At 36.0% G+C, this 72,089-nt stretch overlaps 1 protein-coding gene across 1 annotated transcript; it reads right to left on the bottom strand.

Annotated features, from left to right (window-relative positions):
• Positions 1-44,875: 44,875 nt before the first annotated feature.
• LOC126825429 (lipopolysaccharide-induced tumor necrosis factor-alpha factor homolog) lies at positions 44,876-71,010 on the bottom strand. Its single transcript, XM_050555121.2, has 4 exons — positions 70,855-71,010; positions 52,394-52,517; positions 49,802-49,982; positions 44,876-47,784 (listed from the first exon to the last, which is right to left on the bottom strand). Exons 2-4 carry the CDS (start codon positions 52,506-52,508, stop codon positions 47,673-47,675), a joined length of 408 nt encoding a protein of 135 aa, XP_050411078.1. The 5' UTR covers positions 52,509-52,517; positions 70,855-71,010; the 3' UTR covers positions 44,876-47,672.
• Positions 71,011-72,089: the final 1,079 nt, after the last annotated feature.

The raw sequence follows: 72,089 nt of genomic DNA, 5'->3' as shown, positions 1-72,089 counted from the left end.
CTAATTGTTGTTTCAGGCAATTTTATGCATGATGCTAGCAAAAATTTAAAATAGTCGAACAAATTGATTTATGTCCTAAGTAATTATTTTACTGGTCTATTTCATGTCCGTAGCTGCGAAAAACGTCATAGCTTCAGGATATTGTTTCTAAAGTAAAGAAATAATTAAGATACTTGATGGGTATTCTAGATTTATATAATCGTAAACACATTTATAGTTTCATAATTAACTAATTGCAAATCAGTCATTGGAATAAACGGTGGAGAAAAAATCGTGTAATCATAATTGTAAATTTCATAAAAGCAGGTCAATTTTGCGTAAAGTGTGATATAAGGTTAATTTTACGGTGAAACTTCAAAATTATGTAAATGATATACTAGACTATCTCTTCTTTATATTCACACCACGACCACCACCCTAGAGTCATTTTATTTTATTTTAAAAGTAAGTGCAGGAGGACCGCACTTCACGCGAAACAAAACCGACAAAACAAACCTGCCGGCACTACAAATTACATAGACATTGTTAGAAATAATCCACAAATATCAAATCAAGTGAATGGATTCGTGGTCAGTCGTAAGCGTCCACTGTGCTGTACAGTTCCGGGCCTGTAATGATACAGGCTGCACTCAAAATGAAAACAAATATGAACGTCATTATTACGTCAAACAATTTTAACAATAAGGGCGGTGATCCTGATATAATCACTCTAATAGTAATGGAAGACAACTTTCCATATCGCAAAGGTGAAAATTAAAAAAAAAGGGCACTTGGTTCTTAACTAGAACGTCCCGGGTTCCAATCGGGTCGTGGAATCAGTAGAACCATTTATCAAATGTATCACCTGTATCACCTGTAGGTGTCGTCTAATCATTTGGATGTTACCAAAAATTCGAAGACCGGGCGCGTTTAAATTGACGTGCGCGTAAAATAACTCTTGGCAGTTAGAATTCGATGAAGTGTAGATGGAAACGCCACTGCCCGGGCAATATATTTCGCCCTACCATTGTACACAGTAGAATAAATCGTATGCAAGTATGACCGAAGTATTGCGTTGACGAGACGTTAAACTCCCTTTATTTACCTTTCTTTCTAATGTCGACCATATTAATGTAATTTATAGAAAACATGGGGACGGAAATATATTTGGTTAAAATACAGATGCATTTTGTTTCGTTATGTTACGCTATAGATTAACTATAGGAAAGAGTCTAACCTATTAAATTATGAAACGAAATATAATCGAATTTATTTTCAGGAACAAGAAAAGAGTAGATTATTGGAGCAAAGCATGCAGAAGTTGGATGTAGAAATGAAGAGAACAGACGCTCTGTTATATCAGATGATACCCAAACCAGTTGCTGATAGACTGCGCAAGGGAGAGCCATCAGTTAATACTTGTGAGGTAAGGATTACTAGAATAATTTGAATGCCAGTCAATGCCATAACCTATTACTGTCTGCTTTTCAAAATCATTATTGTCGTCATCATGATGGGAAGAATATATTTGTAGTTGCTATCATCACATGTCTGTTTAATTAACCATAATGCATCCTGTTTTGAATTGGAATCTTAATTGTAACGACAGGTATCTTTCACAAGGAAACGTGTGCTTAAAATTTCGAAACGTCATGTACCATTTTCCTTTGATAGGTCCTTCTATTATAACTTAATTCGTATACACCATAGCGTCTTCTTACTTGACTGTAGTGATTTATAAATGATAAAATTAAAATCAAGCAAAAGACAAGTTTATTAATTGCCAGAAAATGGTACATTCAAATATCGAGGTAAATCAAGAACGTTTAACAGCGCCATTGTATTGGCAAACAGCAGATAGCATTTAACTATTTTGATTTAGCACTGATAGTGAATGGACAGCCGTTCTTGTATCATGAAAACATGCTGAAAATGATCTAAAGTAATCACTCTTTCAATAAAAATGTAAACGTGTTAATTTCAACTTTGTTCTTTGTGACCCTGGAAGGCAAAAGGTCAAATTTTCAGTTTTTGCACTAGGAAGATTTAAAGCAATAAAATGTCAGCGTAAAATATAAAAACTAAAGCGAAACCTGTTCTAATTAATAATGGGAACATTTAAAATTTATCTTTAGATGGTCTTAGCACCGTACGTTTACTTTGGAACGCCAAAAAAGATCTTGCATAACAGAACCAACACACTTCGAAACCTGTTTTAAAAATATGTAAAAACTGTCAAATCGAAATCTCCCCGATTTAGTTTAGCAACGATTGTTATACATAATGAAACTAGTTGTCTGAAAAACAATTGACTAGTTTCATGGTTGGACTTTAGTATGCAGTCCGCTCGGATTTCTGGGAATCCCAATCTGGGAAAACCGACGTTAATCTGTGACCGGAAAATCGCGTATCTGACGACGTGATTAAAAGTCTTCAAATTTTTTATGAGTTTTCATGAATTTCATTGGAACATGGACATAGATAAAACCGACGGATGCACTGTACTTAATAACTCAAGGGATATAAATGCTGTATTCGTAAATGTTACCGGGGAAATGTTCGGCAGGCTTTTACTATACAAAAATTGGGTCTGGTTTTGTGCACATTTGATGGACATCCCCGCGCATTGAGCCCCCAGACGATATTGTTTAATCCGTTATGTCTTGTCAGTTTTAATTTACTTTCATTCTATTATCTGATTTTCCTTAAATATAACGAATTTGTACACCGAGGGAGTCACTAGTTGGGATCCCTTACTTTGTGCAGTAACTGGCTTGTCAGCACTGTGTGACAATATATGTATATTTATATTTCGGTATATTAAAGAACTGAAGAATCATTCGAAGTCTATTACATCCGAAGAGAGAATTTACACCCCTAAACCATTAAACTATCTCGGCTTGCCGAAAAGGAGCACCCGATAGAGCATGCCCTTAATTACACCTTAAATACCAGAATATTTCATTTTCAGTGAATGCATATTTTCTTTTGCTTTCCAAGTGAAATGTTCAACTAGGAGTTTAGTTAATTGCAGTTGAATATAAGATACAAATCTTTTATTGTCAGATGTCTAAACAGAAGTGTTAAAGGATTTGTCTCTTTAGAGCACTATTTACACGGTTTTAGTCGTTAATTAGAACGCAGTTTTCTGCGCTGGAGGAGTAATAAAATAGATGTTTTCTTCCCGAAGAAGATAGATGGCTATAGATTCTAGGTTAAAGTAGACGGGCAACATATTTACTACGGTTAATGTCTCATGTCTTTCCTGGTTAACGATCCGATTTAAAAGGATACAATTACCGGAGGTCAGTTCTATTTAAATGCTGTACTGTGAAAATCAGATATAGTAAGTGACCGAGACATCACTGTTTGAATAATAAGTGACTCGCTTTTAATTCATAAGACGAATCAATGTTGCCGTAAATATGCAGCTGTCTTTTCTCGGAATATCTGCTATTCTTCCTTCAGATTTTCTTTAAGCTACAAATTTTAAGATCTACCATTAACCTTTTTTTATTCCCAAATGTATTTTAACATCCTGCCATAAATGGATTGACATATTTATACGCTATGATATTTAATTCATATATATATTGTAAACTTCAGGTCGAAAAGTTTGAACATGTGCCATCACGCCAGTCAATTCTTTGTCGAATATTCATAAACTAAAAATTATTGGTTGTTTAAAGTAAAACACTCTGTTACCTTGGGCAACTGGTTTTGACTTACGTTGTTAAGAATTGGGGTTTTTCTATCTTAGGAACTCCATGGGCCCAAAACTAAATAATTATGACACGCTACTAGGCCGTTGGGTTTGATAAAATTAAAGAAATGATAAAAAAAAAGGTTTTAACCCATGGGTTTTGACTGACTTACAAACGTTGTTAACTCATAGAGTTTGACTAAATTTAAAAACTTGTAGCTCTCTATACCTTTAAGTACTTATGGATGTTCGGAATGAATTAGTTTATGCATAGTCTGTATAAAATATGTTGTGTAACTTCTTATTCACCTGGAAAGTTTGCGATGCGAATACCCACCCTTCTATTCTCGAATTGAACTTATGTTCAGTTTAATGTCATGGCAGAAAAAATATTACAACTGAACAAGATTCTTTGCTTTAAATTTTGCTTGTATTTTAGCTGATTTAAGAATCAATAGGTAGATTATTATATGGATTTTGATATCGACACGCGCATTCATCTAACTATTTTCTCTCCTGTCTGGCAATTCATTCAATGAAAATTGAATTCAATACCAAACACCGAATATAGAACAAAACACACAATTGCTTTCAGCGAGAGACAGTGATTTTGGAAATGGCGACGAATAGTGAAACGGATATTAAATTATGATCTTTTCGAATTTTTCACAGAAAATAAGTTGAGAAATTATTTTGGAAACATAACTTGAACATGTAGGTATAAATAATGAGCATTATACCCTGTGTGGCAACCTGTATAAAAGTTACAATGAATAGTATTTATTTCACGTGTATCAACGTCATCTGATTCGTTCACAAAACCCATCACTTTAATATGGAGCAACTTCGAAGAAGGTCACCTGTAGAGTATTTTTCAAACATACAACATTTTCCGGGATAAAATAAACACTACTCCTTTACTTAAAATCTGCACATCGCGCACAGAATATTTATACATTAAAATGATAAGACATGATTGGAAAGACCCGTTATACACATGTCTGGCTAGTCCATCGGGTCAACAGGCCTACGAGCCTATGAAATAACCCCTTTCCATCTTTCTATCCGTCAACTTTCTGGATTTTCTTCTTCGTCTTCAGAACCGCTTGGCAGAATATTGCGTGCTTACTTATATTTGTTTAAGTGCAGTTGACCAGACCCGTGTAATGGCAATTAAAGAGAAAAGACACTTTCACACATGTTCGATTTCTTCTCCCAAACCAGTCTACGAATTGTATGGGGTTTGTTCAGATTTGATAAATAAAGTTGCTGGATTCTATAATTCTTCCATAACCGCCCCACTATAAGGGATGGTATTACCTTATATTTTGGAAATTAAAATGGATTTTTAAACTCCTTCTTATAGGCATGTTTCTTGTGCAATATATATTTAAATTTATTCCCAATATAATCAATCGGCCCCGTAAGAGAGATGACGGGGGGGGGGGGGTATTCGCAAATTTAGAGGTTTTCATCTTCTTTCCCTGAACACTCAATGGATTCAAAGAAACTGTACATATGTTTCTTTCATGGTTATTATTAATATATGTCCAAAAGCTGTTGACCAGCAAGGGCGCCTGAAAAAGGCAACTTTATAGCTTTTTGTAGACTAATTCATCAAAACTGCTTCATGGATTTGAGTCCATGTGATTATAGTTGCTCATCCAATGGAATTGTTGTACGGACAGATTTAAACGTTTTCCACTTCTTCTTAATTATTCAATGAATTCCGACTAAGTGGTTTGAGATTATTCAGATTGGTTCATATAAATTCGTCTGGGTCATAACTTTCAGGGTATAAGATCAGATCATGTAAATGCAAACATACTTTGACAGGAATTTTAAAAATATATTTATAGCCTAACCCCAACCCTCTGATGGGAGATTACGCCCACTTGAGTTCTTGTATAATTTATTGTAATATACGTTAAAGTCTATTATACACTTTAATCTTCCCAACAATGAAGTAGACATGTCTTTATGTCCTACAGATGTTCGCATGTATGTGTCAAATCTAAACTCAATGTTCCTTTTTTTTCTCTACAAAATTAAATAAATAAACAATTGTATCGCGCATTGTTATGGTATCGCACAACTGCATTATTGTTATGACGTAGGTTATGGAAAATATATTGACGACCGTAAAGACTTATATTGAAATATCTATATTGTGTCACGTAACGATATCGATAACTGGTATTTCTGATCAGTATCGTTAGTATCTTTACAAAATCACCGTGGTCTCGACGGGATGTAGTTATATCCATTAACGATGATATTGATAATTTTTATCAATTTTATTGACTTTAGACACATTCCGTAATGAGAAATATATATTTTAGTTACTTTTAATAACAACTTATAAATAAATCGAAAAAGACAGGAAGCGTCGTTGTCATCTTCGCAATGCCAAAATATCAGGACATACTTCTGTATGAGATACCTTGTCAGCGGTATAGTGAGACGTTGGTTTTGTTGTATTATGGCGTTTTGTGAATGCAGACTGTGTAATATAGAAGACGGGTAAAATAACAAACTGTAATGTAGATCATGACGTGCCGCATCTGGCTGGGTGGCTGCCAACCATACATTTTTAAAAAGACGGATCCAATATTAACCCTTTCCTGAAAATGTCACAATTTCAAAACAAAATATTGATCACTTTGTAACAGATATAACATGATTTTTTAGCTTAACAATTCTATGGGTAATGGAAGGTAAAGTCACGTGGCTGTTTGGGGACCATAAAACCCGGCTAAAATAGCTTGCATGAAATGGAACAGTGTTTCTGATTCTGAAAGAGGACATGCCTGGGCTTTTCTGAAACAAAACATGCCCTTAATTCAAAGTTGGAGTTTTGTCATTAATATAGACTTGTTCAGTATATTATTATATTATAAATGCTTGCTTCACATTATATTAAAACATAATAACTGCGTGGTTATTAAACCTGTGAGGTGGGGGCTGCAAAGAGGGATCGGGTAAAAAATGGTCTGGTGTTGAAACGCTTGTGTCAGCACCATACTTTCGTCTTTGAGCCATTGAAAAAACATTTAATAAAGCCTAGGTAATATTTACTCCCTAATACAAATGATGTTGATATAGATGACACATTAGTGAAACCAAAAATTTCTGCCGAGTCTAAGTCGAAGAATTTTTGATAAGATTCGAAATTAATATTTTTTAAAATAGCCCAGCGACTGTCGAGCGACTTCAGTCCCTCCAGGAAAGTGTAGGCTAGTACGTACTTACGGTGATCTTGGTAGATATCTGCCATCATGCTGTAATACATGTAGAACTAAGCTCAATTCAGCGACGCATACGTACGCTACGGGAAAATCTGCCAAAACTCTAAAGTTACATTGACTCAACGTATCACGTATATGATATGGATGCGTGATGCGGATGGGAAAAATTTCGCTTTCCAAAAGTCTCTATTGTCAGGGTTGTAAGGGTTAGTTCATTACATTGCATTGTCGGGGTTGGTGTATTACATTTCATTGTCGGTCGGGGTTGGTGCTTTACATTTCATTGCCAGTGTGGGTGCGTTACATTTTATTGTCAGGGTGGGTGCGTTAGTAGACTTTTATTGTCAGAGTTCGTTACGGGTGTGCATTTACATGAGATCACCAATCGTAACAATGGCAAAAATAGATATCGGCGGACTAGTGCACCCGCGGTTTAGTGAGCATTCCCCAGCATTTCGCCGTAAGAGCATTTAAATAACAGGTTTTTAACATCATTATCGACTTGATGCGTTGGGTTTAACAATACCAATTATAGCTGAATTTTATTTGCATTTTCAAGTTAATCATAGACAGCTCTTCCATCATATCGGTTAATATGGCCGTTCATTAAATGCATGTCGTTATTCTACAGCAATATCCGGAAATTATGACGTCTATGTGTTTATATATATGTAATAGGTGTTTTAAGGTCGCGACTAGTCTCTTCCGAAAATTTACTAAAATATATGGCAATGTATAAAATTCCTAGATATTTGTAATGGAGGAAGAGTAGGTAGAAGCTCAGTAAAAAAACAACCACCCCACGAACCACACCATATTACCAGTTACCATGAATTCCAAAAGGATGGAAGTATCATCTTGTTTCTACGTTAAACTGCATTTCATTCTTTTGTATTTCTCACAACAAATTACTATCCCATGACAAAAGTACGTGTGGTGCAAAATGCTATCCCTTACCTTTAATGGATTGTTCGACCAGACAGTGCAAACTATTAAATAAACCCTAATGTTTTCAATTCTTGGAATCGTCCGCATCGTAGAATATAATAAACTTCGGGAAATGACAATTTTGTGTTAAAATAATCGGTTGAGAACTTTACAGAGCGTGTTCTGGTTATATTTAGATGATCTCGTCACATATCGAGGAATAATCTATAATCTTGATTGCTGTGATTAACCGTCTGTAACGTAACATTATAGAAATCGACCTATCTGAGAAAAGGTCACCGCCTACTGCGTAGTTCCTGGATCATGCAACAGTTATAACTTAAATGAGACGACTCCTTAATCTCATCATCAACATTATCCGTGCAGTTCTGATATCAGGCTTTCTGTAGTTCATTATTTTTATGATAAAATCGAAGTGAAACAGCAACACTTGATGAAACAGCGACCTCACAATGATATTTAAAGGAGCTACATCGCTAATATTTGGGACCTAGAAATGGGTCGCAATGCATATAATAATGTAATCTGATTGTATATAAACTGATTTACATTCAATTGTTTCCGTTTTGACTCTAATTTCAAATCTGTTATGTCCACCGAAATACGGCATGAGTCTCAACCGAATAGGAATTCCTAGCGTCAGGTTATTCCAGTCTATTACGCATGCTCTCCAGATAAGATATGGCGTCACCGTTTGACATGAGTTGTGGAATATGTCTAGCCTGACTGGTTACAATTGACGCTGAAACGCACTGTGGTAGACGATTCGTGTACCAATGGTAAAATGTTTATTTTGTCTTAAATATTGGATATCAGAAGCCTACCTTTTCCTGGTAAGATCACAACATCAATGTTGATTTGAATTGACAAATAATTCGTATTTTCAACGTGTAAGACATTGGATGATGTTGAAATCACACAACTACCATGGACCAAGGATTATTAACTATCGGAATCTGGCAAAACATATTGTGCAATAGACCATCAAAAAGTAAACAGTAGTCAAATATGCATGACCATGACTGGTACTACTGACTTGGTAGGTACAGGTCTGGCTGTGAAAGACCTGCACAAAGTCGACGGTTTTCATTAATTTTCCTACATAGTCCCCTTCGAGGTGTACGCAGTTTTGCCAAAATTGTTGCAAGGCCTGGATGCCGGTCAGGAAGAAATGTTCTTAAACCACTCTAAAAATGTCGTTCACAGCCGACATGACGTCATTATTACTAGAGAAATTCTGGTTGAAAGTGATGAATCCATGTCTCGTCCATGATGACAAATCTGGTAAAAAAAAATATCAGAACCTGCTTCAAAGCGGCGCAGATTGTCACGGGACGTTAGGAATCTAACTCGTTGGCGATAATGTGCTCAACAATCTCACGAGAGATGCCCACATCACTGACAATATGTCGAGTATTCAAATAGAACTTTTCAGTCAGCCCTCGTATATGTTTTTCATGAAAACATAGCATTTATTCAAAAGTTTCAGAGTAGTCCGCCGCGACTCCGTTGCGCCATTTCTGGAGATTTCATTCGGTAGGTTCACAAGATGACCTGGTACGAAGACAATGATAACACTACAGTTGCCGTTCTTATGTCTATGATTCATTCGATGATTGTACTTGTTGGTGGCAAAGTTTGTTTCAACCCACTTAATATATCCTTTTCAAACTTAGAAGTTTTTGGCCAGCTCTCGTAACTATTATTTACGATCGAATTATTGATGAGCAAACTAACCAACTTACATTAACCGATATATAGTGCATTTGTTTTTCATGTGTGTATCCAGAGACGCATGTCATGGCAACAGACATCCATGCAAAAATCAACTTTATTTGTTGATCTGCTAGCTGTCATTATCAACATGACTGATAAAAATGACGTTGAATAAAGGGATTTTTATCGTATAAAAACTTCGCTTTCAAAATCACGTTCTTTGAGAATTAAGAACGCAACAGATGGTTTTGTGATGTACAGCACTGATAAAAATCATAGCCAATTCATTTCCTTTATTGTAACAGTTGATGATGTCATGTTGCGTTTTGTGCATTCTACAATTACTAACAACAATATTGATGTACATGAAAATGGAGAAACATTAAATACTGTGAATTATTACTTGATTTCAGATGACAAGTCTCTCAATAAATGTATTTACATCAATGCAACCTCACCAACAGGCGAACATTTTGTACTTCGCAAATTAATGTATTTCTATATCAAATGTCAGAGGAGGAAGCAAAATTAGACCTTCCAAGTTCCATTATAAGAGGTATTAGTGTTTTGGGGGTCCTGATAGAGAGAGAGAGAGAGAGAGAGAGAGAGAGAAATGGGGTTAACGTCCACTCGTCACAAACTAGGTCATTTCGGGACTAACATATGGTTTAATTTTATTTGAATAATTCGCTTGTGCGTAGGGGCCTTTAGCAATCGGAGAAAACCGGAGGACCCGGAGAAAACCCACGAGGTTGGACAGGCGACCCCACTCCTTGTCACGTACAACCGGGGATTAGAAACCACGCCAGCTGACTCAATGACAGGCTTTATGATACAGCGCGTACGTGCTAACCATTCGCCCCCCCCCCGGGTCCTGATAGATTTTGGTGGGATTTGACCTGTACATTTATGTCTTGACTGTTAATGGTTCATTATATAAGAGCTAAATCTGCCTGTTGCGGGTCTTTTTTCTGACATCAAATGTTATATAAACTTAGTACTTATTCATTTATTCACATGGCACGCCGATAATCAACGCTAGTGACTAGTGGATGGCTGAGATATTGAATGGATCAGAATTTCGCTCATAACGACCAACTCTTTATTTAGGTCTTACATAACGGATCTTTAAAAATAAGATTGTGTGCAAAATCTGAGAAAATTTGCCAAGCTATCTCTGATAATATGCAAACGTTTTACGTGTGGAACAAACTTATATACTTAACTTTAAATAGATTTTCGATAATTTAGAGACTGTATAGTTATTATTTTGTTGTGTGCGTGATAATGAATCTTTAACGAAACTAGGATTATAGGTAATTATATTTGACCAACCTTGGCCACAGATGTAAGATTTAATGTTTGAGTTGAAGTTTCCTAAAAAAATGTATCAACATTTATAGAATATATCAACCATATTCAAATGTTTATGGATGACGAGGAACAAAATGCGAACAAAATCAAGGGAAAATCAAATCAGGGAATTAAAACTTCTTTTTTTACTTTGAATGTAAGATAATATTTTCTTGCTTTTAGGTTTTTGATAATGTTACCATCTTATTTAGTGATGTGGTGGGCTTTACTACGATATGCAGCAAAATAACACCGATGGAAGTCGTCTCAATGCTCAATGCCATGTACACCAACTTCGATAAACTCAGTGAAAAACATAAAGTTTATAAGGTAAAGAAATGCTTTCAAATGTTGCAACCTGAATAGTGTATGGTTTGGTTGATGATTGAAATAAACAATCATAACATTGCTAATAAGCATGCGCATACATTTTATTTTATACCAACCTACATGTACGTGCGGCACTGTTATAATACTCTTAAAAAAAGTAGGGGATATTCAGAAACAATACAACACTGCGGAAATGCACTGCTGTTTTATTAAAGGTAACCAGTGTATGTTAATAACAGGCAAATTGCCTACACATAACCATAAACAGTTCATATGGGCGGCTTATTTGACGGCCCCATTTCACTCGCAAAGCGATACACTGTCAAGAGTGAAAATGGACGTTTTTAATTTTTGTCTTAATTATGAGAAATTGCTCCACCAATCTTCAGATATTCAGCAATTCGTCGTGACATGCTCCAATCACGATTTGGGGCAATCTGACCCACACCTTTTGCAGTGCCACGGCCAATTCTTGCAGTGTTGTCGGTTGACGTAACACACTAAAGCAAAGATACGCTAAACAGTAAATCTTATGCAAGAAAAGATAGGAAAGCAAACATGGATAGGATAAACCAGCATGCGGCAGTTTTCATCAACCCTACCTTGAAGTGTCAAATTTGACAATGAACCCCTCTCACGTGTATGGCGCTATTGCGTGTCGCATGTGCAGCTCAGTGGTTCTGTTGGGGCGATAAGTTCTTCATCTTAGAGCGGGAGCCCAGGGGGTTAACCTAGCTGAAAAGTGTACCAATTTTCTCCTATATGTATATCTGGTATCATCAGAATGTAAGTCTGCCGGGTTTCTGGTGGTGGGTGTGGTATTCCACGCCCAAAATGCCATGCCCCCAAGAGGCTAGATTAGCTCAAAAGTGCACAAATTGTCTGACAGTGGCCATTCATGATTCCTGTGGTGGTACTGAACAACTCCAAAGCTGTTTTAGGTGGTACAGATTTCAGCTAATCTAGCCTAGCTGTGGACTGGAAATTAGATAACTCTTGTCAGGGATACTCTACCACTACAAATGTCTGACAATTACATAGCTCTGTCAGGTTTTAACCCACCACTAGAAATGTCTGTTAGAGTGTTTTTGTAACACCTGAAGATGTACGGTACATTGCTGTACGATTTTCGTGTGGTACAGTTTTGAGCTAATCTAGCCTAGTTGGGGTGCATGACATTTTGGGCGTGGAATACCACACCCACCACCGGAAACCCGGCAGACTTACATTCTGATGATACCAGATATACATGCATTGATAACATATAGGAAAAAATTGGTACACTTTTCAGCTAGGTTGGCCCCCTGGGCTCCCGGTCTATCTGTGAACATACTCTCAAAGCATGTCAAGTGTCTATGACTATTTATCATATCACAACCTGCAGTGCATAGGTATTTGCAATTCAATATCCCCAACTTTTTTTGAAGAGTATATTTACATTTAAAGGGCAAGTTTGAATTTTAATGCTATGAAAAATGGCTACACTTTCTGTAATTCAAGTAGCATTTAGAAACCCATCGATATTCTATTTCAGAAACTTGTTACCAATGCAATGTTTGAATCGAAGCTAACATGACTTACGATCAATTTAATAACATATTATCGGCTGCATCTTTCCGGAATTTCCGACGCACAGCACCAGGGCCATTTGTGTCCAATTATTGGATTATGGCTACCTCATAATGACCGTTTCACTGGATTACGTCACCAATTAGCCCGAAATGAGTAGACACACGCTCATATTGAATCACTATTCATATCCCCCGAATCATATAACTATAACATAATCTCAAGTTTGATCACGTTTTATCGCAGTCGGCCGTCTTTTCTTCAGCCACGTTCCATCACGTCAAAGGTGATAAAGCAGACGACCAGAGCAGACGACCAAGAAAAGTTAACATGCGTTCATTATCAAAGTTCAGACCCATTCATCTATCTTGATTATAGTAATATTATAAATGCATTACCCACAAATAACTCGTGACATACCAGGATTTGTGATGCAATCAACAGACAGACCGCGTGAGATGCATGCCCAGTACCGCACTAGAAAATATACTTTTAATTTGATTTAACTATACTTTCACATCGACGAGTTTAAATTAGACTGGGTGCAAAATTTGAGATAATTTGCCGAATCATATCTGCGATACAGCCGTTGTTAGTTCAATTTTCAATTTACGAGTCGTACAAATTTGTAAGTGGTTTTCAAGGATTTAAACATACGCTCGTGGAACATCACCTTCTCTGAGCGGATCCACGCTTAGATTGAGATAGTGGTGTAAACTACTCGAAAAAACAATATTACCAGCTATTCCAATAGGACACCCACGGACTAATAAATATCTAGGCTTTTCGCAAATCGGAAAACGGTGCTTTATTTTGTGCGTAGAGATTAACGTCAGTCGTGTTTCTATCTATTTCAGTCCATCATCAACGTAGCCAATAATTTGGTTTCTTTTAAACGCTGATCTAGCAGCTGTCGTCGCTATCGTTTAGAATATCGGTGAAACATTGCCTTTAAGATGGCTATGATTTTAGAAGCAATTAATAATAATAACCTGCTTTCATTAATTGCAAAGTTTTGAATTTTGTTTTGAAATGAAATCATAAATAACTCTAATTTTCAATAGGTTGAAACTATAGGTGATGCATATATGGGCGTATCGGGTGCACCAATCAAGACAAAATTCCATGCTCTATATGTCTGTGATATGGCATTAGATATGGTCGAGTCCATGAAAGATTTGACAGATCCGTCAACAGGACAAAATATGAAGATTCGTGTTGGTATGACTCTTCTTTATGGAAGACCAAACAACTCTTTATTCAGCGATCCTAATTCTTAGTTCTTAATTCATAGTCCTTAGTTCTTATTTCTTCATTTGTTGTCGTATTTCGACATTTGTACACTAAAATTAACATTTGTGTCTTGTTTTACAAATCAGACATCTGTGTTGTAAAATGTTTTTTTGTTTAATTTAATTGTATTTTAATATAAAGATAAAATTTATTTTAGTAAATCAAAAAAAAAAAAATAATCTACTATTACATTTCATCATAGACATACAACGAAAAACAAATCTCGAACAACAAATTTCCAAATACAAATTTATGTTGGCGAAATGAAATTACATAATTTGTGCTAACGTTTTCACAACCGAAGTTTCTCTTCAGGCATTTACTATAAAATTAATAATAAACAATATATATTAAAGTAAATAAAGTATATATATTTGTTAATCTAGCATTAAATAAAATAAATTGAAAGTAGTCTATTTTTAGTAATTAGGTTATTTATTGATAGCGACATATTTCTTTGGACAAACGAAAAAGGACTTTATCTCTTCTAAGATAATAGCTCTAAATGCTCATATATTCAAAGAGCGCTAGACTAATACTTTCCGGTGATGCATTACACAATAACTGGAATTTCGTATTAAGACGTGTATTTCGTCTTTTAATTACCCCCCCCCCCCCCAACACACTCTCAGACGATCCAAATTATATCAGATTTAACAAGGTATGTAAATATGAATATGTCAGAAAATAGTTCACAACTTTGAAATGTATTTGGACCTTTTTAATGGTGGGCATCCCGATATCTTGTATTTTGTGTTATTGCCCGTATTTTGACGTTAAGTACCGCCCCACCACCCTCATTTAGTACGTACAGGTTAGTGCCATTCAAATTTGTCCTTTTTTCAAGGTATATAAATATAAATGTGCCAGAAAATAATTTACATCTTGTAGCAAGCAATACACATACTTTCCAGCAGTATATAAAGAGATATCGAGAATTTCTTATTAAGATCGTTTTTTTAACTTTAAATACCAATCCAGCTCCCCTCACTTAATGAAGTTTAGTACCGTGAATTTCAAGATATGTAAATAGAAATGTGCCAGAAAATAACTTGTACGTTGTACGGTATTAAACTCTATTAGGTGATGAGGAGGGGGTGGGTGGGGCCTGAAATGTCAAAATACGGGCCATGCTACGACATTCCAGATATGACACAGAATACCATTTACCTTTTCAAAAATGTAATTTCTGAATATAGACTACTTTCAATTTATTTTCTTTATCGAAGGAACGGCCCGATTAGCCATACTACGCTCGTGGTTTCACTAGAGTCGCGGTCATCGAGCAATTTTTCTTATTGTATATGGGGGGGGGGGGCGAATGGTTAGCACGTGCGCGCTGTGTCATACGGTCTGTCATTGAGTCAACTGGCGGGGTTTCGATTTCCCGGTTGTACGTGACAAGGAGTAGGGTCGCCGGTCCAACTTCGTGTGTTTTCTCCGGGTCTTCCGGTTACCTCCCACTGCTAAAGACCCCTACACGCAAACGAATTATTGAAATAAAATTGAACAATGTGTTAGTCCCGAAATGACCTAGTTTGTGTTGAGTGGATGTTATACTCACTCACCCCCTCTCTCTCTCTCTCTCTCTCTCTCTCTCTCTCTTATTGTATATATGTGTGCTCGATTCCACATTATTGTATGGTGACTTATTGTATGCCAGGTTGATTTCCGCTTATGTCGTCGTAATGTTCCGGTTTGATTGATTTCGAGAAATGTTTTTGGAAAAATGTTTTTAAAGAAATGTTTTGCAAGATTTGTATTTGGAAATTTGTTGTTCGAGATTTTATTTCTCTAATGAAATGTAAATGTAGGCTATTTTTTTTTTGATTTTCTAAAATGAATTTTATCTTTATATTTAAATATAATTAAGTTAAACAAAAATACATTTTACAAATTTGATATGACAAATGTCTGATTTGTAAAAGAACTATTGATTTTAAAATATAAATGTTAATTTTAGTGTACAAATGTCGAAATACGACAACAAATGAAGAAATAAGAATTAAGGACTATGAATAAAGAACTAAGAACACTGATTAAAGATCTGTTTGGTCTTCCATACTTCTTTACTTCAGTAGTAACTAAGATGTAATGGCATTGCTTTAATCTTTGAATTCCTATCGACTTCCAAATCATCATTGGTGTAATTCGGATTATTTCTGACTCTTTCTGATATTGTATTTGAATTATTCCTTAGTCAACAAAAATATTTTTTGAAATTTTAGAAAATCAAACTTCCAGATTCTATATAATTAATTTTCCTTCCAAATCCAACCATATAATATATATATTTTTTATTTCAATGACCATTATCATAGATTTTCTGAACATGGGTATAATGTACACTTTTAGGAATACACAGTGGAACAGCAGTAGCGGGAGTTGTGGGTATAAAGATGCCAAGATATTGTTTATTTGGTGATACTGTGAATACAGCTTCAAGAATGGAAACCAACGGAGAGGTAACATTGGCATTATATAAATAGAAACCAACTTTACATTTTCTTAATGATAACATTGCAAATAAATAAGAACAGTCACGGCTTTCGGAGTAGGCGTGCCTTCATAATTTGTTTGGTATATTATGTTTAAAGGACCTCAAGAATTTAGAATTAAAAACTGATATTCCAGAGATGTAATTGTTTTACTCGCTATAATAGTTTGTTAAGTTTTGGCATCGGTACCACTTTCCATTCCGGAAAAATTCTAAAATGGCATGTTCCGTTACTGTTGTTCATTTTATCAAACTCTCCCGTTTAACAAATATTTATGGTCGGTAGGCATCATCGGTATGCCCAGTGGTCTCATTCCGTTCCACTCCACTAACCCCTTGGTTAATCCATGAGGGAGACACATATTCAAATTGTCTGCCCTTGATGTTTGTGCTATTTTTATCGAAGAATCAAATAAATCGTTAATACATAAAAACTGACATAACAATAACATCTTTTCCATCAAAAGATGCTTAGGGCATTTTTTTGTGTGCAAGTCACGTCTTTTATATTAAATTTCTTGCCAACTTTCTCATAATCGAGCGAACAAGGCGCCATATTGTTGACCGAGATCAACCTGGCACACTATAAGCCAACACACTATAAACCACACGAAAAGCAGAAATCAAGCAGGCACGCTATAAGAAATTCGTTGGACGACCGTGACGCATAAAATAAATTGAAAGTATAGTCAACTTTTAGTAATTATTTGTTGGGCACAATGCGTACATACTTTTTGTTTTTAAATGGATCAAATATAAATAGCCTGTAGGCCTACTAAATTCTATTTAGAGAGAAGATGGGGGAGGGGGCGGTGGCGAGTGTATAAAATGTCAAAATACGGGTCTTAATACATAATTCCAGTTGGGCAGTTATCGTGTCATACATCACTGGAAAGTATGTGTCTATGGCTCTTTCAATCTATCAGTTAATTCCTGGCACATTCATGATTACGTACTTTAGAAGAGAAAAATCCTCGTTGTTTTGTCGAACGAAATGGGTGGCTGTCCACGGTAACCTATTACTAAAAATAGACCATACTTTCAATTTATGTTATTTGTCGACGGCTCGGATTAGCTATATGCAGTCACGGTCGTCCATCGAATTTCTTAAGCATAACAGCTCGATTTCTGTTTATCGTGTGGTGAATACCCTTATAGTGTGCTGGCCTATAGTGTGCCAGATTGATCTCGGCATATTGTTGTGAACGTAAACAATGCGGCTAAGACCGGTTTGTAAACTGTTTTTGATTGCTTCGCAGACTCAAGCTACGATCAAGGGTAGATAATTTCAATATGTGAATACCCCATAGATTAAACCAGGGTATAGTGGAGTAGCACGGAATGAGACCACTGGGGATACAGAGGATTGATCGACAGGGTGCATTTTCATTTTTGTTGTTTTATTGTAAATTTGTTGTAAAAAAAACATCTTTACATTATTTCAGGCCATGAAAATACACATCAGTGAAATTACTAAAAATAATTTAGAAAATTATCCTTACAATTATACAGAAAGGGGTTCTATAGAATTAAAGGTGAGTTATTCATTTTGTATTAAATGTTATACAGTAATAAATTTCACAGAATTAAATTTACATGATCCGTGTCGTATGATTTATTATTATACAGAGAAGATTTCTACACAATTAAAGGTGAGTTATTGTATAAGTATAAAGGTTCTTTGATGTGTTTTCGAAGAAGTTTCAATATCTTTGTACCCGGTTTTAATCCGCGTTTTAGTTCAGAAATTCTACCGGAATTACTTTGTTTGAAACAGTTTGATTGAATCGGAAATGTAACTGGCACCAATTGGTCATATTTTGGTCAATTTCTTGGTCATTTCATTCCAATGTATAGACACGGAAATTATTTGAGATTTATCAATTCTGCTATATTAAGTGTCACGCGATGCAAAACCATTGTTTGTTGTATTCGAGACTTGCCGGAAATGAGCGGAAACGATCGAGAAGGAAATGCCACAGTTATTTTACAGTTGTGTTGCCCAGGATAGTTTCGTATTCCATGTTTTATCTATGTAAACGAATCAGAGATATCATCTATATCTCGATGTTTATAATTCTCGAAGCCTTGGACGATGGATTACGCCATGCTCTTATTTTAAATATCCGGTTGGTGGACTGGTCATGACATTGAATTCCGACTTGGTCCAAGAAGAACTGTCAGGGTTGCTCTTTCTGGGCGTGTTGCCTAATCGTGCGTTTGGGACAAAAAAAAACATTGTCCAAGCATTTATTAAATGGCGTACGCGTAAAAGATCCATTAACAGTTGGAAACCGCAGAAGAGGGGTCGGATATGCCGCTGTTTAGTCAAAAAAAACCTCCATAGCACTGGACACTTAACCGTTAATAATACTGTATTTTAGTATCCATTCAATGTCTTTAATGGTTTCGGTCAGATAATCTCTTTTTTCAATTTAATGCTTCGGATATGCAAATATTAAACTATTTTTTATATGAATTGCGACAGTTTATACAGTCTGTTTAAGGACGTAAGATAATCAGACCCATTTTTTACAACTCTATTAAGGGAATGAAAGACACTATCTGTAGTTTTCTTTTTTAGATTAATATATCTTAAACATCTTGGGTTTTAAAAACGAAAAAAAAAAAAAAAATTCGCTGGGAAATGTGAATTGTCCAATGACTTACACCGTGACTAAATAAATACTAAACTTTCCAATTAAAGAGCAGAATAGGGAATTGTGATTCCTTCGTAAGGCGCAATTTTTAATGTAGTCTTATTAAAAGCGTATAGGTTAAAAAGGATAAATATATATATGACATACGTTCTATTGCTGTCATGGCGTCATCGTTTCTATCCATAAACATCGAAGTCAAGGTGACATTCAACCTAGATTTTTTTTATTTACTGAAAAGTCGGAATTTGTTCGGTACTGTGCGTAAGCGAATAAGTGAACTTTGGAGAACTAATCATTGAGTTCTTAAGGGACTCGGTGCTAGATCTTCGATTTTTTAATGCAAAATAAATCTACATCCACAAATATGTTCAATTTGAAACGCACGACTTGTGGCTTTTATAAGAAACAAATAGTTATGTATCTGTTAAAACGTCTCCTTTATTCAACTTGACACGCATGGATGATAACTTTTCCCCGTTAATATAAAGCTTTTATCACAAAGACAAAAAATATGTCAGGTTTAATGATAACTCTAGCTTACTTCCTAATTAATGGAGCGTTTAATTTTTAACTGGATATTATTGCATAAGGATTGAAATAATGAAATAAAATGATTAAATTGTGATTTCAAATTATTTTAGGCTGTCGTTACACAGAGTAACAAAAACATAGTACAATACATACCGTTCAAAATATCAGCGTTAGTGTCAACGCCTTTTTACACGGACATAAAATCCATAATGCAGCAAGTGCCCAAATGTACCCGAATATCAAGGTGAATATCACACGGGTTTAGTTGCTTTATTTCTCAACCGGATAAGCAATGTCTATCAAACCTCGATTGATAAGTAACTGATGCGCGAATGAAACTATGGGTCTTTATTGAAGAGATTAAACGTGATCAATGGTGATTGGAGATTAATAAAAATATTACTAAAAGTATACCGAATAGACCAATAATCTAAAACTACTACAAATATTATGCAAAATAAGTAGTTGGGGTTAAAAGAATGGGTACATCAAGTACAACAGACTATATGATAAAGCATAGCTCAAGTCAGTTATATAGACGAAAAATCCGTGTTTTCCTTTTGTTTGCGTAACTTCCATTTTTTTTAAAAATCTTCTTTGAGCATCTACCGTAGCAAAGATCTCTGTTAGAATTATATTTGGAATGTATTCAACCAGTTCTATCGCGTTAACAAGTTTTCCGGAACGGAAAGTTGCGCAACGCTGAATATCAATAGGGTCCATCTTCTCATTATGTCAACACTTCACCCCAGTTAGAAAGAGCAAGCGATAAAAAATATGGACTCTATTCCGTTCAAACTGTTTTCGAAAAAGGGGATGTAAAACTTGAATAAAAGTTGTCTCTCTCATGGCTCCACTGCTTTGTCCTTTAAAAATACCAATTCTCCACAACACATCTGAAAATAATCGATTAAAAAACTACAGCCCGTATTGTGTTCCCAATATTTAGGGCAAAGGGTGGTGATATCTCCGAAACTAAATATCGATACGGTTTGTCCTCTATGACCCAAATGGTTCACACGAATTTGAGAAAAAAATCAATTAAGACTGTGACAAAGGGGAGTAACTCAGGAACGGAAGTGCGCAGGACGCTGAATATCGTTAGAGTTCGTCTTCTTGTGATAGAGACGTTAGTGTTTAATGGATTATATTCTAAAAACGACTGCTTCTAACGCGTACTCGAGGTTTTATGTCAGCACCGGTGGTGGGACCGATGTATATCGATATAAATTGTCCAGTCATGCACCTAACGCTTCACACTGAAAATAGAACTATCAACAACTAAACATGTATCACGTAAATGGGGTTTTCGGAAAAGGGGACATAACTCTGAAATAGAATGTGGGTAGTTGAAACTATATAGTCTTTATCGTACTCACAAGCCAATTGTTGATGGACGGAGGGACAGGGTGACAACATAATGCGCTCAGGCTGAAATGTTGGCGTAAATCTACACCTACAATATAATGTTTCTCTCTAAATAAGACGTTACTACGAGGCTTTACTGTCGTTTGAACAGTTGCGAAAAGAATTGTTGCCAAATGTTTTACCCGAATATAGCATTATCTCATTCATCACAAAATCATCATATTTGTCATAATCTTAAATCCACACATTTACCATAATCATAGGTTCGTCATATCCCAGAGACGTATCAATAGTTGTAAATTAACGGTGTTTCGAATGTCTCTCATTAATACGCCCCTGTCTAACCATGCTGTTACTTTAAAAGGGAATCTTGACTATGTTTTGACATGTTATGATTACATTGCCCCCCCCCCCCCCCGACTACATTAGATCGCATGCATTCTCCTTCAAGTTATTGGGGGGGGGGGGGGGGTCTGCGTGCACGCAAAAGATCCCTTGACAGTTGGAATTCAATATATGAGTGGGCCGTAGCACACTGTATGGCGTATGCCCGTCTTCATTAGCCCAGTTCGGAGCAGAACAGTAGGACGTTTAACCCCATTTCATTTCATTTTTTTTCTTTCTGATATACATGCTAATAGACAAGGTGTCACGCGAGCTCTTCAAATTACTAAATTTACTTTTCGTTCAGTAACGGCGTCAGGATTTTCTAGAAGGAGGGTTAAAAAATCCCCTCCGAATTACTCAATCAAAGAATTTTTAGCATCGTATCATCGCTTGTAAATGGTTAAAATTAATTGGCCCACTGTTCTAGGATATGCCTAGCTTCCAATGAAAAGTACATACATTAATTTTACATTTTAAGTCCGTCTGATCCCGTACCTACTCCCATCGGCCCTATTGATTTCACTTGATCTAATAAATTACATTTTGTTGCAGGGTAAAGGTAGCATGAAGACCTATTGGTTGTTATCTAAAAATGAAGATGGTATCGATAACTATCCACCAAAATGCCCTTTCACGGCAGTTTTCGAAGATATGGATACATTAGATGTTGGTGATGACATCGAAGATGGTCGAGTGTCATCGAGGACAATATATTCCCCGGTATCGTTTGAAGATGTCTCAAGAAATATTGTAGGATCGCCCCACGGATCTCCAATATCTAAGAATACTCCCATAAAACACACCACAGACCTCAAAACAGTCCATTCCAACCCCAATCATCATATCAGCTGGCTTCAAAATACTGAAGGTCACATTGTAAAGGACGCAAACGGTGATCTCACAGCATCAAAATCTATGGGTAGTCCACAGAACTGTCCTAATTCCAGTCACTCACCATATTCGGCAAAACGAAACAGCCAATCATCTTTAATGAAACGAAATAGCATAATTCTCCCCACGCCCGTCAATCTATCAACCCCAGTGAAACAAAATAATATTTTGAATAACAACGATAAAATGTCGTGTCCACTGGCGATAAACGAACCCTTATCTAAAACCGAGTTCGTGAAAGAAACCCAGGAAAGTCCGACGAAAAACAAAGAAGTTAATCAAATGATAAAAAACGCTCTCCGCCCACCCCCTAGAACAAGCAAACCTACATGTGGCGAAGGCGCCAAAAAGGAAGGCTCCGAAAAACCTAAAAGCCAAACTTGTACTGTTCTGTGACAATATCAGTGCTATTTTAAATTAAGACTATTTGCTCGTCCCAAATGACTTATTATAGCCGACCACTTGTTATTATAAAACCTAGTGATCTAGTATATATTAAGTATGAATTATTTAGGTTTAAGGTATGTAGAAATGTTCCACAAATCGTTTTAAAAACACAAACTTTAGTGATCAATGAAGTACTGATTTTTGTAATAATAACAATAAGTTCAATATGTTCTGTGTGAAACTTGACGACAATAAACCAACCCAATCTACTCATACTAACTGGGAAAACTATTTTCGAATTGATTTTCAAATAGTGCTCTTTGTGATGGGTCCGTTGGTGATATTTTGCGTCGATGTTCGTTATACCACATGAGCGAAAATCATTTTAGAGTTGACAGACAAAACGGAACTATACCGTTACGTTTTTTGTTCAATATATTGGATGATAACTGAGTTGAAGATTTGACGAACGACATTAAAGCTAACACGAAAAAGCGTAACTCGCGGGGCATTTCGTCATAATATGACACTTGGTTGGGTATCTGGTTTATCCTAGTTACATTTGCATTTGGTACGCCATATTTTGGCAATACGAAATCTCTTATCAGCAGAAATAACACCGATCCATCGGATGGTAGTTGCCGAGATGGACATATCCGAAAGAGCTTGCAACACAACTTTTTCAAACAACTATGATTAAATGACATTTGCGCATTTTTGTTCCAATACACGTTAGCTTTAAGGTGAAATCCACTATACTGTAGCTAGAATAGAAGAGCATGGATTTTGATATTTTAACAATTTGGTGCGTGATTTAAAAGTTAGGAGCCATTTAGTCATTATTGTGTTTAAATACATTAAACATTTAAAATGCTGATTAAAACTAATTAAACATACATTATGCAAGAGCTAAATCTGCCTATTGCAGGTCTTCATTTAGGCCTGAAATGTTATCTAAATTATTAATTAGACATTAATTAACTTATCCAGACCCTAACCAACTCTCGGTGCCATCGCTAGCCTACGATGTTTATTGGATTAGGTTCCGATTTGCTGCTCGACTTCCTTTCATGATTAAATCATGAAATGGATAATCGAGACTATGTTTTTTATCGTACCGACTTTAGTAATGATAGTAATGATGATCGAGGCTAGGTCGAAAATCGCTAAAATCTCGGTTCAGAGTGGATCAATTTGACTGAAATTTTCAGCAAATTCCCTTTTCATTATCTAATTTTTAACAATTATTGTGAGAACTGCCAGCTCTTTATCTAATCTCCCATAATGTATCTTTAATATTTATGTTTGCATTACTTCATTATGGTTTAAACTCTGTTCAGTGCGTGGACGCGTCTGCAAGGGTGTGGATTATAGTTTAGTAAACTTAGAAAGGGAGTGAAGCGTAGAAATAACCATTATATCAAAACTATTGACTAGGTAAAAAGTCAGTAATGTTGTTTCTTTCCTTCACATCATCAAGTGAACTACGGAACTCATCTTATTGATTATATACACATTGTTTTTATTGTTATTTTGTCTATCTGGGCACTACCGCGCTGCTATTTAGGCATTTTTCAACAAAACAACTTTTATATTTTAATTATCAAGTACACGTTTGAAATAATATGATGCTTTTAAGTTAAGCTTATTGTTAAAAACCCCAAAGCATTAGCCTAATTTATATCTTTTATTATTATTATTATTATTAGTATTATTATTATTATTATTAGGGATCACGTGGCTAAGTGGGTAAGACGCTGGCTCGCTAGCCTGGGGGTTGGGTGTTCGATCCCTGCATTGGCCGAGAAAGTTCATCCAGATTTTCCGGCGTGGTTTCCCCTTGTCAGTGGTGTAGGACGGAGGGCCTGACAAGGACAGCTGTCTAGTCGTTCGGATGGGACGGAAAACCAAGGTCCCGTGTACAAATTGGCATGCACGTAAAAGATCCCTTGGCAGTTGGAATTCGATATAAGAGCAGGCCGTAGCGCCGCTGTCCGGGCACAATTTCCCTCACCGCAAACTGTATGGCGTATGCCCGTCTTCATTAGCCCAGTTTAGGAGCAAAACAGTAGGAAGTTAAACCCCATTTCATTTTTATTATTATTATTATTAGTAGTAGTAGTATTACTACTACTACTACTACTACTACTACTACACATACATGTACGGCCACATGTTAATGTGGATGCATATTCTAATCATCCTTTCGGTCCATCGGTCAGTCTAATTTTTTTTTATCGCATTTTATCTGAAACTTTCTGGAGGGTCCATATTTCTTTTCGTCAAAATCGGATTAATATTTTTAGAGTTTGTCCCTTTTTGCCGAAACCTGTCAACGATAGAGACCAGAGTATTCACCAGAGTTTTCTGAAACTTTTCAGCGAAATCGGATTAATATTTGTAGAGTTACGCCCCTTGTATGTAGAACATGTCCACTCTGCTTTAATGCTTGTCAGCACAGCACAATAGAGGCAAGAGTTTTGATATTCTTTTCTGAAGCTTTCAGTAAACATATATTACAAGACAAGAATACCTATTGTCTATTCAGCAAAATCGGATTTATATTTGTAGAATTGTGCCACCTTTTGCCGAAACCTTCCGAACGACTTGGTAGCATGATAGAGGTCGAAGATTTAATGGAATTTTGCTTTACGATTAGACACGGATGTCTTAGAGCGGGAGCCCAGGGGCTTAACCTAGCTGAAAAGTGTACCAATTTTGTCCTATATGGTATCAATGTGTGTATATCTGGTATCATCAGAATGTAAGTCTGTAGGGTTTCTGGTGGTGGGTGTGGTATTCCAAGCCTAAAATGCCATGACCCCCAACTAGTCTAGATTAGCTTAAAAGTGTACCACATGAAAATCGCACAGTAATGTACCGTACATCTTCAGGTATTACAAATATACTCTGACAGACATTTCTAGTGGTGGGGCACTCATGACAGAGCTATGTAATTGCCAGACATTTGTAGTGGTGGAGTATCCCTGACAAGGGTTATCTAATTTCCAGACCAAAGCTAGGCTAGATTAGCTCAAATCTGTACCACCTAAAACAGCTTTGGAGTTGTTCAGTACCACCACAGGAATCATGAATGACCACTGCCACACAGTTTGTGCGGTGGGTTGCCCCTAACAGACACGCCCAAAATAACACGACCCCCAACTAGGATAGATTAGTCGGCATTGTTCCTGTGGTCCAAAAAATTAAAAATTGTGCCAGGATGCGTAGAATACTAATACCTAGCACATACGGAAGAGGCGATAAACTGCGGTTGTAGGAACAATTTTATTTGCCCAAAAATCAATTTCTGGCAATCGCAGTTTATGGCCTCTTCCATACGTGCTAGGTATTAGTATCATACGCATCCTGGCTAAAAATCTAATTTTTTAGAACACGTGAACAGTGCCTGCGAAGCTAGCCTAGTTGGGGGCGTGGCATTTTGGGGCGTGTCTGTTATGGGTAACCCACCGCACAAACTGTCTGGCAGTGGTCATTCATGACTCCTGTAGTGGTACTGAACAACTCCAACGCTGTTTTAGGTGGTACAGATTTCAGTTAATCTAGCCTAGCTTTGGTCTAAATATTAGATAACTCTTGTCAGGGATACTCCATCACTACAAATGTCTGGCAATTACATAGCTCTGTCAGGGGTACCCCACCACTTGACATGTCTGTCAGAGTGTTTTTGTAATACCTGAAGATGTACGGTACACTGCTGTACGATTTTCATTTGGTACACTTTTGAGCTAATTTAGCCTATTTGGGGGTCATGGCATTTAGGGCGTGGAATACCACACCCACCACCAGAAACCCGACAGACTTACATTCTGATGATACCAGATAAACATACATTGATACCATATAGGAGAAAATTGGTACACTTCTAGGTTGACCCCCTGGGCTCCTGGTCTATCTATTTCTTTTCGTGATAATTAGGTGAATATTGTTAGAGTTATGGCCCTTGATTTTACGTAAAGCTGTCACGAGGTCTGAATTTCTGTTCAGAATATCACGAAACTTGTGAAGGGAAAGGGCCGATGTTTTTAACCGATTTCATGAGATGACGAACCCCTAAATTATTTTAGCAATATTCCGGAGTTTTGCCATCTTTCCCAAAGAGCTTATGAACGCGATACAGGTTACAATTGTTTTTTTTTTGAGACAAAGCTTGTATGTGGCTCTCATTTCCATGCTTTGCGAGGCCATCTTTATTGTGCACAACTTAGATATGGGTGGCCTTTTTCGTTTGTCGAAGCACGGAGCATTTGTTAGGGAACAAATGATACCGACGAAAATCACGGCGACTTAGAGGTGCTTTAAAATAATTTGCAGGCAGCTTTTCATGGATTGCCACCGCTGATCACTTTGACTAGTTAAAATGGCGGCGCTCATGGATTTAAATCTAGTTATTGCGGACCGCCATTGTGTAAGATTATTTGACATTTTTGGTTGCTGCACGAGCGAATTTTACTTGAAATATATGGAGGGAATTAAAATCGCTTCGAAATTGCCCGACGAAATCGCGTATTTGCGCTATGTTTTACACACAGAAAATGAATAAATAAAATAAATGAAGTCAAATACAAATAAGACATACATAGTGTAGAGCTTAAAATCTTACCAAATTCACCAATACTTAAAACAGGCATTACTAATCAATAAGGTGTCTCTGTAAAATGTCATTGGCATGTATATATTAGTACATGATGTTTATGCATAAAATGTCTCATGACGGGAGGAAAATACCCCAAACAAGTGCGTTATAAATATTTCTTGAACCAGGTAAATGCCGACTAGGTTCTAATATTTTGTGGTAGTTTGTTCCACTCACTATACGGCGCTAAATACACGATTACATTCGAATTGTGAGTGGCGCTGTGTAGAGAGTAACTTCAACAGAACATATATGGACACAGCTCACCAAATATTTCTACGCCGTCGTAGGGCGAAAGTTATTTTTAGCCTTTCTCTCCCTTTTCCTTTTCCCCCTTTTTGCATGGCGATTTTTGTTGACTTTTTGGAGTAGAATCGAAGAAAAGGGTTTGAAAATATATTTTCTGCCAGGTTTTGGTGAATATTCATGATTTTGACGCGGAAGGATACAAGAGTTGAGAAGTTGGTTAGGTTGAAATGTAGGGTCAAAAATTGCATGTTTACTTGTCTCTACTTCCAGCTTGTGTATCTCAAATTTTCCATGGTGAACCTCATACGTGCTTTTGGGCAAGAGGTTGCCACATGTTGCTCCATCTGTGGTAGAAAGCCTTCTACCCAACGAAAATTTGGGAAAAAGTTAGAGCCGGTCAAAGAGACGAGAATTAACATTAAAGTCAATGGGGAAATCATTAGTGATCTGTGGCCATATACATGATAGCCCTAGGACTTTAAGGTCTGTTGTTATTGTTATATATTTTTACGGAAGACCATTAGGGTCAATCAAATGAAAAAAAATAATACTCTGAGTGTCTTGTAATAGCCTATCTTGTAATTGCAAGTTAATTATCTATTTATATTTGGATATCTTGTAATTACAAGATTACAAGAGACTGGTCATCACTGTTCAGACCAGCACCTGCAGCCATGAATGGGATTTCCAGATTTTAGTTTCTATTTAATGAGGCCGCGAACAAAGACTCTTGGGACTACACCAAACCACTAATGCATGCGGCACTCTGATGATTACCCTTTGCTCCAATGTATGCCCCCCCCCCCTCGACAAAATCCTGGTTCCGGGCCTGATGCTCCCATTAAAATCATTAGTTATTTCGTGCCCTCATTAAAAACCATTTATTAAGTTCATACTCTCATTAACTTCTTAGTCCCACCAATTTCATACCCTCATTGATATCATTTATTAATGATGCACTGATTTCACGCTCTCCTTAAAGTTACTTTGCCGCGTACAAACTGTGTGATTTAATGATACGTATATTTGGACTAAAAACATATTCAAACAAGATACGGAGAAGCTCGTTAGGGTCAATCTCATGAAAGAAAAAAATGTCCTAAATAGTTTATTTCAAGGCCGCCCTGCACTGATAGATCGAATAGCTAGGCCAACGAAGTACTTTTTTATGTTACGGGATCGGCACATCCATGTCATGCTCCCATTAATATCATTAGTTATTTCGTGCCCTCATTAAAACCCATTCATTGAGTTCATACTCTCATTAACTTCATAGTCCCACCAACTTCATACCCCCACCAACTTCATACCCTCATTGATATTTATTTATAAATGATACATAGATTTCATGCTCTCCTTAAAGATACTTTCCCGCGTACAAACTGTGTGATTTGATGATATATTTGGGCTAAAATAATATTCAAACTAATTAATCTATCAAAATTTTGCTTCAAATTCCTCTCAAAACTTTGTATTTGTTGGGAGATAACGCAAGCTATAAATAAACTGTTGTTAGACGTCACGTCAGTCAGCTCATTTCATTGAGGGGGGGGGGGGTCCATTTTTCAGAATGTATTTTTCATTACTTACTGACTATTTATCGTACATATTAAAACCTAAGTAAATTCTTAATTATTTGCTGTCAACTATGTTTCCGTTGACACCTCCCAATGTTCCCAAAAGCGCCTAACCAGTCGGGTTGCCAGTTAGTGATACCCTGACATTTTTGCCCATTGCTTGCCCCATTAGTGTTTTTCGGGTAATCCAGTATTTTTCCAGTAAAATTGAATGTCTATACTTTCCATATACATGTATACCAAATTTGCCATCAATTTTTCAGAAAATTTTGAAAATCCAAGCCTGAATGTACACCAATTAATTATTAAAGAAATCAAAATCAAGATTGCAACGATAGATAATTTGCAGGCTTGGATTCAATAGAATTAAATATGAGGCGCATGAAAGAGGTTTAGCGAAACGTAAGGATGGCAACGGCTTATAGACGAAACGGCGCTAATCCAAAGCGAACAAAAGTTACATGACTGCGTAAAGTTAAAAGGAACGAAAACAAAACTATCGAAGCCTATAACTACCATTCATAATTTCTACTTTTCGCCTCTTCAAAATACTAAAGTCGAAAAGTCGAAGTTACGACAAAATGTGAGGCGATAACACGCTATACGAGCCAAAATCAACTCGTAAATAGGAAATTAAGAAATAACACACAACGATAATAGCGCCCCTCGTTTTTTCCTAATTTCTTATTTTCGACTTGCATTTTGGCTTGTATACCGTCTTGTCGACTTTCGACTTAGTCATATTTTTGTATTTATTGATGTCAGTAAGAAGGCGCCAACACGCTATACAAGCCAAAATCAACTCGAAAATAGGAAATTAAGTAATAGCACACAGCGATAATAGCCTTCCTCGTTTTTTCCTAATTTCTTATTTTCGACTTGCATTTTGGCTTGTATTGTATACCGTCTTGTCGACTTTCGACTTAGTCATATTTTTGTATTTATTGATGTAAGTAAGAAGGCGCCAACACGCATACCAAGCCAAAATGCAACTCGAAAAGTAGAAATTAGGAAATAAACACACGCGCTATTAGCGACCTATCATTTTGAATTATTATTTTGTCGTTTGTGAATGAGCCTTTACTTCCACATTGTGTTGTAGGATATGTTCTTATTTGTTCATTACAAAATGGCACCCGAAACCATAGGATACACTAATCGTGTACTAATTATAAAATGTTAATTGTGTCTCACGGCAAGATAACAACACAACTATAAGCAGTGTTAATTAAGTGTAAAGTTTACACCACAGCTAGTGTTTTTTTTAATGTAACAAGTGTAACCGATGATATTCAGCACTACTGAACACCGGAATAGGCGTGATTGTGGGGTGATTTGGATAAGCTACACCACTACCAGAGGTATACTGGATTTACACCAAAGGGTGTAACTATTATTGGGGAATAAATCATAGAACAGCGTTAATTTTACAGCATGTATTGAGTTGTAAAAGTGTAATCGATATTCATGAGTACTGAACACTAGGATAGGTGTAATTGTAGCCGCTAAAGGGTGTTTGGGGTGAGCTACCCCTCTACAAGCGTTTTATTGTATTTACACCAACAGGTGTAATTATTTTAGAGAAACATTCCTCAGAATAAGGTGTCAATTTTACACCGTATCTTGCGTTACAAAAGTATTTGTGTACTCCAATTTGAGTGTTTTTTTGTAAAATATTAATTGCATAAGTAACACAACTATACTTATAACGAGTAAAGTATAGATTATTTTAGCTTGTATACACTTAAAGACGTGTAAATGTTCCAAAATATTACCAAGTACAATATCTTAATTAATAATTCTTAATTCAGGTGAGGTGCATAAATAAATAAACCACATTATTCATCTAAGTTGTAAGGATGTGTGTATTGATTTTTCCTCATGATTTATGTTCAAAGTAGATTGATACAGATCGTCTAATTGCCTAACAGCAGTGGAATTTGAATCAGTCTGATGGGTATTGGTCAATTTAATGTCATTGTAAAATGAAGCGAAGTAGCCGACGGTCTACATGTAAATCTCGGTCGAGGCTTGAAATAAATATCCAACAAAAAAAATTACACCCGAGTTGGTTTAACAATTAAAATAGAAGTGTAATTACAAAACATCCTTGAGGGGGTAATACTTAATCTACAGTTTACACCTGCATTGGTGTAATGTTCTACACTAGTTGGGTGTTATGAGTTTAAATCACTAGTTTCCACCCGAATTGGTGTAAAATACCTTATTATTTTTAACTGTGCAACATTGATTGAAATTGATCAATATTGAATTCTAATTCGTGTTTTTAATTTCAAATATTATGGAAAATATTGAGTTATAGACTTGGCTCCTTTAAACATATATTTTGCAAGGGCTAAATCTGCCTATTGCAGGTCTTCCTTTAGGCCTTAAATGTAATATAAGCTTTTAATTAGACATTTATTACCTGACAAGATTTGAATTATCTCTGCTGTTCAACGGCCGTTGATGATTAACCATAACAATGTTTTTTGTTTTTGTTCGTTTTGACTTCGCACAGTTTTTAATTTTCTGTTGAAATGGAAAACATCGCTAAACTTCTGCCGACAACAAAAACTGTGTAAAGTCAAAACAAAGGAAAACAAAATCAGCCACAAATCAAAATTTAAAGAAATTTTCCAAAAAATATGAATAGCGTTCTGTGGCTTCAAGGAGAGTATTAAAATTGATGAATCATGATATTAATATGAAGTTGGTGGGAGTATAAATTTAATGAGAGTATGAACTTTATGATTTTAATGGAGGCATAAAATTAACGAATGATATTTATGGGAGCATGACATGAATGTGCCGATTCTTTAACATAAAATGAGAGAGAGAGAGAGAGAGGGGGGGGGGGGGGGTAACGTCCACTCCACACATACTAGGCCATTTCGGGACTAACATATGGTTCAATTTAATTTCAATAAGTCGCTTGTGCGTATAGGGGTCTTTAATAGTGGGAGGAAACCGAAGGATCCGGAGAAAACCGACGAGGTTGGCCAGGCGACCCTACTCCTTGTCACGTACAACCGGGGAATCGAAACCACGCCAGTTGACTCAACGACAGACCTTATGATGCAGAGCGCACGTACTAACCATTCGGCCATCTAATCCCCCCAACATAAAATAAAGCACGGCGTTGGCCTAGCTGTTCGTCATAAATCGGTGTATAGCGACCTTAAAATAAGTTACTCATGGGCTTCTTCGTATCTGGTAATAACAAATCAGAATTTGTTTTCATTTGATTGACCCAGATGGGCTTCCGTATGTTTTGATGTAGTGCCAGTCAACGATACTTATATGTGGCCACAGATCACCAAATATTCCTACGCCGTCAACGAAACTGGGGCCAAAGCTATTTGTAGTCTTCCTCTCCCTTTTCCCTTTTCCACCTTTTGCATGGTGATTTTTGTTGACTTTTTGGTGTAATATCAAAGAAAAGAGTTTGAAAATACATTTTCTGTCAGGTTTTGGTGAATATTCATAATTTGATGCGGAAGGATACAAGAGTTTAGAGGTTGGTTAGGTTGAAACGTAGGGCCTGAAATTGCATGTTTACTTGTCTCTACTTCCAGCTTGTGTATCTCAAGTTTTTCATGAAGAACCTCATACGTGCTTTTGGGCAAGAAGTTGCCACATGTTGCTCCATCTGAGGTAGAAAGCGTTCTACCCAACGAAAATTTGGGAAAAAGTTAGAGCCGGTCTAAGATACGAGAATTAACATTGGATTCAATGGGGAAATCTTTAGTGATCTGTGGCCATGTCACATAACGGATGCAGCGTTTACATGCTAGGGCAATCAAAGTCTCTTCTAGACAAGTCGACTCAGATCACTGTTTAATAGAAAAGGCTTTAGATAGTTGGCAAATTATAGCGAATACTCAGTAAATATTGGCGTTTTTGCTGTCAGCATTGCATTAAGCTTATTTTATATAAAGCATTGTAAATTATATAAGCCTTTCTATATATTCATATTTCATTTTAGGTTTAAAAATCGCGCAATGGTATTGTTTCTTAGTTTCGCCATGGTAGAAAGACATACACGTTAAAATATCCTAATAAATGAATAAACATCCATAATATGTGCTTCAGAATTGTCACAGAATGCACAGGTTGCACCGTTATCATTTCATTTTCAACTGGAATCGGACAGCCATATTGTGTCAAATTAACCTATTCCTAGAACTCGTTAAATCATTTAACAACAATAGCTTAATTATTTAATTATAACCACGCCCCATTACCATTCTTCATCTAATAAATATACCTTTTCTTGGCTTTTATATAGTGTTTAGATTTGACAAAAGTGGGGTAGTGTTCTTTTTGTTATTTTCCATCGTGGCCCATGACGGAAAATATAATAAATGCATCACGTGTCAAAAATAATTTCAAAACTAGTACAACACAAATTAGTTTTTTATCTCTTTAGATACGACAGGTGTAATTCGGATTATATTAGCTTTAGTTTAGTAAACATGAATTGGCTGTTGCTTTCACATAGGACTTCAAACTTTAAATTATCGTTACATACTTTTATCGGGCTGTATTGTATTACTGTATGTATAAGAAAATTATCAATGAGAGAAATTTAATGCTCTGACGAGTAGATGTTTGGATTGGAGAGTGTAAATACATGTAAATGTTTTTGCAGCTATTTATTACATTTAAAAAGAGAGAAACAATGACAACAAAGAACTATAGATATGACGACGTGCACCTCCTTGGTCACGACGTCCAGTATGTAGCTAATCTTTGTGAGGAGGCTACAATTGTTTTAATACAAGGTACCAAGTTTGAATATAGCGTTCTACTGTAGTAAATCCTATCTTCAATTTTTGCCAATCAGAATCATGTCCACCCAAGATCTCTATGCTACAATTATATTCCGATTCTCTGATTCTCCGATCCTTACCAAGGGTAGCTTACGTAGTCGTGGATCGAGGGTAAACTGCTACAATACAAACTATTAATCTTAACGATGGCGAGGCATTAACTCGATCATCCTCCTCTGATCGTTTAAAGAAGCAAGTTTGTTCATGACAGTGTTCTTTTCGTCTGTAGATGCGTTGATCTGCAAAGGTTGTAACACTAAAAGGAACACTTATAAAATTTGAAAACATATGGACTAGATTTTCCATACAGACCACGTAGTAATGCTTTTATATTTACATTTGCAGACAAAACATCACCGATTTGTCTGTCTTATTCTTTGAATTCGGCGTATGAAAATATCTTATTAGTATGTATTAACTAGAAATATGCCGTTTGTCAAGTATACTTTTAATTATTTATTTAGTGATATATTTCCCAAAACTCATGTATACATGTATATTAGGCTATGTGCCTTTCTATTTATTTATATAGGTATTGTTATTATTTATATATATAGTGTATATGTATATTAGGAATATCTGTATGTATTTTTGATCGAATATTCATGTTTTTATTTAATGGTTGATAGATTATTATATGTAATTAAGGTAAAAGGTGTTATAGCAAAACCTTGTTCAAAAGTCACCTTCCTAAGGGGTAGTACATTGGAAAATGTTCTTGGATGTCCACAGTGTATGTCATTTGCTGTATTGAATTATTTTAAGGTATAATGATGATTATGCTAATGAAATCCTTATACGGCATTTAGTAATTGAACATATAATATAAAAACACAAATTTATATGGAAAACTATCACTGATTTTATTTCACACTACGTTTCAACAAGTTCCTCTTGTCGTTCTCAAGTAAGTAATGATAGTATAATAGCAAGACATCAAATTATAATATACAACAGGGAAACAAAAAAAGTAACTAATCTGAAATCATCAAAGGGCTAATAAAAAGAACAATAATAACAATACAAAATGAACATCAAAGATATAGATTAAGGATTAATTAAGATATCATAACTCCTTGGAAGATATAATCCCTCGGCTCTATTAAGTTCAGGTTTAAATCTCTTGATGTGGTTCGCTTCTTGTAGTTTTCTGGTTTTTGTTATGAAGATGTTAGTTCAGGTTTAGGTGTTCATATACAGCGGGTTTGTTATCTGTGCTTCTCGATTGATGTTGTTTCAACCTCTTTACAAGTTAGCATTTCTTTTCACCGATGTATTTTTTTGCACAGGAACACGTGATTTGGTACATGCAGCCCTTGGGTTGTTTACCTGTTGAAGATCCAGTCGTTCCATTGTCACCAAATATGTCTTTTATGCTTTTACCAGTTTTGAAGCAGACTTTGATACCAGCTTCTAGGAGGATTCTTCTTATCTTGTAAGAGATATTTCACTGAAATGGTACTGAAATGGCTATCGGGAGATCTTCTTTAGGGGGTCGGACATTATTTCTGTTGTTAATGGTTGACGTAATAGTTTTCTCAACGAGCTCTCTCTGGGGTACTGATTTAGATTAATAAACACGTTCTTGATGTTTTAACTCTTCTTCTAGGTGGCCATCACCGCAAATGTTGAGGACCCGATGGGTGAGGGTGGCGATGATCCCTTTTTTATACGCCCACATGGAAATGTGGACGTATATTGCCGTCGCCCCTGTCCGTCCGTCGGTCCGTCGGTCCTGCAGTCGTCCACAATTTCTTGTGAACGCTCGAACTCGAAAAGTTATTATCCGATTGTTTTTAAATTGATATATGTGGTTTACATTAGTGAGATGAAGAAGCCGATATTTGTGAAATTTATATGCATTATTTAAATTAGTGAAACGAAGAAGCCTATTGAATTTCAGCCATTTTCGGTTATTACGTCTAGAGTTTTGGCCCTTGTTTCACTTTATTGAACCATGTGAACGCTCTTACGCCAACAGTTATCACCCGATCTTTGTTAAATTTATATGCATGATCTAAATTAGTGACACGAAGAAGCTTATTGAATTTCAGCAATTTTCGTCAATGCTTCTAGAGTTATGGCCCTTGTTTCACGTTGTTGCACCTTGGGAACACTCTAACATCAAAAGTTAAGAAATTTAAACGTGTCATTTAAATTTAAATTAGTAAAGAGAAGAATCTATTGAATTTCAGCAATTTCCGTCTATTACATCTTGAGTTAAGACCCTTGCTTCACTTTGTTGCACTTTGTGAACGCTCTAACCTCTAAAGTTATCTGCCGATCTGTATGAAATTTATATGTGCCATTTAAGTTAGTAAAAGGAACAATCATATTGAATTTCAGCAATTTCCGTTTATTACGTCTAGATATGGCTCGTTTCACTTTATTGAACCTAGTGAACGCTCTTATCCTGAAAGTTATCATCCAACCTTTGTGAAATTTATATGCATTATTTAAATTAGTGAAACCACGAAGCCTATTGAATTTCAGCAATTTACAATAATTACTTCTAGAGTTATGGCCCTTGTTTCACTTTGTTCAATCTTGTTAATTATCGATGAAAGTTATCATCCGATATGTATGAAATTTATATGCATCAATTAAATTTGTGAAACAGAGGTCTATTGAATTTCAGCATTTCTGTCAAATAATTTCTAGAGTTATGGCCCTTGTTTTACTTTGTGAACCCTGTGAACGTTTGAATGACAAAAGTGATCATTCGATCTGTATGAAATTTATATGCATTACTTAAATTAGTAAACAAAAAAGCCTGTCAAATTTCAACAATTTCTGTAGACTACTTCCAGAGTTGAGGCCACTGTTTCAGTTTGTAGAACCTTGTGAACCCTCAAACGACAAAAATTATAATCTGATCTGTATGGAACTGTCTTGTAAAGGCCCCCAATTACCTACAAAGGAATAAATATGCGACAACCCTTGTCGACCGCCCGGACGATTTAGCTGATGCGGGTGTATGTTTCGTTGCCTGGCAACCTATCTTTTTGTTTCGAGGGGGTGGTTAGAATGAAAATTTAGGTACTGGTCCCTTTGTGTAGGTTTCCTATAGACACTAGTTTTAATGATTCCATCTTCTCTCTTCATCAGAACATCCAGGTGTCGTTGAGTTTAGTTCCCTTTCCATCGTGAACTTAATTCTTGAGTGCTGCTTGTTCAAGTGTTCCAGTAAAGAATTTGGATCATCCGATGTATTAGCCATTACAAAAGTGTCATCGACTCTTCTATACCAGCATGCGGGTTGAAATGGTGATGTTTTAAGGGCATTGACTTCAAAGGATGTCATGTAAATTTCTGTTAAAAGTGGAGACAGTGGGGAGCTCATTGGGAGACCATAAACCTGTTCGTAGACATCATTACCCCATGTGAAGTAGGTTGACTCTACACAATGCTTAACATTACAAATGATATTATACTGCCAGTAGTTTTAAGGTTGGTATCTGGTTTGGCGGATGACTGATTGGTTCTTTCTCTTAGAATGGTAAGCATCTGATCTCTTGGGACATTCGTAAACAGATCAACTACATCATAAGAAACTAAATGGCCCGGATTTTGAATATTCCTTATTTTGTCGCAAAATTCTTTTGAGTTGCTGATAAACGAGCTAGCTGATTTCCCTAACGGTGATAACAGTTTGGTGAGACACTGGGATACATTGTAGAAGACGGCGTCTCTTGAATAGACGAGCAAACAGGCTTCCATTGGCGTTTTGTGGATCTTCGTCGTAGCTCTAGAGTAAGGAGGCTCCGAGTGAATTGGACGTAATTGGTACAACTGTTGAGAAGAAATCTGGTTAAGCTGATTTAATTCTTTGAGGTGTCCATGCAATTTCTTTTTCAGCGTGACTGTTGGATCCCTTCTTAATTCCCTGTAAGTCTTCGTATCAGATAGTACCCTTTTGGCTGTGTCTTTATATTCTATGGTATCCATTAAGACCGCTGCCTTTCCTTTATCTGCCTAAACAATGGTTATTGACTTATTCTGACGTAATTCCCCCAGAGCTTCTTTCTGCAATCTGGTGACGTTGTGTCTTTGGGACGTGGGTCTTGATAGTAGGCTGATGATCTGGTGACGAAGAGAGTCCATTTTTCCACTTGGTGCAAGTTGCTGCAACCCTTTCTCCACTCTTGTTATGAAATCGTCTTGGTTTTTCGGTCTGGAGATTGGAATGAATTTCAGGCCTTGGAAAGGAGATCGATTTGTTCATCTGTCAGACGTCGATTGCTCAGATTTACCACTGTTTTGGTGAGAAATTCATTCGTTTGGTTTTGGTCCTTGTAATTAGAGGCATGAGTTTTCTTCATCTTAAGGGCTTCATACTTGGGTTTGTTTGGATTTAATAGTTTCTTCAATCTTTAGGTTGGTCTTAGTTTGGATGGTTCGGTATTCTTCAATATCTGACGGGAATAAAATACCTTTAAGTTTTGTATCCTGCTTTTCAGTCTCAATGTAAACCCTATGCTTTTGGTTTCTGTAATTTGGTATCCTTTCTCGAAGACTAATGGAGGCTTTGCCACCAAGTAAACTATTCTGAGATCCAAGTGCTAAACAAACATCTTCATAACAAGAAAACCAGAAAACTACAAGAAGCCATCCAAATCAAGAGATTTAAACCTGAACTGAATAGAGACGAGGGATTATATCTTCCAAGGAGTTATGATATCTTAAATAATCCTTAATCTATATCTTTGATGTTCATTTTGTATTGTTATTATTGTTCTTTTTATTAGCCCTTTGATGGTTTCAGATTAATTACTGTTTTGTTACCTTGTTGTATATAATTTGATTTTTTGATATTATACTGTCATTACTTACTTAAGAACGATAAGAGAAACTTGTTGAAACGTAATGTGAAATAAAATCAGTGATTGTTTTCCATATAAATTTGTGTTTTTATATTATATGATTATTCTAGATTGACCTGTATCGAATCCATAGATCAGACGCGGCGCCAGCCGTCGGTGATTGGAGGGGCAAAACTGGGGCAAAGTCCAAGGTTAAGGGGGCAAAGGCACGAGCTTCAACTAGGGGTAGGGGGCCTCCCCCAGAAAATTTTGAAAAACAGGTTGCTGGAAATGCATTCTGGCAGTATTTCAGGCACTGATCGATGAGGTAAAGTGTCAAACGAACGGACTTGCGAATCACGACGAAGCCCACTCACGAGCGTCAAAGTAGGGAGTCCTCCCCCAGAAAAGTTTGAAAAATAGATTGCCGGAAATGCTGTCTTACATTATTCCCAGGCACCGATCGTCGAGATAAATAGATCTGACCAGATACCGTCCGTCGCCTGATCGCTAGTTTATCCGACTAGAGAACAAAATGTCAAACGAACGGACTTGCGAACCTCAATGAATTCTCCTTGTGAACGCCAAAGTAGCAAGTCCATTGGGGACCTCGCCAAGAAAATTTTGAAACATAGACTGTCGGAAATGCTCTACAACATGCAAGTTTATGACTGAGTGGGGATGTGGGATTTATTCACCGTAGAAGGTATTGATTATCGAAACGTATCACAAATACTTTTTTTTTATTTTCTAAAATTATTGGGGGGGGGGGGCAAACAGGCCCCCCCCCCCTTGGCCCCCTCTGGCGCCGCCGCTGACTACAAGTCGTTGAAAAAGAATTGGTACGTTACGTTAACCCCGATTCTCACTGGAATCAACCGAATCAAACCGTAGATCATCATTGCTTTGGTGATTCGAACCTTATTATCGTAAATATTTGAACTGACTTAAAATTCAATCTTCTTAAAATTAGTAGTTCATTGATCTTAAAAGTGGTCTTTGATTATGGATGTTGCGGCTTTTTGGGTGTCCATTGCTATGTACGATGGTCACCTTCGTTACAAAATGTCGATTTTAGAGCCGGTCTAAGAGACGAGAATTAACATTAAAGTCAATGAGGAAATCATTAGTGATCTGTGGCTGAATGAACCACTGAATCGACCGACGTGAGGCTCAGTGGTGGTCGAACGAAAAGTTTATTTTCACACTGGAAATTATCACACATCGAGTTAAACACCACAATCCAAAATTCCTGATAGACGAATGGAAAAACAACATTCATCGCAAAACAGAACGAGTGAGATACCATTCGATTCATACCGAATTTCATTCGATAAATATCAGTGGGGATCCCCCGTAAGTCCAATTATCATGAACGCCATACATTCCAATCTAGTACTCAATATTATGATTGGATTTCTTGGCTAGTAAATTGTGTACGACAAGCGCCAAGATGTATGACATAGAGAAAAGAAAATTAATATATAAACATTCAATTCTTATATGATTTCAAAACCTTCTGTACGTTGTTTAAATAAAATGAGGTACTATGGGTTCTACTCTATTGGGATATAATCTTGTTTCCCCCCGCATTGTTATGTACAGTTCATCTACGTGCGAGAATTTATACAATATTCGGACAAGCTAATACAATGGCCATCAAATGTATTTAGCTTTCTGTCAATAGAAAGTCCACAAGCAAACTTTTAAAAAAGGTAGTGAAGACATTAAAATCAACACACATTTCATCGAACTATTTCGCACTTACAGATTGTTTAGTGTAGTAAGAAGCCTCATTGTGACATCATTATCCAGTCCTAAAACCTAACCTCTTTGACCTTCTATGTTAACCCTTTAGGCCCGCATAATATCCAAGTATACCCTTGAAAAGACCCTCACGAACATGACCAGAATCGATTACAAAATGTCGAATAAAGTAAAAAAAAAAATATAATAAATAAAATAAAATTCTAATATAAGAAGTGGTATCAGGATATCAACGCAGGAAGCATGCACCGTGTAAGACTATATAAAACCATAATTATGGAGGAGATGCGCAAGTATAGTTTACACACTTGCGTTCAATACATTTCTGTAGTAAAAACTACGTGTACGTATGTCTATGGATTGAACTTAGTTCTAGGTTGTCTTGAACGAGAAACGTATTTTCAGTTCTTTCTTAAAAACCCGAGTCGCTTCTGATTTATTTGGAAAGGTCGCATAGCCGGTGTACTTTTCTTTTGGTAAATATAATGGGGGTTAACACCTCGTTAACACTATACTTGTATCATATTGCGACTAGCATAAGGTAGTTTCCATTTGGTTAATGTGAGGGGGTAATTTTGCCCCGCTGCCCCAACTATGGTTAGAATATATAGATACTGTATATAATACTATTTGTGCATATAAGTACCCATAGTCATAACTCATTTTATACAGAATAATTTAGAATCAAGCGTAAGAACCGTGACAGCTATTAGTCTTTACTGAATATTGAATAGCATGGGTTACTTTGTCAACATTTCCGATTCCCAAATGTAATTCTTTGGTGGATAGCAATTATCGCGAGACCACCAGGGAACTTAGCGATCTACAGATTACAGTAATACCAACCGCTTCCGGTACATGATCGATACAATCTGGACATGGTCAGTGAAATGTAACACCCTTTCCCGTGTTAGGACTAATAGCGGATAGCATGGTATTGATTTGATATGTATGTCACAATTAAGTCCAATCACAGGACACGCTACAATACAATGAACTGTTGTTGAAACTATCTGTTTGAATATAGGTTACCATGCAACGCTACATTATACGCCCAAAACACCCAAATCCTCCAAGCAGACCGCAAAGGCTGTGAGCATTTACAAAACATTAAACCCTGATCAGAAGTAACATCCTATTAAGTAATTTATCTGAAAAAATTAAATTCGATTGACTTTTTGTTCTTCTTATTTTTAATATTTTTATAATACGAACCAGTAATCAGAAGACCACATCAGTCGTTCAAGCTATCGAACATCGTTGAAAATCGTCTCATGATCATACACACTATGTATAAATTTCAAATTAATCGGATAATGACGTTAGCCAGTCACTAGAGGGATCACACATTTTAAAACGCGATCAAGGGCCATAACTCTTACGGTAATAATGGGAAAAGCAATTACACAAAATCGAGTGTCTGTGATACTTTTTTGCAGTCATGTACATAAAATGATTTCATGTGTAATATGTGGTCTGCCTCCATATCATGAAGATTAAGACTATTACTGTGTTCAATGATTTTATGAATGTAGATCGCATATTTTTTAGCAATTTCCCCCTTATTGCGCCTTTTGCATGTTAACTTTTCGGTTTAAAATCAGAAAAGCCTGTTTGAATTTACAATCCTTTGACCAGGCGCAATGCTTACCTCGCCCCAACCCCCTCAGTATTTTTTTAACAGATAATAATGACACGTTGGGCTCTTGCAATGAAACATAAGCCCACGGCAGCTAAGTCGCCCATACGGCCTCCCATTGTTGCTTATTTTATTTCTTTTGTCGGTGGGGGTGGGGGTGGATGGTCGAATGGTTAGTGTGTGCCCGCAGTATCATAAAATCTTTCATTGAGTCAGCTGGCGGGGTTTCGATTCCCCGGTTGTACGTGACAAGGAGTGGGGTCGTCTGTCCAACCGGGTCCTCCGGTTTCCTCCCACTGCTAAAAACCCCTACGCGCAAGCGAAATATTGAAATAAAATTGAACCATATGTTAGTCAATCGGATGGTAACTGTAGCGCCTAGAAGATTTTCCAATGTGATCTAGGGCCATAACTATTGCTGTAAATATCGGAAATTGTTGAAAATCAAAAGACTCACGAACAAAGGCTCATGAACAAAACTACTGGATAAATTTGAAATCAATCGGGAAAGGGGATGGGCGGAGAAGAATGGTGACGACAATGTGGGCGTATAGGAATTGCTATAGGCCAAGCCATGGCATGGATTTAACATTAAAACACCAATGAGAGATTTACTAGGGTGGTCTACGGAGGGAAGCCACTGTCACTCAGTGAATAATGCACTGGCTCACTAACCAGAAGGTTCGGGTTCGATCCCGGTGTTGGCAGATTAAGTTCATCCGTGGGATTTTCCAGCGTGGTTTCGTCGGTTAGTGATGCAGGTTGGGGATCTGACAAGTACGGCGTCTAGAAGTACGGATAGAACAAAACTCAAGGTTTCGTGTACACGTTGGCGAGCATGTAAAAGATCCCTTGGCAGTTGAAATTCGAAAATAAGAGTAGTCCGTAGCGCCACGGTCCGTGCAAAATATCCCTTATAGCACACTGCATGGCATGGCATACACCCATATGCGTTAGCCCAATCGGTGCAGAAATACGTTAAGCCCCATTTCATTTCGGTTTCCTGGACTACTAGTAATACTCTAATAAAAATATTGAAGAATATTGACTATCCCGATCCTTTGATTGTGGGCCAAACAGTTAAAAAGTTAGTCATGCAAAAAGAGGTGAGGGTGGGGTACCTATAAACAGACGGAGTACATCATGAAAAAAGTAGAAGTAGAAGCAATTACAAATATAAGCACACCAGCATCATCTTAAAGTGCTGTGTTTAAATTTTCCGGGTAAGAGACAGTGAGAAACAACTCACTCTCTTGGCCATGCTTTGGTAGGCACGGAGACAAACAATATCTGTGTTATTGGTAATAAACAACCAATTACGTGTTGTAAGAAATATATCAAATAGTATCAGGCATCCCAATTATGATATGTGGTTTTAGTAGGCATAAATTTAGTTCAATTACAGGTACAAATCACCACTACTTTTTTTTGGGAATCGCACTGTCAAATGTTCAACAGAATGAAAACATTAATGAGCACCTCAGAATTTCGATACGGCTCCTCTTTACGACTGGCCTAACATTCCTGATAAGCTTTTAAAAAGAATCTCTACACAGCTACCCATAGATCGCATTAAAGGTCCCGGTGTCAGGGACAATAACTCAACATTAAATTTTAGCAAGGTTACTTATTATGATTAGTCGAAAGATAAGTTGGTAGACAGTCAACAAGGTTGTGAATGTTTTCTTTTGTCGATAACGAAAACATATACAACACACTAAAATCCGATTAAGAGTATAAAAGCCCATTGAGTAATTATCACGAATTTAGCTGTTAAAGATTTTTAGAAGTAATCAAAGACCACAACTTTAGGCCCCATCGTCTCATGACCATAATCATAGTGTATAAAGTCATGATAACTTTGGTCTCTAGAGCGTCCAATAACCCTGTCAGTAATTTTCGGAAAATGTTGAAAGTCAATAGACTTCGTCGTCTCACGAATTTAAACACTGTGTATAAATATTAAGTCAATCCGATGATAAATTAATTTGGTCTTGAGAGCATCCAATTGTGTATAAATTTAAAGTTAATCGGAAATCGGTGAAAATCAATAGGCTTCTTTATCTCATGACCACCCCGTGTATATATTTGACGTCAATCGGATATTCATTTTAGCCTCTAGAACGCCTACAAGCAATTGTGGATGACGGACAGACGGACGGACACGGATGACGGACATTATACGACAACATTTCAACGTATAACGTTTAAAGGAATTCTGGAAGAACAGGCGGGTGACGACCATATTTATACCCCCGGATGGAATGTGGATGTATACAATTATATGCTCAATAGGTAGAAACTCATCAGTATGACATGATTATTGTCCAAACTGGGCATTAATAGATTCCGGGTCGTTCATCTAATCATCTTTGTAAATATATTGGGAAACGAAACCGACAGTAGGAGTTTTGGTACTGAGAAGAGGGTAAAATGTTATTTCCGTATTTCTCAGACTATTATATAGTATTAAACAACTCGACTCGAAATAAGGTTTAATTTACAAATATTTATTTACACAGTTATTATAAAAGTATTTGACCATTAAAAACATACAGAAAGTATTAGTCACTACTAACTAGTACCTGATTGCTTTATCAACGTTTCGGGTTTAATCCTTGTTAAAGGTTTAATTTTCTGGAAACGTTGTATTAATTTGAATCTATTTAGACATTATTTCATATTTTCCAAGCATTTATAAGTGACATATTTTCGAAAATAAAATGGTCCCATGTTTTCAATTGTTTCCCCTTAAAACCGTTATATTGCTCTTGTACAATGTGGGCAAACTTTATTTGGCCATACAATTAGAATATGTTCAATACTCCGAATAAGTTAAATCAGCATTTGCTACTATAGAAGAGACTGAATCTGTATATATACAATAAATTAATTTTAAAAATTAATACAAGGCAAAAATACCAATTGAATTAAATTTTAATATCTACATCTTTTCGCTTTAAACGCCGATTGACCTGCACTACCAAAGATCAAAAATATACACCCCGTTAGCAAAATGTAGCTGCATAATTTTATTTAAGACAAAAAGTAGTAGAACTGTTACATTTTATACGAAAAAAATCTGTATAATAAAATATCTGATTTTAATCCACAGAGACCATAACTGTAAATATTATTTTACTTGTTTGGTTAGGATGAAACTTGAATTATTATTTACATGGATATCAAAATTACACAGTAAAACTTACTTACGTATATGGCGTTGCTCAAAAGCACGTCAACTCCAGCATAATATTTAACAAACCGATGTATTAAATATTTATTAATAAACGTATTACATAATATGTAAGCGATAAAACATAAATAAATAATAAAGGCACATCTGGAAATTAAAGATCTATTTCCACGACAGTCTAAATGCATATCCACTGACTGACAAATCAATTAAAACTATTGAAGGATAGGTTGCCAGGCAATAAAATATGTCCACGACAGCTTAGTTGTCCGTGCAGTCCGTATGATTTGTTACACTATGATTTTCAAGTAAAAAAAACAAAACAAAAATAAGTAGCAAAATCTGTATAATACCAATGGCATGTTGACAAGATCCTATGATCAAGAAGTAGCTATCAGAAAAGTTGGCAATTGGTATTCATCACAGTAATCGAAACGATAAATTTATAGTGGTTGTTGTTGTTGTTTATTACAGATTTAACGTCCAATACAATGAATATGATATTATGGACAGGTTGGTTTAATTAAATTATTTACATTTGAAAATTGTTAAAAGCATAAATTAAAAAAAAAAGAAAAACAGGGTCCTCGGATACCAAAAGTTCCATAAAGATCCGATAATGACTTTTTGTAGTTAATACATGTACAAGTGGTTGAAACCCACAATGCCCTCCAACAAAACGGTGTGATGACAGAGAGCTGTGAAAACTTAAGTAAACAAAGGATTATAGACTCTATCATTATTATTACTGTTATCTAGTTCATGTGTCATGGGTTACCGCGTATCTTAAATGTTATTCACTTTCCTTGCATTCAAAATTTACTCATGAATCAATCACAAATATGATTAGCAACTCATTATTACTATATAATGACATTTATCATTCCAATTACAACATATCTTTAAAAATTGCAAACGCCCAAGTTCGTGTATGATTTATTTCTAAGGCAAAAATACAGAAGAGTTTAACACCGTATTTATAAGCACCAAGAATCAACTGTTGACGGGAGTAAAACGTGCTATTGAATATACTGACAATATTTCACATCTTGTGGGTTTATGATTTGTTTTTAATTTTGTTTGTCTATTTTATGTAGATTATGGTAAATGTAATAAACTATATATGGAGTTGTTTTGTGTCGAGTTTTACTTTGGTTGTACACCACATACAGTGAGCAAGGGTCATAATTCAAGAACTAATTAACGGAAATTGTTTATAGGCTTCCTTATTTCACTAATCTGAACAAGTGTGTACAAGAAATTGTTGACGAAGGAAGGTTATGTGCGCGTATAATTAAAACATCAATTCCAGATCTAAAAATAATCCAATGAAGAGTAAAACTGTTATGCTGCTACACGGCGACATTCTTCTATCATACTTGCGGTTTGTGTATTGACAGATTATTGATCGTTTTCAGTCTATATTTCTTTCTTTTTTTTGCAACCCCAAAGCTCCAGTTTGCAATTAACCTTGCGGGGACATATTTCTAAATGCTTAAATTATACACATCATGAACTTGTATTTAAATATCTGTCATTAGTCTTACACAAAATATGTCAATATGATGAAACTTTACACTATGGGTTTCTCTAATACAATAATCATGGGCAACGAAATATGTATATATTCTTACAATAAATAAAGCGCATAAAGTGAGGTAATTCCAGTGCAACTAACCTCTCTTTTATAAAAAATAACCACGAGGCGTTGCCAGTAGATGGAAATAACAAGTTTGTAAGTATAATCCTTACTTGATCTTAAAAAGTCCCCATTATTCAAATTCTGCACATTCTTATTACAGTTTTAATTTTTACTTTAAATTCCTGGATATCAATGAATCCCTAAATGTTGAAAATGTCCCGGGGTTCCTAATTTCATCTTTCAAGATATTATGATAAATCTTCACAAAATGAAACTGAATTTCAGAAGGTAATCTAAAACAAAATATATACACCCAGCCAAATTCAAATTGGAAAACAGATTTTTGCATAAATATTTAATTCATAAATAGGAAAATGCTTGTTTCCAACGAAGTTATAAGAGGTATGGTAAAATGCTTGTAATGATTCTTCATAATAACAAAACTATTCTAACTAAAATGTCTGAATTTTCCATTCAGTTGTTTACAGTTTGGACACGTGTGAATGACATCTTTACTGGCATTTACACAGAATGGTATTAAACAGCAGCCGAACCAACACCTGAAAAACCAAGCAGAATTAACAATGAATACAATTCGAAACAAATTGTTCTTTTTGTTTATGTTTAGTATAAATGATTTGGTTTTGTATCTACTATATGCTTGTCCATTTTTATTAGTATTATGTACTATATAATATATTATGTATGTCCACCTTTTTACTTGCTAAGAATTAATATTAATTTCCAATCCTTTCTGAGGGTGGAATAATATACTCTTCAAAAAAGTAGGGGATATTCAGAAACAATACAAAACTGCGGAAATGCACTGCTGTTTTTATAAGAGGTAATCAGTGTATGTTAATAACCGGCCAATTGCCTACACATGAACATAAACAGTTCATATGGGCACCTTATCTGGCGGCGCCATTTCACTCGCAGAGAGATACACTGTCAAAAGTGAAAATGGACGTTTTTGATTTTTGTCTTAATAATGAGTAATTGCTCCACCAATCCCCAGACATCCAGCAATTCGTCGTGGTATGCTCCTAATCAACCGTCCAATCACGCTTTGGGGCAATCTGACCCACTCCTCTTGCAGTGCCACGGCCAATTCTTGCAGTGTTGACGTTGACCTCGACGAACACGTCTCCCGATCAAATTAAACATAGCACACTAAAGCAAAGGTGCGCAAAACAGTAAATATTATTATGCAAGAACCGATAGGAAAGCAAACATGGATAGATAAACCAGCACGCGGCAGTTTTCATCAACCATTCCTTGAAGTATCAAATTTGACAATGAACCCCTCCCACCTGTATGGCGCTATTGCGTGTCGCATTTGCAGCTCAGTGGTTCTGTTGGGGCGACAAGTTCTTCATCTGTGAACATACTCCCAAAGCATGTCAAATGTCCATGGCTATTTATCATATCGCAACCTGCATAGGTTTCTGCATTTCAACATCCCCTACTTTTTTGAAGAGTATATATAACATAAACTAATTAAAGAGCGAGGCCTTTAATCCAAAATAAATAGAGGGCACTCATTAATTTCTTTTTATCCCATAACGCACCAAGCCACCAATTTGCCTTAACTGGGTATACACTGCTCATTATCGAATTGGGTCACGGTAAATAAGTGACAAAACTATATACACCCAAAGTTCACCCAACCCACTGTAATTCACGTTATCGTTCCACAACTGCTTATCTCTGCTTGGCCTAAGAGGAAACTCTCCTCATTTTGCTAGTTCAAGACATTCACCATTTACACCAAGTTTGAACAATTACGACGGACAGATAGACGGTAGAGTAGTAGCTGGTTTAACGCTTGCTTTTCACTGTAGTGATATGGCAGACAACAGACAGTTTGACGAACCCATTTTAATAGTCTCTCGTTAGAACAGGATTTAAACGATTTTACAATTAGTTGGAGTAAGTGTATGTGTTCCGTACTTCAATACAGACCGTCTTCATTAGCCCAGTTGGTTCAGAAAAGTAGGACGTTAAACCCCATTTTATTTCATTACTTCAATAGACGAAAACCCCACCACCAAACCTAACTACATCCCAGTGATGCACAAACCTTTTGGGTTAATGTTTGAAAATCTCAAGATTTGGTCGCTTTGACACTAGTTTAAGTCAAGGTACTAATCATACAAGATACTGGTTTTGATGACTTGCTATAGATTCGATGAATTACAATTCAAATGGTATATCATATTATCGGAGCAATGGTAACGAGAATTACCATGCTCATTATTATAAACCATAGCGGACGATTGTTTTCGTAGATCTAATATGTTCGCTTACCAACAAATTAAAATTGGGACATGTACATGGTTCCTAGCCAAAGTCTATTTTCGTATTCATCCTACCTTTGTCCACATAATATTTTGTTAATTTGGTTTGGTTGTCTTTGAATTTCTTTTCCAAGCCCTTTTGGATCGACAGGTTAGTTATAGGAACAAGGCCCTGGGGAATAGCATTAATAGGAATACTGCATTCCCAATAGCATATTTATATAAATAATTGGATACAGTTTCCAAGCATGTCTTTTTGCAATTATCATCAACTTACCCTACCAAACACAGGATACCGGAAGCCGCCCAGGTTAACATTCCTGTCTCATAACTAACAGATGTTGTCACTGTGGCATTACAGTGTTGACATATAATAAGTTCTGGTGATTGTTGGTAACGTCCAACAGAACCTGGTCTAGGAGTAATTCCCACCACCGGTACCTCTTGTACAATCACGTCTGCAAAAAAAAACCACATACGTATATGGATCGATTCTAAAGACTATGGACGTATTCAAAATGTATTGCTCCTGCCATTTAAACAAAATGTATTATGGTCGTCACCTGGATTGGGTAATGGGTATTAGTGGGAAAGATATGTGTCACATACTAGTAAAGATGTTCCCCTCTGGCAGGAGTCGTGTATTTATGGGTTTTAATATTATGCTGAATCGAACTAAGTGCTTAGACATTCGATACGACCAACGTAACCGTCCCCAGAAATGAGGGGTGCGAGGGAGAGGGCAGTGTTTAAGCCTGTTCTTTTATGGGTTTGAGAGAATAAATGACCCCCCCCCCCCCCACGCCTTTTTCGATCACAAATAAAAGGTTGTCAAAATGGGTGGTAACAATAAATTACATGAGCTTGTGAGTGTAATGATTGACTTAAGATTTCCTGGTATGGTGAACATGTACAACTTTCAACCGTGTGAGACACTTACGCACACTGAATCTCCACCGTGCGAAACAATTAGGCTGATATTCCTAACTGTTTAAGTCGCTATTCTGTTCCTGCACACACTAATTCGTCCATCCGTGAAATGGAGCAGACAGAAATCTGCTTTCATCCGACAAATGTATGCTCAGCCACGACCCCAGATTCCAACCCAATGCCAGGCGTATTCCCGGATGGGCATCGTTCAATAAGGGGCCTTTGCTGAGACTTCTGGGGGTAAGACCTGCTGCTTTTGGGTGGTTTCTCAACATTGAGGCTTGAGGCGGGGAACTCATAGCAATGGCTGACGCGCTATTAGGCAAATTAGGGCCCTGTATTCGCGTTGTGACTTCACGTTAGGTTGTCCGGAACGTGGCCGGTCCTTTATAGCATTATTAGTTTTTCCATGTTTCCGACCCAGATGGCCCATGACTGTGTGCTGGTAGAGCAGTTGTCGGCTTATAGCTTTAAAGAACATTCCCGTCGAATGCATACCAATTATCCGCCATCTTTGCGCTTCTAAAAATTTCCTTACCACCATCTTCACGGACAATGGGTCGATATTGCAAAAGATAGGTTGCCAGGCAACGAAACATACGCCCACGGCAGCTAAATCGTCCGGGCAGTCAACAAGGGTTGTCACATATTTTTACTTTTTTCGGTAATGAAACATTTATAATACACTAAAATCTGATTAAGAGCAACAACTCACGAAGTAATTATAAGAAAACTATTAGAATTTGTTTGGTTTTTATAAAGTTCTGCCCCATGCTAACGTTTTGTATGCACAGCTTTTAATATCATGGATTTAACTGTTCAAGTCATAAAAATTCATTAAAAATCAATATACATGTTCGTCTCAAGATCTTAAACTCTGTGTATCAATCTGAAGTCAATCGGATGATAACTTTAGCCTTTAGAGCGTCACAAGATCAAGGGCCATAACTTTGGCAGTAATTATCGGAAATCGTTGAAAATCAATAGGAATCTTCGTCTCATGACCTTAAACACTGTGTATAAATTGAAAGTCAATCGGATATTAACTTTGGCCTCTAGAGCGTCCACAAGATTTTTCAAAGTGATCAAGGGCCATAACTCTGGCAGCAAATATTGGAAATCGCTGAAAATCAATAGGCTTTTTCGTCTTATGAGCTTAGACAATGTATTTATTCTCTATTTGGAATGAAATGAAATGGGATAGTCCAGAAATATCATTGCTACACAATTATTATGTCTGATTAGGTACATATTATTTTACTAATTAGATGGAATAAGTCAACCACGATGTACTTTTGCTCTAAAAATAAGAGAAAAGCTGTCTTACTCCAAACAATAACACGTCTAGCAACGCCAACCAATTCTTCGTATTTCGTGAAATGTTTTGCACAACAACGTAGAAAGACCAAATATTTTTCTGCATCATAAAGTCTAGTGTTATCGTTCAAAAATGTATCTAAGGCAGCAATAAAACTGTTGTTCTATTTTTTATTTAATTATTTCTGTAGTTTTGTAATCGGAGTTCAGCTTTAATAGTCAATAAGTATCAATGGCCCATTAATTATTTTAATCTATCCCGAGATTATTTTCCCTACTCATTCTTACTGAATTATACCTATTACAACAGATTAACATATCTGTTCTCTGTTAGCTACCCATGTACTATGTAACCACAGACAATTGTAACTATAGATAATTAAAACCACAGTGTTACTACGTAAATATGTATAAATTGTTGTATTTAGTCCATCTCTATACAATGACATAATTTCTGAGGAGGCTCCCCTAATGAGCGAAAAGTACTTTAACAAGTTAAAATGTTATTAAACCAGTGTTGAAATCAGTTTGTGTCAGCATACCTTTTATTTTTTCGTCGTTTACCCTGTAACAAAGTAGTGCAGCTTTACGGTTGTGCTAATATTTTGTTGAAATAACTTACGTTGTGTTACAGGCTGTCCTGGTGTGGGTTGTGTATAATTTGGTGGATACTGGACTACACCTTCTGGCGGTGGTTGATATTCATAAGGTGGTGGTTGTTCACTTTTTTCTGCCATTTTCTTTATCTGGAATGAAATAAGATCTAATGGATGAAAGATAAACCCTTGCGTGAGAAGAATAACGAAAACAAATATCAAACGATGATGACGATCTTTACTTGCCATATCCCAAGATCCAATTGGCTAAGATTGGATTACTATGAAGAATACATACTCCCGAAGCAATGGCCATTTCTAGACTTGCTTCAGATATTTGGGCTTTTAAGGGAGTGTGTCTATTCTTCCCGTTCAATCAAATCTATCCCAAGTACAGCAGCATGACAGCCCTTCGTTTAATCTGGGGTCTTCCCTAAAACATTGGACAGTGATTTAAGGTATTAAAAACGGCGAAACTATTGTTAGTCTCCAAACAGTATTGTTTACATTGTATTCGTTTTGATAGCCTCGTTTGTCACGCAATTAGTTTTTCTGCGATAACGTTATGTAACCATATTTGGTCCAATTTGGAGCTCTGTTTAAAGTGTAATGATATTGTTACGCAGTTAGCTATTGGTTGTTAATCGGAATATTGACCAGTCATAATTTGGAACAGATATTTGCTTCCTTTACATCAGTGTTAAGCGGGGTTAGGCCTAATCAAACCAAACACTGCGAGGAGCATGAGAAGAATATGGCGACACAATTGCTCCATGATTCGGGCAACATCCCACCGCCTACACTCTTATCATTCATGGCTGTCCGGGACAGCAGTTTGGTTTAAGGGTCACTATTAGAATGATCTGGGAGAACCACGGTTAATAACGACAGATAGCCCAGTTAAGTTTAAAATTAGTAGCGGGTGTCATGCAAGAGCATGTCATAAAACAGGTGATACAAATTCTCATTAAGGGAGTTTACATAGCTAACACATTGTGTTGTATATTTAAAAGATTAGAAATGAACACGCAAACAGTGAAGCTGGTCCCTCCGCCTCAACCCCAAAATAATTAGATGTCAATCACTATAATTACTTGCACATTTATCTTTTATAAAGCATCGAGCAATCATATTGCTTAGCTAGAGTAGACAATGCCCATTATCGTACTTCAGAGCATCAACAAATCAAATTGCTTATTGCTGCTTAACCAGAGTAAAACATTCTCATTATTGAACGTAAAGGAGCTAAATCGCTAATATTCTGGACCTAGAAATTGACACAAATAAATATGCAATATGAATGTATATAAACTGATTTACATTCAATCGTTTCCGTTTTTAATCTAGTTTCAAATCAGTTGTGTTTGGCGAAATATACCAGAAGTCTCAATCGAATGACAATCTCTAGCGTCTGGTTATTCCAGTCTTCACCGATAGTATCTCCAGATAAGAATATGGCGTCACCGTTTGACATGACTTGCCTCCTTTAAGGATTTGGGTGATATTGAGTTAGAGACTTAGCTACTTTAAACTGATGTTATTTAACAATGCGCAAAATTACACCAATCTCATTTATATAGAAATCTGATACAAAGCATCGATTAATCAAATTGCGTATCACTGCTTAGCCTTGGCGCAAAATGCTTATGTTCAATTTTGAAGAAGAACATAACGAGCCCTGACTAGCGTACGAAACGAGACATCGTTATGTAAACAGTACCCGTTTCGATTTTGCTGAAATTTGGCTTATAATAAGCTTTATAATACAACTAATATTCCAAAATTTAACTTGATCGAACTTACGGTTCCGGGGATATGACCCATTTAATCTCAAAGATTTTGATCTAAATGGGCGTGGCCGCCAATATTCAATTGACCATATCGCAGTTACCGATTGCTGAAATGGGTATTGCTGGAAAGGCAATTCCACTCGGATTCCCAATTGACAATTATTTTTAACATGTGTGTTTTAAAAAGGGTGTCCCTGTGATCTTTATTTTAACCTTGAATCTCACCTTGTAGCCGACGTGAACTTGCAATCACTTTTCATTACAAAAATAGCTTTACACGTTTTCTGCACAATATCAAAAGATACGTTCTCAGTCAACGAAACATACGCCACAGCAGCTAAATCTTCCGGGCAGTCAACAAGAGTTGTTGCATAATTTTAAGAGTAAAAACTCATTAAGTAATTATCAGAAAGTCATTAGAATTTGTTTGGCCCATGGTAACGTTTAACATACAAAACATTTAATATCATGGATTTAGCTGTTCAAGTTATCAAAAATCATTGAAATATAGGTTGCCAGGCAACGAAACATACGCCCACAGCAGCTATATTGTCCGTGCGGTCGAAAAGGGTTGTCGCATATTTTAAACAAAGTAAAACAAAGGCCATAATTGACGGAAATTGCTGAAATTTAATAGACCCCGGTTTCACAAATTTAAATGATGCATATAAATTTCATACATATCGGATGATAACTTTCATCAATAGAGCATTAACAAGGTTGAACTAAGTGAAACAAGGGCCATAGCTCTAGAAGTAATTATTGTAAATGGCTGAAATTCAATAGGTTTCGTGGTTTCACTAATTTAAATGATGCATATAAATTTCATATATATCGGATGATAACTTTCATCAATCGAGCATTAACAAGGTTGAACTAAGTGAAACAAGGGCCATAGCTCTAGAAGTAATTATTGTAAATGGCTGAAATTCAATAGGTTCCGTGGTTTCACTAATTTAAATGATGTATATCAATTTCATACAGATCGGATGATAACTTTTTGCGTTAGAGCGTTCACAAGATTCAATAAAGTGAAACAAGGGCCATAACTCTAGACGTAATAAACTAAATTTGCTGAAATTCAATAAGATTCTTCTTTTACTAATTTTAGAAGTTAGAGTATTCACGAGATGCAACAAAGTGAAACAATGGCCATAACTCTAGAAATAATAAACGGAAATTGCTGAAATTCAATAGGATTTTTCTTTTTACTAATTTAAATGATGCATATAAATTTCTACAGATCGGCAGATATGTTTTGATGTTAGAGTGTTCACAAGGTGAAACAAGGAACATAACTCTAGAAGTAATTGAAGGAAATTGCTGAAATCCAATAGGATTCTTCGTTTCACTAATTTAAATGATGCATATAAATTTCACAACGATCGGATAATAACTTTTGGCGTTAGAGCATTCACAAGGTTCAGCAAAATGAAACAGGGGGCATATCTCTAGACGTAATATACGGAAATTGCCGAAATTCAATAGGCTTCTTCGTTTCACTAATTCAAATAATGCATATAAATTTCACAACGATCGGGTAATCACTTTTGGTGTCAGAGCGTTCACAAGGCTCAACAAAGTGAAACAAGGGCCATAACTCCAGAAGTAATTAACGGAAGTTGCTGAAATTCAACAGGCTTCTTCGTGTTACTAATTTAAATAATGCATAAAAATTTCACAAAAATCGGATGATAACTTTTGGCGTTAGAGCATTCACACGGTTCAATAAAGTGAAACAAGGACCATAATTCTAGATGTAAAAGATAGGTTGCCAGGCAACGAAATATATGGCCACAGCAGTTATATCGTAAGGGCAGTCAACAAGAGGGGTTTTTTTTCGCATATTTTTACTTTTTTCGGTAATGAAACAGTTATAATACATTAAAATTTGTTTAAGAGCAACAACTCACGAAGTAATTATCAGAAAACCATTAGAATTTGTTTGGTTTTTATAAAGTTCTGCCCCATGCTAACGTTTAGTATACGAAACTTTTAACGCCATGGGCATGGATTAAGCTGTTCAAGTCATAAAGATTCATTGAAAATCAATATACTTGTTCGTCTCAAGACCTTAAACTCTGTGTATAAATTTAAGGCCAATCGGATGATAACTTTAGCCTCTAGGGCGTCACAAGATTTTTCAAAGTGATCAAGGGCCATAAGTCTAGCAGCAATTATCCGAAATCGTTGAAAATCAATATTATTCTTCATCCCATGGCCTCAAACACTGTGTATAAATTTAAAGTCAATCGATTAACTTTAGCCTCTAGAGCGTCCACAAGATTTTTCAAATTGATCAAGGGCCAAAACTCTGGCAGTAATTATCGGAAATCAATAGGATTCTTCGTCTCATGACCTTAAACACTGTGTATAAATTTAAAGTCAATCGGATATTAACTTTGACCTCTAGAGCGTCCACAAGATTTTCTGAAGTGATCAAGGGCCATAACTCAGGCAGTAATTATTGAAAATCGTTGAAAATCAATAGGCTTCTTCGTCTCATAACCTTAAACACTGTGTATGAATTTAAAGTCAATCGGATATTAACTTTGACTTCTAGAGCTTCCACAAGATTTTTTGAAGTGACCAAGGGCCATAACTCTGGCAGTAATTGTCGGAAATCGATGAAAATCAATAGGCTTCTTCGTCTCATGACCTTAAATACTGTGTATAAATTTAAAGTCAATCGGATATTAACTTAAGCCTCTAGGCGTCCACAAGCAATTGTGGACGCCGGACGGACGGACGGACGACGGACGGACGGGGGCGACGGCAATATACGACCAAATTTCCATGTGGGCGTATAAAAACGAGGCTCTGTCGGGTTCTTTTTACTTTATCAACGAGTGTTGATATTGTTTGATATCAAAAAAGACGAGTAGGAGATTTTATTTATCACTCAATCCCTCCTACATGCACAAATAGATAAATATAATTCTTTGCTGTAGATTTCACTTTTACTGAACATTACGGCGTAGTGATACATCATTTTTGACAGCAATTCAACCATTGCAAAATCCTTTATATTGACCCAGTGTTTCCATCAAGGTCAATTGAATAACAATAGTTCATTTTTAATAAAAAAAAAAAGAAGTTACTTTTCATAAGAAATCAACTGTTCTTTGAAAATAAAAAAAAGTAGTTCCTTTTCAACTGACCAATCAAATTCAAGGGTTTTTTTTTTACTTTATCAACGAGTGTTGATATTTTTTGATAACAAAAAAGACGAGTAGGAGATTTTATTTATCACCCAATCCCTCTTACATGCACAAATAGATAAATATAATTCTTTGCTGTCGATTTCACTTTTACTGAACATCACGGCGCAGTGATACATCATTTTGGACAGCAATTCAACCATTGCAAAGGAGATATCGCAGTAGATTATGAAATATATCACACAAGCGATATCTACTTTAGAATGTATTATTGGGTGATAAACACATATAATAATAATAATAATAATAATGTACATTTATATAGCGCTTAATCCATCCATGAGCATGCTCTAAGCGCTGTAAGTTAATGGCTTCTGTGGATAATACATCGTGAACATATGCGTCTTAAGTCTAGATCGAAATTGAGCAACTGTTTCTGAACACTTTATTTTGTCAGGTAAGTCATTCCATAGTCGTGGACCATATACACTGAAGGCTTTATCACCAAAAGATTTTAATTTAGTTGAAGGTACAACAAGTGATAGATTATTCTGTGAACGGAGTGGTCGGTTTGGTACATAAGGCTGCATAAGATCTGTGATATAGGATGGAGCTGAATCATGCTGAGACTTGTAGACCAGTGTTAAGATTTTAAAGTTTATACGAGCCTCTATTGGTAACCAGTGGAGCGATTTAAGGACATATGTTATATGTTGACGTTTTGCTGTTCTTGTGATGATTCTGGCACAGTTGTTCTGAATTATTTGAAGTCGCTTTAATAAATGTTGAGATATTCCAGTCAAGGCACTATTACAATAGTCCAATCTTGAAAAAATTAGAGACCGCACCAAAAGATGACACGCAGCAGTAGTCAATAGATGACGAATGTTTCCTATACTACGGAGATGAAAATTACAAACACGGCATAACTGATCAACCCGTTTTTCCATTGTTAAAGACGGATCAAATATAACACCTAGATTTTTAACCCTTGTTGCAAATTCAATACTAGAGTCGCAAATTACAAGACGAGAATCAGGAGTTGATGCGAGACGCTGTGGTGTTCCAACAAGTATTGCTTCTGTTTTTTCATCGTTTAACTTCAATTTATTATTATTCATCCAGGATTTATCATGAGGTGGAATTTGACGAAGCCCAGAAATAACTGCATGCACCACGTGTGTCGTAACTTTAAGGCCATTGATAGATCTGTATTCATCGGTGATCTACAATCCTCAGACTTACTGAAAGAACCCCCAGAGGGTGTTAAAGAACTATGTGATCTTTACAACAAGACACTGGTTGAGCTTCTGGATAAACATGCCCCAGCAGTGAAGAAAGAGGTCATTATAAGACCCGGTTCAAAATGGTATAATGAGGACGTTAAGAAAGGCTAAGTTACAACACAATGGGACAAATCCAACCTGGAAGTTCACCGCAGCATCAAATCGAAACAATACCAGCAAAACCTTAAGGAATGTTAAAGCCCGCTAATGTATTGACAAAATTTCTGCCATTGGCAATGACTCGAAGAAATTTCATGGATTTATGCAATCTATACTAGGTGTTCAGTCAAACTCAAAACTTCCTGATTCAACTAGTGATTTTGAGTTAGCAAATAACTTTTCTAATTTCTTCATCTCTAAGATCGAAAAAATAAAAAGTCAGTTGGACAATCTTTCTGCTCAAACTCAGTCTTTATTTACAGACAAGTCAGGACGGGAGCCATTGACTGAATTTCATCCATTTGCCGAGGAAGAAATCCGAAAGTTAGTCTTGTCGTCAAAGAAAACAACGTGTCCGTTGGATGCAATTGCGTCTATCATTGTTTGTGACTACTTAGATAAGCTTTTGCCTGTCATAACCTCCATAGTAAATTATAGCTTGCAAAGCGGAATTTCTCCTGAAATCTTCAAGCAGGCCATTGTGCGTCCATTACTTAAAAAGGATTCACTTGATCGAAATGTATTTAAAAACTTTCGCCCCGTTTCAAATCTATCGTTTCTCTCAAAACTTTTAGAGAAAGCTGTCAACATCAGATTGCGTACATACATATCAAATAACAATCTTTGGGATACATTTCAACCAGCTTATCGTTCTGGACATAGCACAGAAACTACCGTGTTGAGAGTTGTAAACGACCTGAGACGTTCAGTTGACAGTGGTGATATACCAGTAGTCACTCTATAGACTCCAATATGAATTCAATATCACTGGAACGGCTCATAACTGGTTGATGTCATACTTACATGATCGTCAACAGACAGTATTAATAAATAATGTTCAATCGATGCCTGTCCGCCTTACTTGCGGTGTGCCTCAAGGATCAGTACTCGGTGCAATATTGTTTCTACTGTACTGTCCTATGCTGACGATACTCAGCTTGTCTCATCTTTCAAGCCCGAGGAGGTAACCAAGGCTCTGAGTTGTGTGACTGATTGTTCCCAGGATATTAAGAATTGGATGACCTCAAGTAAACTCAAATTAAATGATGACAAAACTGAGGCTATGTTATTTGGAACAAATAGACGCTTTCAGAACACATCTCAAACAAATGTTAAAATTGGAGACTCGGTTATTCAGTTAGCTAGTGCTGTGAATAATCTTGGTGTTTATCTAGATCCTTATTTGTCATTTGGGACCCATCAGTGATATTCGAAATCTCATCACGATTGATGTCGCCAAATCTCTAGTACAGTCACTAGTTCTGTCCAGAATAGACAATTGTAACAGTTTGTTGTCTGGGATTAATGAATCAAGTCTCTACAAACTACAGAAAATACAGAATACAGCAACCACAATCATATCACGAACCAAAACATCATCTCACATAACACCTATTCTAAAATCCTTATATTGACTCCCAATTCCAGCTAACGTCAACTTTAAGGTTCTGTGTCTGACATACCAGTGTCTACGAAATCTTGCAACCAGCTATTTATCAGAACGCCTAACAGTTTATCAACCAAATCGGCCCTTGAGATCTTATTACCAGAAGACTCTTGTCGTTTCATAGTCAAAACCGAGACATTTTGGTGACAGAAGTTTGAGTGTAGTTTCTCCTAAATTGTGGAATGATTTACCATTGAAAATCCGAAACAGTGAAACTTTGACTACTTTCAAATCACAGCTTATTTCGAGAATGCTGCGAGAATTAGACTTTCTATATATAAATATTGTCTCATTGCGCTTTGAGCATGCTTTTGGGTGGATTTGGCGCTCTAAAAATGTACATTATTAGGGTTTCACACTGCGTGGCAGTAAAATTTTCACTGTGTGATACCTAATGCCATTTACAATGTCATACAAGTAATTTAAGATTTTCATTATCACCGGAAGTAACGTCATTTTGGCAAAAACTGTATTTTTAGCCTTCAAAACAGATATTTTATTCAAATGAGTCTAATTTGTAATGTTTTTAATATTATGATATTTGATTCCAATCAACAAATAGATTAAACCCATACGATCATACAGATACCAGAAAATGGTTTCTAACTTGTACGGTTGCAGAGAAATAGACGGTTTTATACAAGTCACTTTTCAAGGTTTTTGGTCTATATAAGTGGCAATTATTATTCGATTTACATAAAATTTTCAGCGTGTGATGCCTTATGCCATTTCTGATTTCATAAAACTAATTGGACATTTTCATTATCACCGGAAATACTGTACACTTGCATGTAACAAATGTATAAAATGAATTGATATTGCTGGATTTGGTTGATTCGGCGTCCATTTTATTTGATGTGTGCAATGCTTATGTGGAAACCTGTTTAATGGTTTCATTGGTACCGGAAGTGACATATGTTCAAGGGTAACGGGGCACCGGTGAAACCCGTCATTACTGCGTCGCAGTTCTAGTTATTATTATTATTATTAGATTTGGACCCCATCCACACACACTCTCTCCCTGTTCACAACTTATTAGAGCCATTTTAAATCTCAACTGAAACATTCTTAACACAAGGTACAATGGATACACAAATTACTGAGTTTAATACTAAGCGAGGTTTCGACGAGGATACTCTCGTCTTTATCAAGTAAATGATACGGGTATGTAAATAGTAGGCAAATATATATACAGAATATGCAACAAAATAATAAATTAATAATTTCTATTTTTTTTCCTCTTGCATTAGCTATCACTCGTGTTCACCCATACCCCCACAGATACACACTTCTCTTTTAAGTATTGTTTATCTATAGCTCATGTTAATTGGTTTCCCATTAATGGTCTTAATACATTGATCTTTATAATGATAGGATTCCCCCACCGCCACCCCCCACCCACTTTTTTAATCCCTATAAGAGTTTCCACAGTGTAGGTTTAGTAGTAAAATATAATATTTAAAATTGACAAATTATCATAGTTAAAATGGCCATTTTCGAGATTTTTCACTTGTAAATATCACTTAACACAAAATCACTATATTTGTATCAAAACAAACCCAAAAAATCTAGTTATGTTATTTTCACTTTCTACTTTTCTACTTTGCAAATTCACTCTAACATTTTCATCTTTGTAATTTCCACCACCAAAATTTCTCCAATCGAACGGACAGGGGCGTGGTTCCGGGTCCAGCCGAAGTTGACGTCATAAGACGCCAGTATTTATCGTCTCGGCTAAAATTACTACTCTATTGGGTTATTCATAACTCTTAAGAATTGTCCGATTTTATTTATTATTTTTTGGAGAATGAAATAATTTCGTTGTCGTGTCGAACAACTTTTTGTTTAATGAGTTATATCATCGAACCTAGAGGTGGACTCATTGTCTGAACAGACCGGATGAATCTTTGACAGCACATCAGCATGGATGTGAGCGAATTTCTGGCGTTATATCTGAAATAAGTGAAACTACAAAAGAGGTACCTGGCTGCCTTAATCAATTAAGAAACGCTTTACAGTTATAATAAATTACAAACAAGACAATTAATTAGGGCATGGTAGAGAGTATCATCTTTCGTCAGGAAGAGTTGATCCGCCAAAGTCATTTATTCCACAAGAACAGTTACAATATTTAGTTGATGAAGATCTGTAATTTGTTGACAATAAAAAAAGAATTAAAAATAAAATATCCCCGAAAAGAGGTATGAATTATTGTTTCACTGGGTCGGTTTACAGAATATTTTAATTTACCTTTCCAATCGATCACGATAAGGTATGGTAGTTGTGATCGCAACGCATGCAGCTGTCTACCTGTCCACTGTCAATATTAAAATCTAATGGATTACGTAGTTATCATAAAACATGACAGTAAAGACTTAAATTATTTGTTCTTTTCACATTAACTGGGAGTTAAATAATGCGAAACTAGAAACAAAAGTTATATTAATTAAAATACAACTAAAAACAAAAGTTGTATTAATTAAAATACAAGGCGGGCCTAATTAGGCCTATATGAACCTCTCCGACAAGACTCAAGAGTTAAAAAACAAGCCAACAGTGAGGCTGATGTCCCCCGCTGAAATCCCAAAATAAATAGATGACACATATGAATTAATCGCACATTTTTTTTTTCAAACTTATCAAGCAATCAAACTGATTATCAACTATACACTAAGTTTCATCACTCTCTATCAGATAGAATCAAAGTTATCTTGTTCCAAAGCATCGACCAATGAAATTGCTTACCTCTGTTTAGCTTTAGCTAGAAATGCTAATCATTGAACTCAGTCAAGACATTCACCTAATGAACATCTACATCAAGTTTAAACACTCTACCTCAATTAAAAGCAGAGTTGAGATGTTCCAAAGTCAAATTGCTTATCGATCCTTAGCCTAAACAGAAAAGTCTCATCATCAAACTTAGTCATGGTAATGATATAATGAATCTACACTCGGAGCTTCATCACTCTCGGTTAATTAAAACCAAAGTTTTTGGCTTATATCTGCTTACCGTGAGCAGATGGTGTTTATCATCGAACTCCATCAAGGCATTCACCTAATGGACACCTACACCAAGTTTGAACATTCTACCTCAACTAGAAGGAGAGTTATTGTGTTTCAAAGTCTCGACCACTCTGCTTACTCTAAGCAGAAAATGCTTATTATGGAACTTAGTCAAGGTATTGATGTGATAAAACCATACACCAAGTGTCATCACTCTCACTTAATTAGGATTAAAGTTATCGTGTCCCAAAGCATCAACCAATCAAATTGCTTATCTCTGCTTACCCTTAGCAGAAAATGCCCATCTTCGAACTTCATCAAGGCATTGACCTTATAAACACCTACACCAAGTTTGAACATTCTAGCTCAATTAAAAAGAGAGTTATTGTGTCCCAAAAAGTGTGACAGACATACAGACAGACGGACGAACCCATTTGAATAGTCCACTGCTTTCTTCGAAAGGCGGGGGACAAAAACAAAACCTATATTATTATTATTGACGGTCGGGTGGTATCATGTTAGTAATAGTTATTGAATTTTAATCATTAGCAGTTAGACTGGAGAAATTGTGATAGTCGAAAATGCAGTGGAGAAAATCTGATAGTTGAAAATGCAAAGATGAAAAACTTACAGTGAACTTTCAAAGGCGAAAAGTACAGAGGGAAAAAGCATATTTTTACATTGTTAATTTTTGTCGAGCAATTTTGTTTTATGGTAAATATCCATTAAAATATATTAAGTGTGATATTTACATGTGAAAAATCTCGAAAATGACCATTTTTACCATTTTGACTATTATAATTTTGCAATTTTAAAGCATGATATTTTCTCTTAGTATGGCAACGATTCGGCTCCATGGTCAAAACGTCGCTTGGTATTAAAGTCAGTAATTGTGTATCCATAAAATTGTACCTAGTGTTAATATGTTCAATTACTAAATGCCAATCAAAAACCCTGATCTGTAAATAATCAGTGAATTTAATAACCAACGGCGCCTTAGAAACTGTTCTTCAGTATTAACGCGCTTTATAAATGTCGATATTATTAGTAGTAGTATTATCAAAAATGCCGGTAAGTATATATACATTAGTCGTAAACTGATCTGCATAAAGTGTTAAAGGAGGCAAGCCTCTAATTCAATATCATCAACCATCTTCGATATTGCAAACACAAACTAGGTCATTTCGGGACTAATATTACTTCAATAATTCGCTTGCGCGTAGGGGCCTTTAGCAGTGAGAGGACACCGGAGGACCCGGAGAAAACCCACGAGGTTGGACAGGCGACCCTATTCCTTGTCGAAACCACACCAGTTGACTCAATGACAGGCCTTATGATACAGCGGGCACGTGTTAACCATTCGGCCATCCACCCCCCGTGAAAAGATCGGCTTCTGATATCCAATATTTAAGACAAAATGAAAAATTTAAAATTGACACACGAATGCTATCGAGCGCCATTTGTAATGAAGCGACTCGGTGGACGAAGCTAAACATACCTTACTGGAAACACCAGGCCCCAAAGACTGTCATTCAATTTGGACTCTTCGTGTATTTCGCCGAACATAACTGATTAGAAATTACCATAAAACAGAAACGATTGAATATAAAACAGTTTATATACATTCATATTATATTATTATATGTGTTGCGACCCATTTGTGTTCATTTGTATGTGCCAAAGAAAAGAGATTCAGTTCCTTTAAAAGAAGAAGCTATTCAATTCCACTCTGTATAACAATTACTCTTAATCATTCACGCTTTCTATTCTTGGAGATAACAATCTGCACATGTATTATTATTCACAAACCTGTCGGTCAATCGAATATTGTTACTGATTAGAATCGTTCAATGCTCTCTAAAAGTCGAGGGTCAAAACAATTTTAGAATCCCAAATAAAAAGAATAAAAATCCTAATATGAGTAGAAATCACAAACATCAAAAAGACCATTTATAAAATACGAAGCATGTAAAAAAAAATAAATATCATTTTGCTTTAAATGACACTCGTGACTCATTTCCTTTGATGCTGATAATCAAACCAGGCCATCGTCTCAAACGTGATTACGAGATGTTCCTTTTTTTTTCCAAAACTTGAATTTCTCCAATATCAATAAGAATTGCATAATTAAATTTTAAATCTGTAAAAGGAATAGTATTAATTTTCATAGTTTCTGTAGATATTCCCCTAAATACATTGCCTACAAAAACGCCTTAAAAGCGTAGTTGTCTTATTAAGAATTTGATTTCAACAGAGTGTTAACCTATTCAAATCTAAACTGACTCATCATCAGAAGAAGTTGCTATTAAATGCATACTGCCGAGCAGACGAACTTGAATGAACAATGCGGGACAAAGCTTATTTAGTCATGGTTCATAACTCACTTGCTTGTTGGCTAGATCTCGACACAAGTTCTACAGAAAGAGAGGAGCAAAATGTATATTACGCTGAATGTTGCCATATTTCAGGTCATAAAACTTTTTTAAGTACAGGTGAAACGTATGCAAATTAGGTAACACAACGAACAACCGCCATAATGAGCATCTTTACTGATAAATCAAACGTGATAAAATGTCTCTTTTATATTCTTTGAGTAATCTGACTATGGTTTTCAATATCTGCAGTCTGTATTTTCTTTTGAAAATGTCTGGCGCACGCTCACAAAAACCAGACTTCTTTCAATTTTTGTATTTTATGGGCAAATAAAGAAATGTGTGTTATAAGCGTGTGCTTACGTGACTAGTCGTAAAATACATTATCGTTCTATTTTGTCGTTCTGGCGCAGTGATTACGATCGTTTGACAGCTGGCTAGGCTTTTAATTCTTTTAAACGTATTTACTTTTTCCCTACGAGTTTATTTATTACATGTTGTTTATTTAAAGTATGATTTATGGTATGACCGGTTTTGTGGGGTAGTAGGACGTTAAACCCCATTTCATTTCGTTTTGTGGGGTATGTCTAAGATAAACTTATTATATATACAAATATGGTTCTTTTATTTACGCATTGAAAATTTATATCATTAAATAAAAGTACAATAGGGTTTATCGTCTCCATGACACAATACTTACGACACTTTGAGATTAACATTTAGTACAGTTCTGCATTTACATCGAAAAATGTGTTCGGATTTTAATTTATCACACAATAACACATTCTCCAGTAGATATCGCTTGTGTGATAACTTTCATAATCCACTGAGCGATATTTCCTTCGGAGATATCGCTAACATGAAGTTAATTGATCAGTTAAAAAGGAACTACTTTTTGGATCCAGTAATATTAAAGGGGGAAAGTTTTCAATTAACATAAACATGTTCGCTTCTTAGTGGTTTTGACCTTAAAGTAGCAAAGTCTTTAACTCAATATCATCCACATACTTCGACACTGAAAAGACGAATTATTTGTCAATTTAAATCAATATTGATGTTGTGATCTTATCGGGAAAAGGTGGGCTTCTGATATCCAATATTTAAAGACAAAATAAACAATTTACCACTGACTCTTATTTCAAAACAAAACGACTCAATACGATTGTAATACCTTCCCAATATTCCAATACAACGATGGACAAAGTAGATTCTTTTATTTAAAGATACATTATGGGAGATAAGATAAAGAGCTGGCAGTTCGCATTATAATAGTTAAAGATAGGTTGCCAGGCAAAGAAACATACGCCCACAGCAGCTAAGTCGTCCGAGCAGTCAACAAGAGTTGTCGCACATTTTTCTATTGTCGGTAATTAAACATTTATTATACACTAAAATCTGATTAACAGTAACAACAACTCATTAAGTAATTATCCGAAAATCAGTAGAAATCAGTGGCTTTTAGTTCTACCCCATGGTAACGTTTAGTATACGAAACATTTAATATCAAGGATTTAGCTGTTCAAGTTATCAAAATTCATTGAAAATCAATATACTTGTTCGTCTCAAGACCTTAAACTCTGTTTATCAATCTGAAGTCAATCGGATGATAACTTTGGTCTCTCGAACATCCGCAAGATTTTTCAAAGTGATCAAGGTCCATAACTCTGGTCGAAATTATCGGAAATCATTGAAAATCACCGGGCTTCTTCGTCTCATGACCTTAAACACTGTGTATCAATTTAAAGTCAATCGGATATTAACCTTAACCTCTAGAGCGCCCACAAGATTTTTCAAAGTGATCAAGGGCCATAACTCTGGTAGTTATTATTGGAAATCGCTAAAAATCAATACGCTTCTTCGTCTCATAACTTTAAACAATGTGTATAAATTTAAAGTCAATCGGATATTAACTTTAGCCTCTAGAGCGTCCACAAGATTTTTCAAAGTGATCAAGGGCCATAACTCTGGCAGTAATTATCGGAAATTGGTGAAAATCAATAGAATTCTTCGTCTCAGTCCGGACGGACTGACGGTAGCTACGACAATATACGACCGCATTTCAATATGGACGTATAGAAACTAGATAATGTAAAGTCAATTTGCTGAAAATTTCAATCAGATAGATCCACTCTGAACCGAGAATGTAGCGATTGAAATTTCGGCCTAGCCTCGGTCATCATTACTAAAGTCGGTACAATAAAAAGCATAGTATCGATTATCCATTTCATGATTAAATCACGAATAAAAGGTGGGCAGCAAATCGGATCCTTAACCAGTAAATATCGCAGGCTAGCGATGACATCGAGAGTTGATTATGGTCCGGATAAGTTAATTAATGTCTAATCAATAAAGAAAGGCCCGCAATAAGCAGATTTAGCTCTTGCATAATGTATGTTTAACTATTAAAGTCTATATTCAATATCTAATGATAGTCTTTTAAATTGTGTTTGCTTGTGTAAATCAGCGATAATTATTGTATAAAATACAATACTTACCAAGATCAAATGTTTCAAAAATAGATCTACTTTAAATCTTACTGATAGCTACTATTTGTATTGTGTGGACATATATAAACCAAATGTCTAGCTTGAAATATATCTGCCCGCATGGTTATATTAAAGGAGCTAAATCGCTAATATTTGGGACCTAGAAATTGACACAAATGGGTCGCAACGCATATAATAATGTAATATGCATGTATATAAACTGATTTGAAATTAGAGTATAAACGGAAACGATTGAATGTAAACCAGTTTATATACATCCATATTACATTATTATATGCGTTGCGGCCCATTTGTGTCTATTTCTAGGTCCAAAATATTAGCGATTTAGCTCCTTTAATATTTTATTACTACATCAAATAAAGTACAATCATCTAGAAATCGTACGAAATTCTAACAAGCCAACAGTGAGGCTGATATCCCCCGCCGAAATCCAAAAATAAATAGATGACACATATTACTTAAATCGTACATTTACTTTTTTCAAAAGTATCAAGCAACCAAACTGATTATCAACAATACACTAAGTTTCATCACTCTCTATCAGATAAAATCAAAGTTAGCTTTAGCTTGAAAGATAATTGAACTCAGTCAAGACATTCACCTAATGAACATCTAAATCAAGTTTAAACATTCTACCTCAATCAAAAGCAGAGTTGTTATGTTCCAAAGTCTTGACCAATCAAATTGCTTATCGCTCCTTAGCCTAAGCAGAAAATTCTCATCATCGTACTTAGTCATGATAAATCTATACTCGGAGTTTCATAACTCTTAACTTATTTATAACCAAAGTTATCATTCCCCAAAGCATCAATCAATCAGATTGCTTATATATGCTTACCGTAAGCAGACAATGTTTATCATCGAACTCCAAGGCCTTCACCTAATGAACGCATACACCAAGTTTGAACATTCTACCTCAATTAGAAGGAGAGTTATTGTATTCCAAAGTCTAGACCGGTTAAATTGCTTAATGCTCTGCTTACCCTGAGCAGAAAATGCTCATTATCGAACTTAGTCAAGATATTGATGTGATAAAACCATACACCAAGTTTCCTCACTCTCACTTAATTTGAACTAAAGTTATCGCGTCCCAATCAAATTGTTTATTTCTGTTTACCCTGCCCCAAAGCATCAACCAATCTTACCCTAAGCAGAAAATGCTCATCTTCGAACTCCATCAAGGCACTGACCTAATAAACACCTACACCAAGTTTGAACATCCTAGTTCAATTAGAAGGGGAGTTATTGTGTCCCAAAACGTAAGACGGACAGACGGACGGACAGGCAGACGGATGAACCTAGTTTAATATTCCCCTGCTTTCTTCGAAAGGCAAATTGTAAATTATGCTATCCATATTTAGCGTGCTTAATTTATTCGGGAGCATGCTTCTTGCTCACTAACCAGGAGGTGTTGGCTGAGAATGCTCCATTGGAGAAAATCGAGATCATATGTACAAATTTGTAGAGCACGTGAAAGATCAAACGGCAGTTGGAATTCGAAATAGGAGCGGGACGTAGCTCCGCTATCCGGGCAAAATTTCTTCATAGAACACTGCATGGCGTCTGTTTTCATAAAGGCCAGTTGGTGTATCAGGCAAGTTGTTTCCATTTAAGCAATTCGGTTAAAAGCCCATCAGACGTGATCAACAATTTCGTAATTAGTTTAGGCGACCAATTTAATACTTTAACGCTAAATTTAAATTTAAAAATGGGCAGTCTAAAATAACACAAATGTTATTCCATCTCATCTAGCTCAAGACCAATCTTTTTATTTTTGATTTACACTACAAATAATCACCATTTCATGCTTTGTAATGTGTTCATATTTAGGACATCTAAAATTAAACTCTATGTAGCAAAGTCCACGTTCGCCACGGTAATGTTGTTCGATTGGTTTAGTTGTGCTTTAAAACTTTATTTAGACCTGTTTTAAAACTAGGACATTAAAAATGTTTCTTATTTAACATATACACAAGATAAAGCTGTATTTTGGATTAGCACCACAAGTGATCTATCTTTAACTGGGTGATTTCCGTTCAAAAAATGTTTTTAAAGCAGGAATTTAATATCAGTCCATCTATGCTAGGGTAAACAGTTTTCTAATTGTTCTTTACAAAATAAAAAAAAATAAAAAATTTATATAAGTTTTAACATGTTTTAAAGTCAAACACCTACAATTAGTTTATGATTGTTTTTATTTAGGTTTAAACTACATCAGTAATGTATGAAATGCCCCCCATTCTTGGCGTTCCATTGCCGCGGATGTGATTTATGTCTTCATCACGAAGAAAATGATTAATTATCGCCCATTACTGTTCCCGACAGCAAGATGTTTACTGTTCAAAATGAATTGTATATATCACAATTATTAAAAATATCATACGAATTGTTCGTTTTGCATGAATGGTTAGTAGCCTACATGTAAATGCTAGATTTTCCATCTGAATCGAAAAACATAAGATAAGTCTATCAAAATTGCACTCTAATTAAGATTATTCCCAAGAAACATCGTGAGCTTAATTTAATCAGCCTTCCCTCTTTCGTCTTAATATGTATGATTATGGGCAATCTAATCTGCCTGCCGTACCGTGTCATGGCGATATAGTGAGCAATTACACTAACTAAAATTTAGCTCTTTCATTATTGGACCTTAACAAATAAACCTCTGTGACATCCGTTAAATAATAACATTATAATCGACATACATGTATATATCTATTCAATTGATACCAAAATAGAGAATACATTAGTGAAACTCTTACCTAAAACCTTCTATATTCAGTAACCGTTAGTGTTTTGAATGTTTTACAAGATACGCGAACCTACTTGTGTTTACAAATGAACGCTTTAGTGACGTAGTGGTTCTGCGTGTCGTGTGCAAATGTTATGTCTGTTGGACTGTTATAGCTAGTTATATTCAGCCGGTCGTGTCCTTGTGACGGGTGCATTACCAAATAATGTTGATCTCTTGCACAACGATTATCGTACACGCACTGTGCATGACTAATCAGAATATTATATAAAAAGTACCGTTGCTAACGAAGACTATTGTGTAAATATTTTGATAAAACATATAGAAAGGAAGGAAATTTCCGATATGACCTGGAATAGCCCATAAATATTTATATGACCTGACACTATATAGCGGACACAAAAATGAAAACCAAACAAGTGTAACCACCATAAGCAATTATAATTACGATTACTATCTCATTTTTAACATCTGCTAACGAAAAAGAGAATTTACATTATTATACATTATTTTTATTGGGCAACAAACCAGGTCGTTTACATAGGCAAGTAAGAACAAATGTCTACAATTTTAATGTAATGATCGCAATCGACATTCCTTAAAAAAAAATCTCGGTATTTTACGTTTAAGGGCTGGGCAATCGTGACGTGTTTAAATTTGTAAACACTCCACGAGCGTGATGTAGTTGGATAGAATTTCGGGTATCTTCTTTACTTATTTTGGTTGTTTGAAACAAGTTAATTATTGATCATCTATTGAATGAAAACGGATCAATATATATTGATAAGTCACAGTTTTGTCTACTGTCTATTATATTTCCATTTCTTTCTTTTATCTAGTCTGGTAATCGTGTCGATTTACGTATGGTGATAGAGATATTCGAGTATACTGTTGTTAAATATAAACACATTCAGAGGCTTGTTTGTACGAAATATATAGCAGGAGTATTATCACTTTATTCATCTAATAATAGATATGACAATATAAAATCAACAGTCATAACTTAAGTTAGAATTGAAGTTAAATAATGTTTGAACCCAAATGATTTTTAATAATTGTGCTTTTGATTGTCTACGTGTAATTAAGAGAGAGAGAGAGAGAGATGTGGTTTAATGTCCACTCGACACAGACTAGGTCATTTCAGGGCTAACATATGGTTTAATTTTATTTCAATAATTCGCCTGCGCGTAGGGGTCTTGAGCAGAGGACCCGGAGAAAACCCACGAGGTTGGACAGGCTAAGTTG

The sequence above is a fragment of the Patella vulgata genome, chromosome 6 (genome assembly GCF_932274485.2).
Source record: "Patella vulgata chromosome 6, xgPatVulg1.2, whole genome shotgun sequence".
Lineage (NCBI taxonomy): Eukaryota > Metazoa > Mollusca > Gastropoda > Patellidae > Patella > Patella vulgata.
The sequence above is the reverse complement of the archived record's forward strand: the minus strand, read 5'-3'. Positions and strand labels throughout refer to the sequence as shown.

Excerpts from the sequence above, each read along its gene's own strand:
- LOC126825429 (XM_050555121.2), bottom strand. The coding sequence starts at position 52,508 with ATGGCAGAAAAAAGTGAACAACCACCACCTTATGAATATCAACCACCG. Across the intron at positions 49,983-52,393 it reads AGGACAGCCTGTAACACAAC|ACGTGATTGTACAAGAGGTA; the intron begins GTAAGTTATTTC and ends TTTTTTTTGCAG. Across the intron at positions 47,785-49,801 it reads GGTATCCTGTGTTTGGTAGG|GTGTTGGTTCGGCTGCTGTT; the intron begins GTAAGTTGATGA and ends TTGGTTTTTCAG.